Consider the following 72,089-nt stretch of genomic DNA (forward strand, 5'->3'; position numbering starts at 1 on the left):
GAAAGTCGGGGGTTGACCTAGAATTTGAAAAGCTTGGCCCTCTCGTCCCTCCCCGCCACGGCAAGGGCTACCAGCTGCTTGAAGGAATGTCCAACTTTTTCTCTCTATACGGTTCCAGGTCCCCAGAAATTTCCCATCAGCTCCTCAGAGATGTGGCCTAACCTGTACCACTCCTGGATTTCCACGTCACCCCGTTAATTTAGTGTGTCAGTAGGCAGTTCAGACAGAGGTGGCCATGGCGAGCTGCCTCCTCCTTTCTGAGTGGAAAGGTTCATGAGCAGCCTCAGGAAGAGCCGAGTGGTAGGGGTATCTAGGGACCTGGAAGACGCTCTTGTAAACCCAGGAGCAATTGATGGGCTGGAGACTGACTTGGGGTAAGAGTGGGAGAAGTCTTCTAATTGAGGGTCTGTGTCGGGGCTCAGGGAGAAAGCGCTTTTTACTTATCTCAGCGTTATTAGTTTCTGTTTCTAAAACGGCCGTGTGCAGGTGGTAAAGCTCATTTTGTCCTGGAGACAGAGCACTGTTACCTGATTTTAGTAAGAAGGAAAAAAAAATCTGGATCCAACTGACAGAATGAAAAGCAAGTCTCATTTGAGATATACAAGATATGTCTACAACTTGTGTACAGTAAGTCCATGGTACTCAGCGTGGCCCACAGAGCCAGGCTGTGCCTATTAAGACCCCCGAGATTTGTATGCAGATTAATCTGACAAGCACGGCCCTAGGGCGGTTCAGGTACCATAAACACAGCTGAGAAAAGCAGACTGGCCACAGGAACGCAGGGTGAGAGGGTGCTGACGCAGCCATGGGTTGAAAGCAGCTCTCGGCAGGACTTGCAGATTCCAGCTTAGGTGGGAGTGTGCGTCAGCACCCAAGTTCCTCAGCGTTCCCGTGACCGCTGGCTCAGCTGAGCAGTAGTGTGGAGTAAAAATAATCCACTTCCTGTGGCTCAGGCGTCACTTCAGCCAAACATCGAGCTCCTCTGTCCCTTCTCCTCCCCTCTGGGGTTGACAGCTACAGGGCAGAAGAGGTGTCTGTTTTCGTCACTATCCTTTCTGAAAACCTCTGAAGATCGCAATGATAACAAGCTCACAGAATATCTGAGACCATTAAACAAACAAGCTACACCACCACCCCTTTAGTTGCAGAACTCACACATTCAAGTTTTCAGGATTCTCATCCCATTCTTTTATTTCCTCATCCCACAAACATTTAGTTTATCTGCCTTTTTACAACCTGATTTACAAGCAAATGAAAAGCAGGCATTCATTAATCCTCCAAAGAGCATGTATGAAACATAGCACAAACCCTAGTATTTATACCTAAGCAGACTTAGCGGAAGCAGCTTCGTCACAATCTCTTAAATTCACATTAGTTTAAATATTGATGCCTGTTAAGGTTTGTATAATCTACTGTACATAGTTATTTGTGAAGCAGGGTAAGACTTTAGCTGGAAAAAAACCTTCAACAAAATGCTCTAACAACAATTATGTGAAACTTATTTACAGTTAAACACTTAGGGGCTTGATTCACAAAACTTAGTGCATATCATGATTTCCTGAAGAGTTTCAAGGAGAAGGGCATAAGCAGCATGTAGAATATCCTCCAGGTAAAACCTAAAGCAAATGGCTTTTATAAAAATGTCTGTCAATATGCTTACTGAAAACTAGAAAGAAGGAGCAAAACAACCTTCAGCAACTGCACCTGATTTGCACATTTAAATAAACAGCAGCAACCAGGACAGACACAGGAGCGGGTGCCATTTTTGAGAATACTCTATATTATGCACAGGAGGAAAACAATCGCGCCCCCCCCCCTTTTTTTTAACAACAAAAAAATCACCCCAAATATTCACTACATGTGAACTTGGGGTAAAGGTTTCCTGCCGAAGGACAATACCTTTCATAACAGCCATCAGCTCGTTTATGTGGTGTTAGCTATTCCGATTTCAAAGGGAACAGATAAGGTGCCAGAGCCCAGGGTTACCCCTGAAGCCCTCAAATGGATCCAACAGTGATTTTACATACAAAACGAAGGAGATGACTGAAAGAACATCAACAAGACAGACTGGTTTTACAGTGAAGGGATCAATTTCCGGGGATCAGGTAAAGTCTTTTACAAACGAAAACACAAATATTTACAGTAAACATTTTTAACTCTGGAATGCAGATATAGTACAATTACTAGAACATTACATTTACAAAACTGCTCGGGCAGTTGTTACTCCAGAGTGAGAATTAGAAAATGTACAAGCCAGTTCACAACTTTAGATATGTTATTAAAATACATTGTTAATCATAAAAATACTTTACTATGTACATGTTCACTGTAAAAACTCTAGATTTCCCTGCTGAAGGAAGCCTCTCCCTCCATTTCCAGCCCATCGGCCCAGGACACGCTACAGCCCTGTCACCTGGTGTTCATGCCACGCTCTGGCTGGAGCTGCGGCCAGTTCTCAGAAGAAACAGCAAGCGTGTCCCTCTGCAGGGGTCTAGTTGGAAGAGTCCGTTTTACTGCCGCTGTATTTTACTCTCTTAAATGCTGGTCCAAGTAACTCTGGGCATTCACATAATTCATTTGCAATTTGGTTGCACTTTAAAATAAGGCTATAGTTTATTTGATCGGTTATTACACTGTCTTGCTTGTAGTCAGGATGGTTTGCAATAAATTCCCTCATCCATTTGGCGATTGTCATTAGTTCTCCTGAAAAAGAAAAAAGAAAAAAAATTAAGGCACTTTAATAATAATAGTGCTCTTCAAAATAGTAGTGCTTTTTAAAATATAAGTTGACATTTGGCTAGGATGAACAATCCTGAAGAAAAACCAGCGTGACCTTTTGGTGTGGCCAGGTGGCAGGGCTGGGGAAGCATGCTTTCCATAGTGTTTGCAGGACTCCTCCTGGGAAGGAATTCTAGGCTGCAGGCAGCAACTCGACCACACACACCCCATGCTACCCGCACACGGACCGACACTGCCAGCTCGTAAGAAACGAGAACCAGCATGTGCACTAAGGCATCTGGCCAGAGGGCTAAGACCACATATGCTGGCCATGTCATGAGACTGCCTCAGAGGACAGCAGGTCCCGAGTTTTCCAGAGCGACCTTTGCTCAAAGAGGTGGAGAGAAAAAAGGACAGTAAGTGGAGTGAATGGAGAGGGGAAACTGGCATACATACCATCGGGGGTACATCCCGTGTAAAATGGATGCATTACCACCATCACTGTTGCTCTTGTTCACAGCTGATGGCTCCCCTAGGCTAACGGGAGGGGCTCCTGGGGGTGCTCACCATATGCAGCAGGCTGAGACCCCTAGGGCCTCACCGTGTTGTGATGGTGCACAGTGAGCACAGCTGGACCTCAGTGACAACGAGACAATCTAGACACTGTGTCCAAAATGTCATCAACTTAAAGATGCACCAATTTTATGAATCAGTATTAAAAAACAGCACTGCTAATTAAACTGTGATTATCAAAGATTACAAGGTGTATCTGATTGTAAAGATGCCAAAATGTGAAAAGGTGTGTATTAATAAATGCATCCTTTTAAACAGTGGTCACCAACCTGCGGTCTGTGGACCAGTGGTGGTCTGTGAAATCCGAAAAGTTGGTCACTGCTGCTTTAAAAGGCACCTTGAAGAATCTGAGTATTCTAAGATTGAGAGATTGTGCCTACATTGAGATTTGTTTTTTAAAGAAAAAAAGAAAGGAAAGGATACCATACCAGATGCTCTCTTCTTAATCAGCTTTAGGTAGTTCAGAATACTACATCTGGTGTCCACATCCACTTCCATGTTTTCCAGGTAGCAGTTGAGAATCGGGATCAGCCCAGGAAACACGCCTTCCTACAAGAAGCAGGATGTGCCATGAGCTTATAGTACTTCCTGCTTGTGGGTGTCAGCCGGCCGGCAGGCAGTGGGCACACAGGACCCTACCTTCCCATTGATGATGGTGTCTATGCTCATCAGGGCATACTCCTCATGCTCCTCTGTGGCCAGCTCCGTGCTCTGTTGGGCCTTGCCATAGCCGTCCACCACAGCGTTGCCACCTGCTGGTGACGGCAGAGCAGTGTTAGTGGCCTGTTGTAGCCTAAGTGACCCCAGAAATCCAAGAGGATGTATAATAATACCTTTACAAATATCTTTCCTGAAGTAGAACATTCCCTGCAGGACAGCATCTCGTTTCTGTGCGACTTTCATGTTTTCATCAACCTGGGGAGAAAAATAACGTCAGAACACTCTGGACCAACCAGAGCTGTGCCTCCGTCACTTCTGCCATTAGGACTCGCCTCCCTCAAGTATTCTACCATCCTTCCTGCGGTTTCTGGTCAGAAGAGCAGACTTTTCACTTTTATGTGGGGACTGTGTCACTCAACCGCAAGTTGGTATGTGCTTTTTAACAATAATGGGGGAAAAGAGCAGCTCACCTTAAAAATACAAAACAAAAACCTATAATCACGTAGGCTACCTGCATTTCAAGGCACCTTTATGGCTGACCTTCTAGGAAACCTGTCTTGAGGGCAGGTGGCTGGCTGGCTCCCTTTACACAACACACGACTCCTCCAAGACCCCAGGTGAGGAAAAAGGCAGGGAACCCAGTCCTGGCTCCCAGTTCAGTGCTCTGCCCCCGCCACCCCAGGGGTTTTGCTGCTTCGCTTGTTGTCAGATCTGGACCGAGCTTAGCTCTCCAGGATCAGAGGGTCTGCCCTGGCCATGTCCACTTATTCACCAGACCAAAACCTCTTCATCCGTGAATTTTCCATCTCTCCAGTGACTTTTCCAAGACTCGCAAAGAGCTTTTAAAGCTTCTTCGTAATCCCTTACTTCCTATAATGAAATCTGAGGGGATTCTCAATATATGAAAGACCCAAGTTAGAGGGTCACATTGAACTAGCATGGGCTATACCAAGTCTTTGATTACTTGGCCTCTTCACCATATTCGTTAATTCCTACTGTTGTTTTTTTAAAAGACACATATGACCTGAATAATCTAGATACCTCTAGAAACATATTCAAATAACTGTCTAAAATTCCACCGTGGTCACTGCCCTAGCCAGTTTGGTTCAGTGGATAGATCAACCAGGGCTGGGGACTGAGTCTTCAACCGAGTATATGCCCTTGATCGGAATCAGACCCTGGACCTTCAGTCTGTGGGCAGGCACTATCCACTGAGCCAAACTGGCTAGGGCCATTTACTGAATTTTAAAATTGTGGCTACCATTGTTCTTTGTTTCTAACAACTGTTCTCCAAATGCTCTGTGGTCCACAGTGCTTGCTTCATGGATGTGAGCCTTCTCCAGAATTTCCTCTCAGGCACTAGTTAGAATTTAAGACTTCTTTCCAATTTCTTGAATTAACTGTGTTTCACTGAGGGGTAATATAGGCTCTTTAAGGCCATTAAAAGTTCTTAGTTTCCTACTGACTTTTAGACATCTATTGTAAACAAAGGCTTAGACTGGTAGCTTACATGGACTATGCCTCAGATGGGCTGCTCTCCCCAACAGGTACTCCCCAGTCTGTGGGCCCACGGAATTCCACGGCCCACTTTGGCTTGGGTGTGAGAGCAGGCAGGGGCAACCTGGCAGCCAGACTGCCTCCAGGGACAGGGGCAGGGGCAGCTGCAGTGCCCCCTGGGGGAGAGGGAGCAGAGCTCCGGGGTTTCTTCCTCCTTCCACACTTGCTGGGACAGGGCTGCTCTGCTCTAACACCTCACCAGACCCCCCGTTCTGCCTGGCAGCGTTTCCCAGCCTTTCTCTCTGGCTCAGGAACCAAAATCTTCTATTTGTTGCCTCACAGCCTATTCTGAGGCTCTGCCAGGAAACTGTTTCTAGAAGATTCCTTTTTTGTTTTTTATTGGGCTGGGGCTGATTAACCCTGATTTGTTTTTCTGATGGTCCAAGCCATCACATTCTCCAGGAACAGCTCCAGTTCAGCCCCACTGCAGGGACTGTCCCCTGCACTCCAGCAGCTACCCGTTCTCCTTGCATCCTAAGTTTAATACAGTAACCAAAAGAATAGGACAGAGGGAGAAGCATTTTATTCTAAAGAGTGAACAATTCTAAATGAGCTCACATTTAAAATTAATATGTTATATAAAAGAACAGAATAGTCTACAGCTATCCAGACCCACTGCTACCCTTTATCACTCTCTTACCTTTGATAGTGGAATGAGAAAATCTAATTTGTATGAAAGGATCACTCTCGTGAGCAGCACCACAAACACCACATACGCAGAGTTCTCGAAGTCTGTTAACTGAACCTAGACAGGCAGGAGCCCAGAAGTTAGCAACCCACCACACAAGCAAGCCATTCCCCAACAAAGCCCTCCTCGGACCACATCACCCCCAACTCCCCATCGGGGTCTGGGTCTCCTCACAATCTATTCTCAACGGGTGCATGTGAGTTTGCTCCTGCTGACCCTCGTCTTACCTCCATGGGCCGGAATTCCACTCTCCATCCAATGTCTGAGTTTGGAGGAGGAGGTTTAAATCTCATTGTCTGCCAATTTGTGGACTGAATGTTCTGTAATAAAAAGGCAGAGAATAAAACCAACTTTCCACAGTCACAGAAAATACTAAGATGATTTGATAGTTAATGAAGACTGTTTGCTGCCCATACCTAATACTCCTTAATTTATAAGTACAAAAAAGGTATAATTTTAAGATTTTCTTGGAATGTGACCTGCTAGGAAAACAAACAGCAAGTGTTTAATAAAAGCTGGGTGATATGCCAGCAGCACTGTAATAACTGACCAGGTTATTTTTATGTAGCATGCTTTAACTTTTCACCATGCTGCAAACAAGAGAAAATATCGAATAAGAAATTTAGAACTGGAGATATAACCTGTAGGAATCATAATAAAAGTACCTCGAACCAACTTAAAATGTGTCTTGGTTTCTTACTGAACTAGATAATGAAAGGCACATGAGGTTTTCCACTGGCCAATTTCTCATAGACACAGAAAACTGCCTCCGTCTTGGTTAGTGAGATAAAAATTTATTTAAAACAGGAACTACCTCAAAATGGTCAGACTCATTGGCATCATCCAGGTGTATTTTCTCTTCAAACAGAGTCAGCGGGTCTCTGATAAAGAGATGAGCAACATGCTGGGCCAGGAGGTGGTCAATGCCTGCAAAGAGAGGTGGCACTGGACTCACTACACCGCTCAAGGCTCCACTGTCCTCCAAGTCCCAAAAGAAGACAGGACAGCTCAGGAGGTTGTAGAGCGAGTACCTAGAAGCTCAGGCAGTGGCTGGTTGGTTCGGCATTCTCGTGTGGCCCAGGACCTTATCCTACGGGCCCTGGGGAAGCGCCGGAGTTTCATTCGCTACTTACACAATGCCTGCTGGGGCACTGGTGGGACCTAGATACAGACCTCCAAAGTAAGTTCCTTTTGCTAAAAGTCAAGAAGATCTCACAAGTATTTGGAACTTGAAACTTTAGGAACAAGCAGCCTCCTAAGAAAAGTTAGAGACTTCACACTAAAAACAGAAATCAGACCAGGAGTCAGCAAAAAAGTTTAAGAGAGTTTTGAAGAACTAAAGACATATAATCAAATCTAGGGAGAGGTGGGGGGGAGGCATGGATGCTCACCTTCCCGCAACAGTTGGTCGTAGATTTCTTTATCTATTGTCAATTCGATGTCATTGTATTTCTCGCCACACTTGGACAGATAACTGTCTATTGAATCATATCGGGATTTACTAATCCTATAGTTATTGTTCTTCAGTGGCTAAAATTTAAAAAATGTGAATGAATGCCATATAAAATCATCTGGAAATAAACTTATGCCCCAAATAATTTCATTAAAATGCTGTATGTTTTTATATATAATAATTATATTAAAATGTCTAATCTTAACATAAAACTCTGAAAAATAACACTGAAAAGTAATATTAGGGAAAATTATATTTTAAAATTAAGTAGGCCTTTTGCATGATGATTTAAATATATCTTAACTTTTTCTTTTTTAAAGCACATCACCTTCATTCTTATTAAGCTTAAAAAATAAACACCAAGGTTGACAGCAAAATAATAATAATAATAAGCCTATACTGTAAAAGAAAACTTTCAAAATGATTTCTCCTTTAAAGTTCACTTTTTTTTTTTTAAAGCATATTCAACAATGTATGAACAACTGCATGAAGAGCAGAGCAACAGTAGTGTGCCCTGGTTCAGAACATCAGAATTACTTTGGAGGGCTCCTTTAAAAATACCTATGTCAAGGTTCCAGTCCTGGGAAACTTATTAAAGGTCTGAGATGGGCCACGGGTCTATTTTTTAAAGATCTCCAGAGCTGGTTCTGGTAGATATTCTTGGTTGGAGAAATGCAAAGTCACAGTTCAACAGGCAAACAAGAGGCACTAACTGACTCTTATAAGGCAAAGCCTAACCCTTCATATGAGGCAAAAAAATCTTTGACAGCAGAGTACACTTTCCACAGCAGAAAGCATCATATAAAAAGCACTCATGTAGCGCCAAAAAGCATTTGGTAAAACAGCCATCAGCAGTGACTGCCAAAAGATTAAAAAACAAAAAAACTACACTCTTAATTTTAGAAGATAAAACAAATACAGATTTCAACAAATGATGAAAATTAAAACTCTAACCAAACCAAATCGCATTTCCCACATGTTCATCCCAGAACAAACACTATAAAGCCAAAGACAGGTTTATAAACCATGAATTTCTTCCCATATGTGACTAAGCTACTCAAGATAAAAATTTGAGGGAAACTTTAGAATCACAAGTATTTATTACAATAACTCTGTTTAATGTGCTTGATATAGAAAGACTATTAAGGAAAAATCATTCCCACCTCCAGTCCTCTCTCCTCCCGAGTTCTATCATCTACAGATGCAGAAATCACGCCCCAGCGACAATCAACGTCTGACACATAGCCTCGGTAAAAAGGAGACGCAGCACTCAAAGCCATCTAAAAACAAACAGAAGTCAGCACCTGCAGGTTCAAAATGTCACTTTCATGCTGAAAAAAGCTCCATGTAGTTATCTTTGGTCACAAAGAATCAGTTATGCAAACATAGCTCTACAGCACTATCTGTGCCTGTTTCTCATAGTGAAATACCCAGGAGTGACTGAAATCCCTGGATCTTATACATTTAACTTCCTCTTTCTGATGCGAGGACATAAGATGGCTAACATTCGAACTTAACACTTTAGCACATAAATGTCTTACTAGCAACAGTAATGGTCTACAGCTTAGACTTAGTCCACTGGTTCTTAATCTACATATTATCTGCGTTAGTTCATTTCTGAATGAAGTCTTCAATGGACTTAACTAGCACACTCAGCAAATTTCGCACATGCGGTCTTTATTCTATGCCAAGAAGTATTTAAAATAAGGTATGATTTCTACTTACGACAATTGGGCAGATAGTTGCCAACTGATCATACAGGTATCTAGCCTCGGATATGCTGCAGGCTTGGAACGTTACCTGATTAAGAATTGCAAATTATTAACAACAAAGAATCATTAACATCCTCCCCAAGGAGTGAAGTCTGGGAAGAAGACTGAAGAAGGGAGGGGCCTGGTATGTAATGGTCATTCCATTGATGAAATATTTAATACAGGAGTTTGTTTAAATGCTTGCCCTAGATGAATTTTGCTAGAAAATGGTATTTAATCATGTTCAAAGCTAATATAAATAAGTTAGATTTTAAAAGTCGATAAAGAAAAGTAAGACACTAGATAAATGATAGTTCATTAGGCATTTCCTTTTCTACTGGTTTCTTTCAAGAGCTTCCCATTCGCTTCAGTTGGCTGAGAGGTTACACACGTTTGGGTAAAAAGGAGACTTGGAGATACTAAGGATGGGTTTCAGAGTGCAGTGTGGCAGCATCAGGAACAGCTTGGCAGGGGCAAGACTGGAGGAAGGCAGGGAAGTTCAAATGCTGCATCCGCCTAAGAAAAAGGCAAAACCATAACAAGGCACCCGGCTCTGGTGGCCAGAGGGTAGAGAGAGTGAGGGTGTGACTTAGCACTTGGCTTGGGACAAGTCGGGAAGAAGAGGCAAAGGCTTACGGAGCCAAGAAACAGACAAGTGGCTGGGTCCAGAGCTGGTTCCTAGAAGAAAAGCCTGGGCTGGAGAAATATTTGGGGAGTAGGCACAGACCTGAAGACGGTTAGATCACCCAGAGAGTCTGCACATGATGGGTACGTAGAACAATTAAGAGTTAGGCAGAGAAAAAGATCACATAGTGATTAGTACAAATCCTCCACAAATTACAAAAAAATAATTAATGTTCCACCTTTTGGGGGGCAGGACACTGGGAGCAGTGGGTGGGAGCAAGCGATATAAATGTGGTTGTGCTGGCACATCTGTATTAACTGCAAGCTGGGTTACTGGTCCTGACCTTCCTGCAATTCCTATGCTAATTCCTATGCTAAGGCTATGCTTTCATTAAAATGTGATAATTCACCAGCCACTGTAGATTAAATCAACCCAGAGAAGAGCTGAGTCAGACATCAACGACGAGTATCAAAGGTTAAAACAGATAAAGATTGAGAAGGGCTGGCAACTAGGTCACTGATAACCAGAAGGATAGTTTCCGGAAAGAGGCGGAAACTCAGAAATTAGTCTGTGCTGGGTAAGGGTTAAAGGAGAAGTGAGGAGATGGGGGAGGGTGCATAAAGTATTTACCCGCTTATCTGCTGTGACCCGATCACAGAAACCCCCAGGACAGCAGAGATCTCTATGCCAAGGGTGAAGAAGAGTGTTTGACACCTACTTAGTACTTAATAGATACGTATTACATTTATATAGTAGATATGTATTACATTTATATAGTATCTTGAAGGAATGAGGGTGCTATAGAGGAGAACACAGGGGCAAAGATAAGTTTTATTTTAATAAAATAGTGAGATACCTGAAAAACTGAACCCCCAGGTTAAATTCACATGAATTGAAATTACAAGCACCTAAATGTTCCCCAAGTGTTCACCGCTGAATTCTTTTGAATAGACTTCTCTAGTTTACTTAGGTCCTATTTCAGCACTTCTGAAAATGTTAGTGTGTGACTGTGAATTTTGTTTTTAAAAAGATAGTACAGTGAGCATTGTTTGTTTCCACAGGCAGATCCTAGAAAAGGCAACCCTAGATGAGTGTGAAAATTAGCACCTGGAATTCAACAGCTGTGTTACAACAGCACAGCGACTTATTCTAAACCTATTTACTGTCTTCCTCACTCTAGAGCTGATATCACTGCTACCAAACCAAATGCAGCTTCACTGCAGATAAAGGCTTTAGTGGAGGAAGGAAAAGAAGTTCTACAATAATACCTTTAAAAGGTGTAACTATATGAACAGCTGGCTTCTGGTATCCATTTAAAGTATATAAGGAAGAGAAGCAATGTTACCAGGAAACTGTTGAGAGGGGAAAAGTAAAGGCTGAAAAACAGATGTTAAAAACCCAAATATTTAATCTGAAATTTATTTAGGCCTAGCCGGCGTGGCTCAGTGGTTGAACTTTGACCTATGACCCAGGAGGACATGGTTAGATTAGATTCCCATTCAAGGCACATGCCTGGGTTGTGGGCTGGATCCCCCACAGGGGCGTGCAGGACACAGCCGATTGTTGATTCTCTCTCATCATTGATGTTTCTGTCTATATATCTCCCTCTCCCTTCCTCTCTAAAATCAACACAAGTATTGTATATTTAAAATTTATCTAGAAAGCAGTTGAAAGCCACATGATTTTCTAGGAGGTGAGGAGACTTCTTACCACACACAGGAACTTACTGACATGAACTCATTAAATGATTACTAAAAAGCTCCCAAGAGTCAGATTTGAATGTGGTTAAATGATTTGTCTTGTAAATTTTCCATTAATCTTCAATTACTTTTTAAACATTTTTTTTCTGCTTTACTGTATAAGCAGTTGCTGGTGTTTCACTAAAGAGATTCACAGCAGGAAGTTCTGTGTTGATTTGTGGAAGCTGCTTCTGCCACACACTTCACATCTGAGCCAGTTTTTTCAGTATTGAAACTGGGGTGTTGGATGTGCCATTGAGAAAAAGAATCTTAAACCCATGACAAAGCTTAAATTGGACGGAAACTATCTACCAGCAATAAAAATGTTGCTGGTAGCTACCACGAGACCGCATGTATTTGTACAAATTCAGCATTTCAAGGCAAAGAAGAGCCCTTTGGAACAGAACAACTGCAATGTCTCTGGTAAAACACCCTGGTTTAATATTAAACCAAAAAAAGGCAAGTGGTTCTCCCACAGCGCCCACAGTTTTCAAGCCGTGCACTGTGAGTTCTAGAGCTTAATAGTTCTTTATGGAAATGTTTGTAATTAAGATAGGGAGGCAGATATGCAGTTAACAGTCAAAAGGTCTCTTTTTTATGAAGTGTGACCATGTGTAAGGAAACTTTCTGGCCTACATTTATTTGGAAGCCACATATTTTATACTACCTCTGGAAGTCAGGAAAAGCAGGGGAAAACTGAAACCTTGGCCATGTTTACTAAAAACTCGGTATGGAAAACTCGGACCCAGGAAGCCGCTTTTGATTCCACAGAGCTGTGAAAATAAACGCATTAGAGATATGTGCAGCAAGCCGTGTGCCTGTGCTGCAGCTGTGTGAGATGATGGGGAGGCTGGTTTCCTCCTCCCCTGTGTGACACTGAGTGCTCAGGCTGGAGGTCCCAGGGCCCTTCGGTGGGGACTGTGTGTGGTGCTGCTCCAAGAACAGTGATCCTAATCAGCCGAAAAAATGAGACCTAGATAAAATCTCCTTCAAAAATAACAAGAGCCTCCCTTTTCTTTGATTTTTCCCCCCAAATTTTCAACTCCTGTTTTAAGAGGATTTTAAATAAATATTTCTATTCATAAAAACAATGAAATAAACATTAGCTTGGAGTCAGACCTAAAAGGGGCCTTAATATAGGTAAACCCTTCTTTAAACTGCTAAGAAAACAGGCCCAAAAAAAGTGAAGCAAGTTACCTAAATACCAGAGTAGCCAACCCCTGCACACAGACCCTGTGCTGTCAGAGGAGTCCCGGGCTCTGCCCCCCAGGCCCTAAGTGAGCCTGGGCACAGTCCCTGCGAGGGGCACCATGATCTGATTAGGTCGAAAGGCTGTTCTACCTCCTGTATAACTTAGCCAGGGGCAGGGCAAACTCGGGCTGCTTTCTTTTTATACTGCTAAGTGGCCTTGCATGAATATAAAAACTTCAAGTCCAAACAGTTTTTCCCTTGACTATAAAATCACTGGAATGCATCCATTAGACTTCACTTTCAGAAGCAAGAGATTTAAGCCATGTTTATAACCTCACAGCTACACTGTCGCTAGATGGCAGCAGAAATCAGGCATATAGAAAGAACAGAGACAATGACCTTTTCCTTGTAGTGAAAAAGGTAGATTTTGTCAAGAGATAGTTTCCAATTGACTAAAATAACTTCACTGGTTTTCAGAAAAGCATACCAGCTACCATTTCGACCTGATTAAATATGATTTATAAAACGGAAACAAACCTATACAGGAGGTTATAAAGAGAAGTGGGTGAGGGCACTCGCCTCTGCCTATGGCTAATACCTGAAGACAGCAATTGCCCATCCCAAATCCCATGGCGTCCATGTAGATGTGATCCGGCTTCGAAGCCTTCGACGCCTCGTCATCCTCAGGAAATGTTTCTATAAACGGAGATGGTGTGTTCTTATCTTTAAATACTGGGGGGAAAAAAAGGAATGGGTGTGAGCTGAGGATTAAACAACAACACAACAGGAACCTCTCCACCCACCATCCCTTGGACTCACTTGGTGTATTGATGACCACTTTTTCTCCTCTCCTCTGCCGGATATTTCTGGTTAGGGTACTAAAACAGACAACCAAATGCTGTAAATCAATTCCAACTGTACCAAAGACCCATTATGTAAAAGGAAATTTGATCATATACAAGTAAGTGAATGAAATCCTATACCTTCAAACTAATTCTGGCAATAATCAGTTTATAGAGCTTCAGCCTATGGACTCAAAAGAGTCCCAAGTTCGATTCCAGTCAAGGGCAAGTACCTTGGTTGCTGGCACATACCCAGTAGGGAGTGTGCAAGAGGCAACTGATCGATATTTCTCTCCCATTGATGTTTCTAACTCTCTATTCCTCTCCCTTCCTCTCTTTAAAAAAAAAAAAAAAAAAAAAAAAAATCAATAAAACATTTAAAAAAATAATTCTGAGGCCACTCTGTAGATAATTTATATGGATCAAGATATTCTGAAGAATCCTCTGAAAAAGGGCTTTACATTAATACCACTTCCCTGGTTGCTTACTCAAGACTGCTGTCTCTCCCCTGCTTAACCCCTGCTTCCCCAGCTTCCTCTAACTCTCCAGATCACGTGTTTGGAGTCCGCATGATCTGGTCTCACCCTGCACTTCTAACACTTCCCATGTTAACCCAAACTTTAACCAAACTTTAGTGCTTGCTCTCCTAGGCGTCTCTGGAGCCCCAAGACCTCATTACTGCTGCCCCAACCTGCAGCTTTAATACTTATCCTCTAGACCTGCGATGTCTAATCTAGAAGCTACGAAGCAAATGTGGCTACTGAGCACTGAAGTGTAGCTAGTCCTGATAAAAATATGCTGTGAGGAGAAAGTACACACCAGATTTTGACAACTTAGTACAAAAAAATTTCATATTAATACTTTAAAAATAGAGATTAAAGTGAAATAATATTTTAGGTATATAGGGTTAAATAAAATATATTATAAAGCCAAGTCTACATTTTTAACTTTTTAAACATGGCTAATAGAAAATTTAACATCCTGCTGGGGAGTGCTGCTGTAGACTTGGTAGTGCCACCGCCTCAGGAGCCTGCATGGATCCTCAGTCAGAAGCACCTGCTCTCCCCCAGGAGGACCCCTGCATCCCCACTTTCATTTTTTTAACCTCACCGGAGGATATGTTTATATTGGCTTTTTTAGAGAGAAGGGGAGAAAAAACAATCAGTTGTCCCTTATATGCACCCCCATGGAAGATTGAACCCATAATCTAGGTATGTATGTGCCCTGAATAGGAATCTAACCTGCAACCTTTTGGTGTGCAGGATGATGCTCTAACCAATGGAGCCACTGGCCAGGGCAGTGCTACCATTTTTTTTTTTTTTTTTTTTTTTTAAGCATCATAAGAAATGCCAACATCCCTAACTCTAGGTCAGGTACCCAGGTTCAGGATGAAGAGTAAGACTCAAGGTACAAAGTTAGTAGACTGTTGTGGGCCCTGAGGCAATTTAAACCCAAGAATTAAACAGGAATAGACCTAGAAGATAACAGAACAAAAGATGGAGAGTGCCTACTATATGCAGATGTACATAATTTACCTTATTATCAGAGTACAAAGATGGGGAGAACAGATCACAGACACTGGTGGTAACTTAGAGGGGAAAAGATAGAAATAACTAAGGGAAAGCTTCCCAAAATAGGTGTTTACAGAACTAGGATGGAAAAGAATCTGCTCACTAAAGGAGAAAACAGTGGCTAAGCAAGTTAATGACCTTAAGGTGAGTTGGAAATGGGCAAGTCAAACCTGGCCCCAGAAGCAATAATCAAGCAGCCTTGGATACACAACAGGGGGAGGTGTGTGTGTGTGTGTGTGTGGGGGGGGGGGGGGGGGTCTTCTCTGGTTAATTACAGAGGGAGCCAGAATTCAGTAAATGCTTGAAAAGGATTCCCAGGCAGGCATATCATCCTCTCAGAAGGCAGAAATCTGAGTGAGAGGCACCTGTATTTAAACACAAAGCCATACTCACCTGAAGCGGGGATGCTTGTTTATTGCTTCATCAGGAAAGAAGAGGGACCTGGAAGCTCCTCCTTCCAATGGGTTGGGTTTGACCTCGGGCAGCGTGAACCCAGGACAGCCTAATCTACAACAAATTGAGTTAATTATGCCTCATCATCTTTGCACCTGTGAAGATACCTAGCATCTATCATTCCCTTTTCCAGAGGGTCAAGCACACAAATGGTTTGTAAATATTATGCTCCATCACAACTACGCCTTTGCTTTTCTTATTCACCAAGATCTTTTGTGATTCCAGCCCTTTACTAACCTCAGCAGAGAACTTCGTTCACTTGTCGCCCACAGAACACCCTCTAGAGCAGCAGTCGCCAACCAGTGCTCCGTGAGGTCTGAAAGGATGGCGACTGCTTCTCTAGAGAAGGCCCATCTCTTCATTCAATAACATCAACCCACAGCACAGGTACATCAGTGGTAAGGTGCCCCTATTTAGCTGCTGAGGCTTCTTTTACTAGCTCTAAACTATCAGCTTATCTTTTGACCCTTGTACTGGCCCTGCCCCCAACCCCCTGGATAAGTTTTGCCTGAATCTGAAAGGGGTCTCCTGTTTTTTGCCTCTGCAGGTCACTTCACAAATACCTCAAGATTAGATTAAGTAGTGTCTCCACTGGTGTCCCCATCCACCCCTGAGATCTCTCTCTGAGGTCTGAAACCCAACCCTATTATCTACTTGACCTAAAGAAGAGTTTTAGTTCTGACACAGAAAAGGGAAGCTCTCTATGCATCCCTGAGCTGAAAGCTCCAATTCCACCTCACTTGCCATCACACCACCTGTTCTTCGAGTTAAGAATTTTAAGGTCATTGGTAAGTGTGCTGTGAGAGAGGACAAAGAATCAAGTTAGTGAAAGCAAAACAAGGGAGGCTCTTGTCAGGCTATAGATCAGTGGTAGGAAACTTGGTTGAGAGCCAAGACTAGCCCCCACGCCTCACTTCCCCTGTGAACAATTGAATTTGCTGATCTTATCTAGAAAATAGTTCCCAGGGTTGCTGGCACTCCTGTGGCACATGCCATGTGCGATAATAGGGAGTCCTTTGGGGGAGTGACAAGTTCACACAGGCATTCTCCACCAGGGCATTGATCTGGGGGTCAGAGCTCAGATCCTGACTCCTGCACAGCTCTGCTTTGCTTCTGGACCAGCACCTCCACAGAACCTCCTGCCAAGATGGCCAGGTTAACACCTGCACCGTCCACTCTCAGCATGTGGTCACTAGCCACAGGAGGCCTCTGAGAGCTGGACTGCAGCCAGTGTGACTGGGGAACTAAATTCTTCATTCCCTGAAATTTGATTAAATTCATGTCATATAACTGTTATTTTGGACTATAATTCCACACTAGAGAATTTTTTACCTCTTTACAGAGAGAAAAATCATACTGTTTTACACTTAAGAAACCAAGTACTATTTTTACTGTTGATCCCAAAATAAAACTTTATCATTTACTATAGATGTAAGGTGAAGCTTCTACAACTTCTACAACTAACTATTATTCTTGGTTTGTTTTTAATTTCTAAAATATGTTAGGCTTTTTGAATAAAATTTATTTCATTGTTTCAACTCTCCCTCATAATGACTTAAGCAGCTCAATTTTAAAAACAAAGGGGGGCATGGGTGGCAATGGTTTTCATATAGAGCCATTAACAGGAAGAAAAGACCCATTAGATTTAATTTTAAAAAGTCCGTTTGCAGCCCATTGCCACACTACTAGTGAAAACAATTCTGGTTTGTATTACAAACTCTTTTTCTTTTTAATTTGCTAAGTGAAAGATAGAATCCTCTAATGTTAAAGGGGGGGGGGGGGAGGAAAATTTAAATATTGAAACTTGTCAAATAACACCTGTAGCCTACTTATTATTCTAAATTTCATAATAATTACTTAACCAGCAGCTTTGCCATCTTTTCTCTCCACCCCCACGTTTGCTGGTTTTTCAGTCTCTTCATCTATCCACTTTCTCCATCTCCACAACCCACCCTCTGCAGGCTGCCCTCATCTTCCCATTGAGCCCCCCGCTGGTCTCCTAGCAAGTCCTGCACCCATCCTACAACCACACTGACACCACAGCCCAAGTGCGGGGCTGTAGAACTAAAACGTGATGGGATCCGCCCAACCCAACCTTCCCAAGGCCTCCCACTGCTTTTAGGATAGCAACTGAAATTCTTAGCACAACTGGCCCACCAACTACCTGCCCGGTGTCACCTTACCCCACACTTCCATTTCATTCTCAGTATCCTCGTCACACTGGCCAGCCTAATTCCAGCTCTGAAGGCTCGGTGCTCCCCTGGCTTATTCTAGGACTTGTGCCCATGCTGTGCCCCCTCCCTAGTACAGCCTTCCCTCTCCCCTCCTATTAAGCTCCTACTAGAACCTCGAATGTTGCTACCTGGGCGGCACCTTGCTCCACCGCGCAGGCCATGAGACAAACACGTCACTCTCTGTGAGCTACACCCCCTCACTGCTTTCCTCATGGTCGCATCCTCATTGCGTGGGTCTGGTGTGGAGCAGGCGCTCAGGTATCCTGTGAATGGCAGTCATTATTTCCTTACCGCCTTCAAACAGTGGGCAAAGGAACATGCCCATTCTCTTCCAAGCACACCTGCCCACTCTCCCCAGCTGGGGTTTTTATTTCTGGCAGGGAGAGGGGAGTGGCCTGCACTAATGAACAAAGGAATCACAGAAAATAAGAGATGTTTTTCTAAATGTTGATGAGTTGCTTAAACAGGTTTGAACTATTTAGATGTGACCATGGAAATGTTAAAAAATAAAATTATTATCCAAGTGTCCTGAGACCAATGGAATGACTCTGAATGCCTGTGTTCATTACAGACATTTATCAAACTGTTCCAGGACACAGATACTAACCCCCAAAGCTCTTTTGAACTTTGAGGAGGTGAGCACACTTGGTAACACTCTGACGGATATTTTAGCATAGATCAGATTGACGATTTGGTAGAACTGTATTCTTATGTACAGGTCCTACATATCATTGCAGCATATTTATGTACCTCATTGTAAGCTAAGAACATAACCTCACTATTTCTATTTACTGAATACTTATGAACTTTTAGCCATCACTAGATTAGGTATAAATGAAGCTAAAAACTGCTTTACATTCCAAATTAGACAAATCTAAAACTTTCTTTTCCACATAATATCCAAATATATGGAAAAGAAAATTTTCCACATATTTTTATTTCTGGCAGGGAGAGAGGAAATATGACCTGATGTCCCTCCGCCCCTTGTTCAATGCCATAGTGCCCTGGGGGCACTGATGGTGGCCATCCAAAAGGTGACCTCTGATAGGCCACCAATGTCACCCTTTACCGGTAGGCAAACACATGTGAGGGTGCAAGGAGCACTTGATCAGGAGACTCACTATTCCTCACAAGGTCAGAGCTGCATGGCACAGGATGTGCTGCTCCCTCCACCCTGCCTGGGGGAGGCTGCCACTCTGCTACCCAGCCACAGTGGTCCTCCTGGTCTTTCCCACCAAGCCCAGACACAGCCCTTACTACAGTGCTCCAGGGCACCACCATTCACGGGAGCTGGTGTGAAACGTCTGCCTATAGCTCTAACAGGAGGCTGCCTAAGGCAGTGCTGTGAAGAATGACCAGTCTGTGGTCAGTCAAGTATGAGAACTGTAGAGTCAAATGCTTCGTCATGATTTGCTCTTTAAAACCTTGAGCTCCGAACTGTCCCCTGGGGCATGTTCACATAGAAACTAACCTGGGAAATGAAGTTATTGTGCAAATAGCCTGATTTTCTTTTAATAAAGAAGTTGCCTCCCTCCGGCGCCGTCTCATGTTGTCTTCAACTGTGTTGAACTCGGACATGGTTCCTCCGTATGGCTGTCCAGGCGTCCCTTCAATCATGTAACTCGCGTACTCCGGTCTCCAAAGTGTAGGGTGGCTACAGAGGAGGAAAAACATTTGCTTCATCTTATTCTTTGCTGCAGTCTACTCGATTCTTAGAAGTTCTTTTAAAGCATTGCCTCAAAAATGTTAGAAACTATTAGGTATATATGAAGCTAAAAACTGCTTTTTAATTCCCAAAGGCCATTAATTTTCTATAGCTCTTCAACTATATAAGGGTTAAAAGTACCAGGCCCAAAATATTTATAAATAACTGAAAACACGCACAGGGCACTCTCTGTCCAGACAAGCTAGTCCCTGTGCAGGAAAGGAGATGAGGCCCTAAGGTCTCTTTCAGTTCTGGGCTGAGGTGAGGAGAAAAATAAACCACAGAGTACAGGCCCTCTTCCCCTCTTTGTCTTGTTAAATAAATATTTAGAAAATATCCCATCAGCCAAACAAAACCAATCTGTAAGTTTAATCTGGCACCACAGTTCGTGGTCTCAGTAACACTATGGCAATTTTTAAAAATAATAAGCTATATTTTGCCTTTACTGTTCTAAGTGCTTTAATATATTAATGGGTTTTGAAATGTCAACACTCTCAAGGTAGATATCATTATCCCTACCATACAGATGAGGAAACAGGCACAGAAGAGTTAAGTGACTTGCCTAAGGTTACCCAACAGTTAAGTACAGGAACCAGGATTTGCACCCGGGCAGCTGGGAATCAGAACCTGGGCTCTAAACTGGTATGCTCTCCTGTGTCCTTTACATCCAAGGAGAGAGTCTATTCTAGTAGTTTGACAGTTTCAGAAACACCAGAACAGCTTACTTTGGGTTTTTCTTTTCCCCCTTTTCTTGTAGAGCCTCAACAACTTCTTCTCCAGACAGGAGCAACTGGACTCTTTTATTTTCATGATCAAAAGACACCAACATGTATTCCACCTGTTGAAATTAAGGAGAGAAAGATGAACATTCTTTCAGGTTGGTGCTCAGTGTGACCTTTTTAAGAGAAGAAGGCAGGGAAACATGGAGGTTGGAAAGGATCGACAATAACTTTAGACTCACATTCCCTGACACGAAGGCATAAAATAAACATTTGTTTGCATAATATGAAAACCTGGAGAAAATGGTTAACAGTGGCACTGAGGACCACCTAATTCCTTCTTTCCCCTCTTATTCTTAATATCCTAAAAGAAACCGAGATGCCCATTTTGTAAAATTGTACTTCAAGAGAAAGTATTTTAAGCTAAGATTCTATACATTACATTGGCAAGAAGCTGCATTTTAAAATTTATTTCCTCAAATGGCTTATTATAAAGTGGGTAATCTGGGCATTTTCACCCAAGGTAGGTGGATCCTTACTTCCTGGCAGGTTATTTAACAATCCCACTACTGTCCCACTACTGTCGAGTTCAATAATCAACACACCAACGTGGAGCAGTTATTTTAGGAGTTTCAACCAGTTGGTGCAAGCCATGTCAAACTCTCTGCATGCCTCATTTATTTGGACCGTGTTAGCCTTTGAGTTTGACCTGCTTGATTCTGTTTTTCAATAAAAATGTAAGACAACTTCCCAACTCTAAAACCAGATCAAATTGACAATGCCAAGGTGATCTAGGGCAGTAGTCGGCAATTTGTGGCTCTTGAGCCACATGCGGCTCTTTGGCCCTTTGAGTGTGTGGCTCTTCCACAAAATACTGTGGGTGGGCGCACACGTACAGTGCAATTGAAACTTCGTGGCCCATGCGCAGAAGTCAGTTTTCGGCTCCCAAAAGAAATTTCAATCGTTGTACTGTTGATATTTGGCTCTGTTGATTAATGAGTTTGTCAACCACTGATCTAGTGCAGTTATAACAATACCTGGGGGAATTCTGATAAAAATCAGAGTTCAGTACCAAAGTAAGACTTTTCTGGACAGAGTACACATAAAACCTACTTTTGGTTTCCCTCAAATCAGGTACTTTAAAAGTCATGATTATTGATATGAACAGTGAAGTTTATGAATCTCCACAATTGAAATAAAACACACATTACCCATATTTAAGTGAAAGGTATGGAAATAGATCTTCCAGGCAAACACTTGAGAGTACCTTTTGCACAAGACAGAGATGAGGCAAACTGATCCCCACAAGGCAGACCAATACACAGATGTATTTTGTTTGGCTTATCATATGAAAATAAGAAATTTTTTTTAAAAAGCAAGCAACAATACATCTACTATCTGACAGCTGCATGTCAATTCAGATTCCCAGCCTTAGAATCACACACCCAGAGCCCAGCACTATGTCAGGGTCCTGCAGGGCTGGGGCTGGGCTGCTCGCCTTTGGGGGTTCTCTGTGGTCCACAGTGGCCTATTCCCTTTTTTATGTGTACCTGTCCCACCTTGGAAGGCATGTGAGCCAGTTTTCCTTAGCACAGAAATGGTACCCCTTCAAGAAATGGTTTTGCCCTTCAGCTAAGAAATAGAATTAACGGGGGATGGGGATGGGGGGGGAGGGGTGAGGGGGGTGTTAGGAACCATATGACATAGCCTGATAAGTTTAAGCAACAAAATAATGAACTTTCTTTTCTTTTTCTTTTTTTTAAAATATATTTTATTGATTTTTTTACAGAGAGGAAGGGAGAGGGATAGAGAGCCAGAAATATCAATGGGAGAGAAACATCGACCAGCTGCCCCTTGCACACCCCCTACCGGGGATCTGTCCGCAACCAACGTACATGCCCCTGACCGGAATCGAACCTGGGACCTTTCAGTCCGCAGACCGATGCTCTATCCACTGAGCCAAACCGGTTTCGGCAAAATAACGAACTTTCAATCAACTTTTGTTAACTGTTGTTATGGACTGAATGTTTTTGTCCCCCATAATTCATATGTAATAGTATTTCATTTCCAATGTAATAGTATTTGAGGTGAGGCCTCTGGGTAGGTAGGTCAGGAGAGTAGAGTCCTCATGATGGAATTAGTGCCCTTAGAAGACAAGTGATCTCTCTCTTCAATGTGGGAGGACACAGCAAGAAGGCGGACATTTATGAGCCAGGATGGGGCCCTTCCCAGGAACTAAATCTGCTAACACCTTTGACCCTGGACTTCACAACTTCCTGAAGTGTGAGAAATAAATGTCTGTTTAAGCCATCCAGTGTGTGGTACTTGTTACAACAGCCTGAACAGACAATAAGTTCCCATTCATGCTTCTCCATTAAATTTTTTTAGTTCAAAAAGTAGGTAAGACTACTTGATTTAGGTACATGAGCTAGAAGTGTACAATCACTCCATGTGAAATGCCTGAAACTTGGGCGGCAGAATCTGGAACTGTTCTCAATTTTAAGTACAGGCTTTCAGATAGCATCTACAGACCCATGACTTCTGAATAACTAAAACATGATGGAACAGGAACCTTTAAGTCTCAGGATGAATATATAGAGTATCATAGATATGAGAAACAAATTTACCTCTAAATGATCATAATGAGAAAAGGTATGCCATGAACTTTGATTTATGGATTCTGATCTTCAAACCCATCAAGCCAAGTTGACATTTTCACCCTTTTCCAGATAGGCAGAGGCTCAGAGATGCTGAGTAAGTAGCCCAAGGCCATAGTATCAGACAGGGATTTGAGCCCAGCTCTGACTGGCCTCAAGGCCCAGCACACCTTACTGCTAGGACTATAAAGGATGCAAGTTTTTGTTAGAAATAAGCTTTTTTTAAAAAATTGCAGTAAGCTACATGAGGCAGGGGGAAAGGTTATAATACTGGCTGAAAATCTCTCAAATTGATTATGCCTCAATTTTATGAGGTGGGCCTGACAATGTATCATAGTAGCTGTGATATAACAGTATGGTTACAGATTTAAATAGATGCGTAGGCTCATCTCTTAGGCTCTGGACGGAGCGGAGCGCGCATGTGCTCTATCCAGCATTCCTAACTCTCCCAGTTACAAGGAATCTTCTCCTTCAGTACCCACTCCTTCTATCACTGGATTCAACATATCTGCCTGGCAGCATATGTTTTCAGGGTTATCTTCTGAAAGATGAAGAGAAACTTCCTAGCTTACTGGGTTCCCATCATTTACTATCATAATGAACAAGAACTTTTGTACCAATTGCATAACCTAAATTGCAATTACTTTAGTTAGTTTCCTAGTTTTTAAATAGTTGAAATTCAAAACTCATTCTTAGCCCACAATTTAGAGCATGGGCGGGCAAAAAAGAGCCAAGCACTCAAACTCAGTTTGAGCTTTACATACCAGCCAAAGGGATGATACTTAAAATGCTAACAAACCCAATTCTCAACTAAAATATATTCAGCATCGATCTCATTAAGCAAATGAAACAGAAAAACATCAGAGCACTTATCAAGTGAGAAAGAAAAACTTACTTCTGGAAACAAATCCAAATTCAGTTAGAAGCCTTAAAACTCCCGGAAGATTTTTCAAACTCAAAATTTAAGGCGTTCTGAAGTAGCTGTCCCTACAGTCACCTTAACCATTCTGTACCAGGGCCCAAAATGGTTCTTTATCCTCTTGGCTTTTTATTATCTTATTTAATCCTTCCCCCACTAACTTCAATACATTTGTATTTGTTTCCAATTCTAGTTCATACAAACACTCGAATAACTAACTCAATCTTTGAGTCAAACTAGAGCTAAAATGGATTTTGGCTCAGTAATCTTGCTGTTGAGAGATAATAAAAAGTGATACAATAAGACAATGCTTTCCCAATATAAAATACCTAAAACCACAGTGATTTGTTTTATTCCTTCTGGAGTTTGTCCCTATCCTAAATCTTTCTGCACACAAGAGATGAGAGGAAAAGATAAAATCAAAGAGAAAATAACAAAACAGGATATACAGGCCCTTCGGTACATAACGTAGATTCCAATGATTAAATTGAATCCGGTTCCTGACTTCGAATAGCATGTAGGCGGTACACCCAGAGTTATAGCAACATCTATGTGCACCACACACACACAACTCCAAAAGTGTATGCCCAAAGAACATAAAATGGACTGCAGAGTGACTAATCCAAATCTGTGTAATTAACACATCATTTGGAAAAAGCAAAAATAGCCACTGTACTATTCTCAGTACACAGATCATAATGCCCTAGATGTAACTTAGGGACACTGCTATTTGGTGCCCATCAGTTGTCTTTTTTAGTGGAGGGAGAATAAGCTCCATAAAAATAACCTACCACTCTTTGTGAGAAACTCATATTTTAAAAATGCACATTACTCTTTCTACAAATGAAAATCTTTTGAATTTCATTCTTAAGTGGCTAAATGTTATCCTACTAGAATAACAGTCACTAATATCTCTAAGCTGTTTAATCAAAGGCACATTCAAAGACTATTATATAGTTTACTATTACATAGCATTGCTAGGAATGATGTGTACACAATAACCCCTTAGTTATTTAATGCAGGTTTGCACAAGCACAAGATGCCTTATTCATCTGAAATTAGGCCAATAAATATAATCTTAATTGAGGGTGATGTAAGTACTCAGTACAATGTTGATCATATAGTAGACTGTGAAATATTTGTGACATTGAAGTTCAAGGTAACAGTAAATATTAACTGTAAACATTAAACTTTTTAGTATGTTTGTTGTCTTTAAATGGTATTTACCAAGTTTAAAATAAAATTTTTCCTTTTTAATACTACAACAAAAACATTCTGATACTCTACCATTAATGTGCGGGATACGGAAAACTTAGAATGTCCAAGGAAAGGCTAGATATTTTATAAAATACTTATTTTTAAATTTCTACTCTCTGGAAGTGAAAGCTGTGCTTAATTAGGCAAACAGTCTACTTCTCTAAGACTCAGAAGCAGTTACAGGAACATCCCTATTTAGGGAGGTTATACTTTGAGAAAATTCCTTTGTCTAAAGCCACCCTACTGAAATTCAAAATTCAGGGTTGGGGGCCAGCTCCTCTATTCACTGTTGGCTCTCTCCCACGGGAGTGTGCAGGAGGCGACTGATCGATGTTTCTCTCTCATCTATGTTTATAAGTCTCTATCCCTCTCCCTTCCTCTCTGTAAAAAAAATAAATATACTATATATATTTTTATATGATTTAAAAAATATATTTTATTGACTTTTTACAGAGAGGAAGAGAGAGGGATAGAGAGAAACATCAATTTGAGAGAATCATCGATCAGCTGCCTCTTGCACCCCCCCCACTGGGGATGTGCCCGCAACCAAGGTACATGCCCTTGACTGGAATCGAACCTGGGACCTTTCAGTCCGCAGGCCGACGCTCTATCCACTGAGCCAAACCGGTTTTGGCAAAATATATATATATATATATTTTTTTTTAAAAAGAAACAATATTTTAAATATAAGTAATTTTTATTTACCTCAAAACACCTATACTATAGAGCTTCTGAATTCTAAGGACAAGTGAATTTCTTGGCTCATTTCTGAGAACATAACTCCCCTACCAGAGTCCCAGTTACAATGTGGTTGACAACAAGAGGGTATTCTGATCCCCAGATAGAGGTTGCTTTGGATCAACTGCTCTGGAGTGCTCAGCTGGAGGTGGGTAAGAGGGGTGTGACGGAGTGAGGCCGCATCAAGAATCTATGGGGGTAAGGTGCATCAAGAACCTCTACGGTGGCTCCTCCAGGTACAGAAAGCTTAAGACATTAGCAGAGGCAGGACTGTTGCTACAGAACACACATCCTCCCACAGGAGACCCCAGCTCAGAGCCTGATACACTAGAGATGAGCAATCCAGAAAGCAAGCACATTCCCTTGTGACGTATGTTTAACCCTTTGCACTCCGAACCATTCTGGACATTGGCTACCAGCTACTCGACGCTAACGGCGGAAACGTGCGTTGAATTAACTCAATTCCCCGTAATCACTAATAAACTGCAATGTCCCCTGAGAGGGGACATCCGAGTGATATGCTAGAATTCCGATGTCCCCTAAGAGGGGACAGCAGAGTACAAAGGGTTAAATTAGATTGACTTAAATTCAGGGACTGCCTATGAGAAAATCAGAGTTTTAGTTCTTAGGAACTGGTGGTAGACTAACCCAGACAAAGAAGAAGAGGGGGAAAAGAATGCTTTCTTTTAAAGAGACCGAGAGCAAATGCTACCATAGAGGAATTTGAACTCCAAAGTAACTGCTGTGCTCAGAGGGGGCCCACCTATAGCCCCCGTTACAGCGATTAAGACCTCCACGTATAATGCTCTTCCACCATCACAAGAATCTGAGCAGTTCCTCTTTCACGATCACATCTCCTAGGGCAGCATTGAGGCGCTTCTTCAGGAATTACTCCTGGATGGTAGGGCAGAAGCCACCAATAGACCTGCTTCAGATGGGATTTGGAAGATGGAGGCTCTTATTAACAAACTCCTTCACTGCCCTATTTGAGATTCGAGTGAAAGGAGCAAACTCTCAAAAAGGTAAGTCAAAACTCCTGACTGGGGCCCTGATTCTGGCCCGCTACCTGCTGTCCTGGGATGAGGCTGCACAGTCTGCATAACAGTCAGTGAGCCTGATCTTCATGTAAAGGGCCTGTCCGCTGCTGCCTGGTCATAGGGATCTGCTGCCAGCACATTAGCTGGGACGCTGTGGCCACATTACCAAACCTGTTAACATTTGTCCTGCAGCCCGAGAAATTGACAGATTCATATTCAATATTATAGTTTTGAAGGAATACTGGCATTCACTAAAAGCGAAACATTGGCAGCCATCTGGTAATGAAAAATACTTAAACCTGCGCCTGTAGCTCTAAGACAATTATAGTTTCATTCAGAAACAAAATCCTACTTTTTTTGTATTCTTTCTTCTTTTCCTTTCACCTTCAATCCCACCTCAAGTTGCAGCCTATAAACAGTCACAGAGCTCTTTTCCTTCAAGGTATCTGGGAGGTGGTCCCCAAGGGAGCAGCTAGAGGAGTGTAGGCTTTGGGGTCAGTTTGAATCTTAGTGAATTTCAGTTTTTCTCCTTTGTAAAATTGGGAGAATAGCTACCTCATAGAGCCACGGGGGGGAGGTCTTCTGGGGAGAGGGGGGAAAGAGGGGAAAACTTACATGAAACTGCATATAAAGTGCCTACAAGAGTAGTTCGTACAAATTCCTTTATTTGTCTTACAGATGAGGAAACTGTGGTCCAAAAAAATTTAAGTTCCATATCTAGGATCACACAACCATTTGAGGAGAATTGGACTCCTATCTACAAATTAAAGTCCATTCAGAAAATAGATGCAAACATTCAAAATAATACCTGGCCGTAGGATGATAACAGTGATATCAAGTGTTGAACATTACAGCAAAGGAGCGAAGAAAATCCTGATTTTAAAGATCTGGCTACATCTTAGTTGCTGGAGATATAACCAAGAGGGTAGCCAGCCTTTGGATAAAGTTTAGAGCCTAAGTAGTGGAGTTGAAAGACTAGGAAAACTGAAAGACTTCCACTTCTAATCAAGATGGTGTAATAGCAACCAATTTTACCCTCCCACCTAAACAATGGAAGAGAAAGAGTGTGTGAGAGGGGGGGAGGGAAAGGAGAGAATGGGAGAGTGAGAATATATATAATAATTATAGTTTTTCTTTTTTTAAAACATTTTTATTGATTTCAGAGAGGGAGTGGGGAGAGAAAGATGATGAGAGAGAATCACTGATCAGCTGCCTCCTTCATGCTCCCCCGCTAGGGATCAAGCCACAACCTGTGCCCTTGACCAGAATCGAACCGGGGATCCCTCAGTCCATAGGCTGACGCTCTATCCACTGAGCCAAACCGGCTAGGGCTGTAAGAATAGTTTCTCAAGACACTGGACATCAGATAGCCAAGGGCAGAGATCCCTGAGATATGGGGTGAAAGGGCACAAATTAAGTGAGCCCTACAATAGCCCCAACTTACTGATTAAAAAGAGGCTCTACATTATGGGCAGGGAGGTGAATCACAGCCTGGAGGACTCCCTGAATTGAAGAGATGGAGCTGAAGGTATGAAGAAATCAAGTCAATTACAGGTCACGAGACCAACTACCAAAAAGAAATGAGCTGCTCATAAAACCCTGGGTCCCCCTTAAAGGTTCACTAGTGAATTAACCCACAATGTGAGCCAAGAACTCAAAGCTGGGGCAAGGTGTGTCCCCACAAGTCATAATGGGATAATCCCTAATTTAGGATCACTGGGGAAAGTATTCATGAAGGTCTTGTCTCAGTAGAAGGGAATTAGCCGTTAACTGAGACTTCTCTAGATCTGCCTAATAAATTGTAAAAGCAGCCCTAGCATGTTTGGCTAATTGGATAGAGTGTCAACTGGAGGTGGAAGGGTTCCCAGGTTCGTTTGCACTCAAGGGCACTTACCTGGATTGCAGGCTCCTCCCCAGCCCTGGCCCTGGTTGGGGCGCATGCAAGAGGCAACCAATTGATGTGTCTCTCTCACATCGATATTTCTCTCTCTTTCCCTCTCTCTTCCACCCTCTCTAAAAATTAATGGAAAAATATCCTCAGTGAGGATTAAAATAATAATAATGATAAAAATAAATAAATAAGACATTGCAAAAGCAACACCTGAAAGGAACAAACTATCTCCAAATAACTATATTCCAGGAACCAAGAATACTTACGAATTCTTTTAGGAGTATACAAATACCAAATACCCAACAAGATAAAATTCATAATGCCTAGCATCTAATCAAAGATTATCAGACATGTAAAGAAGCAGGAAAACATATTCAAAATGAAAAGGAAAAAAATCCACTGAACCTGACCTTAAATAACAAAGATTATAGTTAACAAAAACATTAAAACAGTGATTAGAACTATATTGCACATGTTCAAAAGTAAGTTTAGCGCTAGCTGGTTTGGCTCAGTGGATAGAGCATCAGGCTGCAGAATGAAGGGTCCCAGGTTCGATTCTGGTTACCGGCATGTACTGTGTTGCAGGCTCAATCCCCAGTAGGGGGCATGCAGGAGGCAGCCAATCAATGATTCTCTTTCATCATTGATGTTTCGATCTCTCCCTCGCCCTTCCTCTCTGAAATCAATAAAAATATTTAATATATTTTCTTGATTTTATACAGAGAAGCAGGGAGAAGGATAAAGAGTTGGAAACAAAGAGAGAAACATCAATCAGTTCCTACTGGGGATGTGCCCGCAACCAAGGTACATGCCCTTGATCAGAATCGAACCTGGGACCCTTGAGTCCACAAGCTGATGCTCTATCCACTGAGCCAAACCAGTTAGGGCAATAAAAATATTTTTTTTTAAAGTAGGTTTAGTAAGGTTGGAGGATACAAGATAAATATACAAAATTTTATTTCTATACTCATGATATGCATAAAGTATGTTTAGTTGTTCATATGGAAATACATTAATAAATAATAATACAAGAATAAACTCTTTCACTTACCACAACAGTAAGCTTACTTTTGTCCCACTCTGTATTAGCAATGAACTAGAAATTAAAACTTTAGCCGGTTTGGCTCAGTGGATAAAGCAATCAGCCTGCAGACTAGACTGAAGGGTCCTGGGGTCCGGTCAAGGGCACATGCCCGGGTTGCGGGCTCAATCCCTAGTAGGGGGCGTGCAAGAGGCATCCAATCAATGATTCTTTCTCACTGATGTTTTTCTCTCTTCCTCTTCCTGTCTTCCTCTCTTAAATCAATAAAGAAATATATATATATATTTTTAAAAGCTTTTTAAAAAAAAGCTTTAAAGGTAATATTACTTATAACAAAAGAACACAAAACACTCAGTGATAAATCTGACAAAGATGTAGACTTGTACACTGAAAACTACAAAACATTGATGAAAGAAATTAAAGAAACCATAAATAATTAAGAGATGTATTTGTTCATGGATCAGAAGACTCATTATTATGAAGATGTCAATTTTCCCAAAATTGACCTATAGAGTCAATTGAATCCCAGTCCAAATCCTAGCAGGGTTTGTTTTGTTTGTTTTTGGTAGAAATTGACAAACTGGTTCTAAAATTTATGTGGAAATTCAAAAGACCCAGAAGAGTCAAGACAAGTTCAAAAAGAACAAGGTTATAGAGCTAATACTATCTTATCACATGACTTATTATAAAATTATAGCAATAAGAAGTGTGGTACTGCCGAAACCGGTTTGGCTCAGTGGATAGAGCGTCGGCCTGCGGACTGAAAGGTCCCAGGTTCGATTCCAGTCAAGGGCATGTACCTTGGTTGCAGGCACATCCCCAGTAGGGGGTGTGTAGGAGGCAGCTGATCGATGATTCTCATCGATGTTTCTAACTCTCTATCCCTCTCCCTTCCTCTCTGTAAAAAATCAATAAAATATATTTAAAAAAAAAAAAATAAGTGTGGTACTGCCATGAGGATAAACAGACCAATGAAACAGTAAAAAAAAAAAAAAAAATCCCGAAACTGCACATATATTAACAACTGATATTAGCTAATGGTGCAAAGGCTGTGCATGCTTTTGAAAGTGGAGAAAAGGCAGTCTTTTCAATAAATGATGCTGGGATAATATGCAAAAAACAAAACCAAAAATCCATACCTTGCACCATATACAAAAATTAACTCAAAATGGATCACAGACCTAACTGTAAAAACCTAACTAAGATTATAAAACTTTGGGGGGGAAAAATAGTAGAAAATCTTTACAATCTGGGACTAAAGCAAGATACCACACCAAAAGCATAATCTATAAAGGAACAAATTGGACTTCATCAATATGAACAATTTCTGTTGTTCAAAAGACACATTTAGAGCACATGTGTCAAACACACGGCCCGCGGGCCAAATCCAGCCCGCCAGGCCTTGCAATGTGGCCCGCACCGCGCTGTCATCACTGCACTCCGCTGTCAGTTTATGACATTGTCAGTTTATGACTGTTCAGTAAACCATTCGGCCCGAGATTTAGGCTGGATTTTAGATTTTGGCCCCTTCTCTGATTGAGTTCGACACCCCTAATTTAGAGAATGAAAATAGACTATGAGAACACTGATACAAAAGTACATACCTGATTATGACTTATATCCAAAAAATACATAAAGAAATCTCAAAACTCATCTCAAATAAACAAATGATTTTAACACTCTTCACCAAAAAGATATAGTGATGGCAAATAAGCACATGAAGATACTCAACATCACTGGTCTATAAGAAAATACAATGAAAAATACAAAGTGAAATACTACCACCCACCTATTTGAATGACTAAATTTAATGAGAGTGAGTATACCAAGTGTTGGCGATGATGTGGACAAACTAGAACTAGTATACACTACTGGTGTAAATGTAAAATATAGTACACAACCACTTTGGAAATGTTTGGTTGTTTCTTTGAAAACTAAAACACATCATCCTAGATAATAATAAAGATTTACACATAAATCCATACAAAAACTTCTGTTTATGTTCATGAATGTTTTGTGTTATTGTAATAGCTAAAATGTGGAAATAACCCAAATAGTGAATAAGCAAATTGTAGTATATCCATATAATGGAATACTACTCAATAGTTAAGACAAATGAACTATTAACACATGCAACAACATGAATCTTAAAACACATATGCAGAGTTTAAAAGTGAGACCAAAAAAGTATAAGATTTTTGGTCTGTATGATTTCCTAGATATAAAACCCTTGGAAATTAGAACTAAGCTACAGTAATATAAAGAAGATCCCTTGGGGAAAGGGAAACTGCAAAGAGGCACAAATACATTTTGGAGGTGATGAATATGTTCGTTATTTGGATTGTGGTGATGGTTGCATAGGTGTATACATATATCAAAATTTATCAGACTGTGCACTTTATATATTGTATATGAAGTTTACTATATGTCAATCATATCTAAACAAAGCTGTTACAATATTAAAAAATGAACTTGGTTAGCCCTGGCCAGTTTTTCTCAGTGGTTAGAGCCTCAGCCCACAGATTGAAGGGTCATGGGTTCGATTCCCAGTTAAGGGCACCTACCTCAGCTGCAGGCTCAATCCCCAGCCTTGTTGGGGTGTGAATAGGAGGCAAGCAATTGATGTGTCTCTCTCACATCAATATTTCTCTTTCTTTGCCCTCCTCCTTCCCCTACTCTCTCTCTGTCTCTCTCTCTCTCTCTCTCTGTCTCTCTCTCTCTCTCTCTCTCTCTCACTCACACACACACACACACACACACACAAATATCCTCAGGTGAGGATTAAAAAAACACACAACGTAGCTAAATCATAAACAAAGAATATTAATTAGCAAGCTCATTAAATAACACCAGCAACATCAGTAATGCCCCATATATAGTTTAACAATACATTCAGATGACTTGAGTATCTAAAAATGTTCAGAAACACAAATTCTGATGTTCAATTAATATTCTGATATCTTTTCTCAAGATAGGGGATCTTAAACTTTACCTAAATTTACACCTCGAAATGAAGCCACACATAGAATACTAGGAAGTACATTTGCTAACGCCACTTCTAGACGTTACTATCAGTAGTATTAGAAGTTATATTCTAGGCATTCCTCTTCACAGAGGTATTCAACAGTGATAAGGTGGGGATATAGTAACTGGACCAGAAATACAGAAACGTTTTCCTAGAGGAGCCAGTTGTACAGAAGTATTAAATCTTTTTCTTCCATTCTATTCGCCTCATACCTTTAAACTACAGCAAAACCTCTACTTATCCAGAGCCATACATCGACCGCTACAAACTGATCGGACCTATTTACTGCATTTACAACACCTAAGTGCACATAACCAGCACATGCCAATGCTATTTCTCACCTTCATTACATTGTTCTTTTGCCTAGAATGCCTGCCTTCCCTTCTCATCTAATTACGAGCCACACTTCTTAGGGCAGCTTCACATACACATACACACACACACACACACACACACACACACACACACACACCTGCAAAAGAACAGAGGAGCTTCTGGAGTGTAATGGAAGTGTTCTATATACAAGTGTTTTATATTTTTAATTTTGACTGTGTTGGTAGATATTTGGTTATGTATACTTGTTAAAAGTCATTATTGTATGTAAATTACAATTCAATGAAATTGATGTAAGAAGCCAAGCCCATGTAAAAGTAACTCAAAATGGACAGCAAAAAACTAAGATTTACCTCAGAAGCAATAGTCAAGCTTACATTTAAGCTTTAAATTCTCAGCCTCAATCCCTAATATAAACATAGGGTCAGTTACTAGTTTCCTAATCTTCAAAAATTAAGCTCTTGGTACAAAAGGTAATTTTGGAGAAGGGGAAAAAATCACCAGAAGGCTCCAGCCAGGTTTCACTTTTTTCCTTCATTTCATCACCATGCTATTAGTCACAAGTTAATAAATGATATTAAACTAATACCTGCAGTGACAGCTGAGAAAGAGTAAGAGGCACCAACTGTATTTAATGTGTCACAAACCTAAAATCTTCATAATGGCTATCAGGAAATAATTACTTTTAAATGCAATTTGGAAATATCACCAAAAGTTACTAAGCTAATAGGAATATAACTATATCTAAGCAGGTAAATTTCATTTAATTAGTTTAAAAACCCACATACATGGAATTCCTCATTCCCTAATGACCACTCTAATTTAAATGAGATATACTGGATAGTAAATTTTTTTAGGAAACATTTTAAGTTACCATTTATGAGTCTTTAATTAAAAGATAGGCCCTCATTTGTAAATTATTTCATCAACATTATCTCATTTAATCTTAATAACCCTACCAGGAAGGTATTATTGCCCTCATTTTACAGATGACGAATATGAGGTTAAGCGAGATTAAATAATTGCTACACAAAAGCTTCCATTAGACTAAAATGACTGTTTTTGTCTATTCCAGATTTTATAGCTGAGGATTATATTACTTTTGTTATAGGATTATAATCTTATTACCTGACAAGTGATGCATTTTCTAAATAGTCACTTAAGCACTCTTACACAATCACACCCACACAGGCAAACTTGTAGTTCAAAATCAATAGATGATATACCAACCCTTAAATCCCACCACCTCAGTTTTATTAGTTTTATACATGTCAGTCAAATATTAAAGACATACCATATTTTCCTCTCAAAGTTCACATGGACTTTTCTAATTAGAGGACAGTTTATCTTCTTGCCTTTGAGAGCCACACATTGGATTAAAAACATTTAAGAAAAATTATGTTTGCTTTTAAATGTTGTGTTCTGATACCTCTGCAACCTGTAGAGTTTGAACTCTGTAAATGGAGATTTGGTGAAATCTCATACATTGTAAATAATCCAAAACTGGTATAATGTGCTTAAGAAATGAACCTGGAGTCAGACAGATTTCAATTTTGATAATGCCTCTGCCACTAAATAGCGGCCAAGGGCTGGCAGGTAGCTAACACTAGAGTGATTATCAGGGGAAACTCAAAAGTTGTATCTATGGCCACATTTGCACCATAGACTTCATAGGTTTGTTTTTTAATGTGCAGACTCAAGTTATAAACAAAATATGTACCTGAAAAGTTGTGTGTGAGCTGTGAAGAGAGAAGTGCATACTTTTTTGCATACATACAATGTTTAGGAGCAATAGAGCACCCTGGGATATCCCTCTTCTCCCCTTCACCCCCACCTCATCCTGAGGCAAAATGAACCCATGAGTTCCTGGCACCTAGGAGTTAGAACTTCTATTCCCAACAGAGACAGATAATAAATGGTGGCAAGGGTTAGCACCTGTCACACTGAAGGTATTGAAAGGGAAGGAAGGAAGGAAGGAAGGAAGGAAGGAAGGAAGGAAGGAAGGAAGGAAGGAAGGAAGGAAGGAAGGAAGGAAGGAAGGAAGGAAATGCATCTGTAAGCTGATCTTGGAATCTACCTATCTACAAGGTTCCCACTTCTTTAGTTCCAATAAGCCATCATACACACCCCTTTATATACAACCCATTTTTACCATGGCAATTGGTGACAGCCTTCTTTTTACTCAGCAATCTAAAGATTATCTCCAGGTGAGTTTCAAAGACTAACATTCTAGTTTGAAAGATGTACATTATTTTAAAATTTATTCAAACTGTACTTAAGCTGTAAAAGCTGGAAGGGAGCCAAAACCGGTTTGGCTCAGTTGTAGAGAGTCAGTCTGCGGACTGAAAGGTCCCAGGTTCGATTCTGGTGAGGGGCATGTGTGATGGTTGCGGGCACATCCCCAGTAGGGGGTGTGCAAGAGGCAGCTGGTGGATGTTTCTCTCTCATCGACATTTCTAGCTCTCTATCTCTCTCCCTTCCTCTCTGTAAAAAATCAATAAAATATATTAAAAAAAAAAAAAAAAAAAAAAAGCTGGAAGGGAAAGAATATCCAACTCCCTCACTTGCCAAATGAGGAAGCTGAGGCTCAGAATCACACAGGCAGGTTAGGTTGGCAGGCCTTGGAATACAACACTAGTGAAACCCCAGATCCAGGGTTCTTTCTGATTAAATACTACCAGAGACAAACAGTGTCCTAGTAACCGGGGCTGAGCATTTCTCCTGCCACGGTTTCAAGGCACTTCTTTCTTCTTTTTTAACCCAAGTCCATGGCCTGGTAAGGACACCGCCAAAACTTCCCACGAAGAGCAGTACGTTAACACTGTCCAACATATCGCCCCCCAACACCATTTTCTGTCTGCCACGGCCACTCACCATCTCAGGGGCCATACTACCACCACACCCTTCTCTACTCTTATCTGCCCAGCCAGTTTCTCAATTACAGCCGGAGGGGTCTGTATAAAAACAAACTTGCTTGCTGTCTGGCCCAGCCTGAAGACTTCTATTCAGCAATGTGGCTGTGAATTCCTACTACATGTAAGGATCAGTGCTAACACCTAAGTAATTACTCCACTGCTCTGTTTTAAAGCCTCAGCTCATCAAGGAAGCCTTCCACAATAAATCTGGCTTTCAAACTCCTTTAACTGAAACCATGGTGAGAAATACCCTAAATGTGACCCCTCAAATAATAACTCAAAAGTTTGACATTCTTTACTATGCATGAATAAATCAATATTTTTCATAGTATTCCATTTTTATAAAAGTCCTGGAGAGAAAAGAATTCCAAAGGGTAGAATAAATAGATAATAAAATACACACAATACACAAATGAAAGTACAAAATTCAGATGTTGTAAAGAAACAATTAACTTTTGACTAAAATTGAAGAATCATCACCAAACATATACTGTGCCCCTTTTGTGACGAGAAAAAAAACAAACACACACACACTACATAGAAATGTGAATTACTGGTTATTATACTTTTCTAACTTAAAACAGAAAGAAGAAGAATTATGTTCCAATCTTAGAAACACGACAACTAACTCTTTCGGGGAGAGAGTGTGTATTGGCACACTTAGGCCAAGAGTGATAGCAAAGTCTAGAAGGTGAGTCACTTACACCTGACCATGCATAAAAGGCCAATGATAGAAATACAGAAAATATAAGTGGGTTCTTCGTGAAGTCACTTAATTATCTTAACTGTATATACCTGTGATTTTTTTAAAACGGGAGGAGAGCACAAAATGCGTTGGCAGAAAAGAGTAACTCTCACCGGAAACAATGCTTTCCAGATCTTTCCAATTAAACACAGGTTCAACATATTGAGAACCCAGAGACATTTTCACCTCCAGGCAGAACGTATGCTGTGGTAAAGTTTAAGATTCTGGATTTAGGCCACAGAAAAGTATTAACAAATCTCAATTGTGTGTGTGTGTGTGTGTGTGTGTGTGTGTGTGTGTGTGTGTGTGAAGGGGGGGAGGGGGGAGGGAGAGGGAGAAGGGGAGGGAGGGAGGGAGGGGAAAGGAGAGAGGAAAGGGGGGACTGATGAGTTAGAGGTTTAAAAGATAACCAATGAGGGGGTTCGGGGCAGAAGGAACATCCTTTAGACCCGATTCCTAGTAACGACGGGCCTTCCTTCCTGGGATAACTCCCCTTTCATGTTAATAGCAAAAGTGCATCTTGAGAGGAGCTCGCGAAAGGCGGCCGGCGGAGAAGTATCAGACTGTAAACTCCCCGAAGCACCAAGTAAATGTCACGCTTTTCCACGGTGGAACCCGCCCAGTGCCCAGTCCGCATTTGCTTCGAGGAGGAGGAGGAAACCCACGTGAATGAATGAATGAATGAATGGGTGAGAACAGTCCTGCCGGAAGGCTCAGAGCAGGGCCCCCGCCCCAGACCATCCAGGACGCCCGGTGGGAGAGGGCGGGGGCGGCGCCCGGGACCCTGGGGCGCAGACAGCCGTGGGGTCCCGGGGCCGGGGTCCCAGGTGGGGCCTCGCGGAACAAAGGCGGCGCAGGGGGACCTGACGGGGCGGTCCAGGGGGGCCGGGGGGCCGCGGGCGCTCACCTCATCGCCCCACTTGAGCACGTCCCGGTGCCGGTCCTTGACGGCGTGGTAGATGTGCAGAAACTGGAGGATCCCGTGCCGCCGCACGTGGTCGGCGTGGCGCTTGGTCTCCTCCCAGCTCATGGGCGAGCCTTGGGACAGCAGCCCCATGGCCGCCCCCTTCTCCTTCTCCTCCTCCTCCTCCTCTCGGGAGCCGACGGCGGCCGCGAGCTCCCGGCGCCGGGTGCGAGCCTGACAGTCAGCCGCCCGCAGGAGGCAGCGGCGGCTCCGCCCCGGAGGGGCGCCCTCGGGCCGCAGCCGGCTGAGGGAGGGTCCGGTCCGGTCCGGCTCCCCCACACGCGGTCCTCACTGCCCCGTGACCGGCCCCGAGATCCGACGCACCTCGCGGGGTGACAGAGGACGTGCGGGCAGGCTGGGCGGCTCTCGGCCCGGCAGCCTCGCCCCTCGCCCGCTCCCGCTCCCGCTCCCGCTCCGAGGCGGCGGGGCCGCGGCGGCTCCCGCTTCGCTTTGCCCCGAGCCCTGCGCTGGCTCCTTCCTACTTGTGACCAAAACCTGCGCCGCCGCGGAGCATGCCCAGTGCTCCCCTCCGCGCGCCCGCCCTTCCTGGGCGCGATCCGTCGCTCCGGATCTTATAAACTACGGGACGGGGCGTGGCCGGAGGACGGGGCGGGTCCGAGGAGGGGAGGGGCCTAGCGCCGGAAGCGACCAAAGCGGGCGGCCGGGGAGGGGGGCGTGCGCAGGCGTGGTTAGGGCGGAGTCAGAGGGAATGGGCTCACCGGGGATTGTGAGTGTGTGGTCGGCCTGGATGTAAGCAAAAGAGAAGTGTAGAAATCAGTTTTCTCTTACCCAAACATACCGACTCTGGTTTGGGGAAGAAAGTTGAGTGTTTGAATTAATGAAGGACCCACCAGATTATTTTTTTTAGGTGAGAGAGGGGCTTCCCCCTTGTAAAAGCAGAGAACAGCAGGGAATGGCAAGAAAAATAGTAACTTGGGAGGCAGATGAAACACATGTTCCATTCTAATGTCCGCCGTTTACTGCCTGTGAGACCTTGCGCAAGTTATTTTCACGCCTGTACAAAATTATCTTCACTCTGTCTTTTTTGCCTGTTTGTAAGAATGTGCACAATGCACAGGTGCATGGAGTTAATGGTCAATAAATGTCTGGTTATTAAGAAGAATCAATTTGTCTACAAGTTTTTAGACACCTGTGTATATTACAAGTGTGTGTGTGTATTCTCTGATTATTTGATGACATACTTTCTTTGGATGACACAGACACCATTTATTGTAACAAAAGGGACTTTGTTCAATAGCCCTAGATGGGTCATTTGAAGGAATCACCTCCAAAAATATATACCGGGTCCTAGCCTAAGAGTCATCCAGTAAGTGATTACAATAATGTTCATGTGAGTTTACCCCTAGGTAGAAGATATAAGAAACAGCTGGGGTTGGCCTGGCAAGAAAGGGAAGCTATGAGGCACCTTGCCACAAAGTAGTTGTTCAATAAATGTGTTGACAGAGCAATGGCATGACATGTCAGGGGGGGAAGTGACAGCAACTAGATCATACATGTACTGAGGCCAGAACATGTGTACTTATTGTGCCCAGTTCCCTCACACTACAAAGTTAGCATTTAGTAAGCACTTGTTAGCTGCTAAGTGGATATATGATAGGAGTCTCTCCTCTCATATCCTTCATGTTGGATGTGCCTTGGGGACATGGATACCCATGAACTGGCTGTAATTTTCAAGTAGGGTATGTGTATGTAGGTGGGGTGGAGTGTGGCAGTGATTGAAGCTCAGGGGATGAAATTTCAATCCCAGAGATATAGCCAGGATAAAAACCAAGTCTCGTTCTAATTTACCCCTAACTGATTCAAACATCCCCACCTACTGCACACTCTTCCCTGTACCCTCCCCACCAATCTCTCCAGACCTGTGTGGTCCTGGCTTTCTGTTGTGTCCTTCAGCTTAGAATTCTCCATCTGACACATTCCTGTTCTTGGAGTTGCAGTTACTCCTCCCTGTATTTTGGTCATATTTGAACAGGCCTCAATTTCTACATTATAATAGAATCGTTTTAAAAATATCTCCACATTAGATAGTGATTTCCTCTGGGATAGATATCATTTATGCCTTTGTATCTTTCATTCTAGAAAAGTGCTTTGCCTAAATGTTTGCTTCCTGTGGAAGGCAGGTAAGTGTGGGGGCTAGGTTGGGAGACAGGGTTGGCCATTGTTTCGAATACAGGTGAGGAGGTACCCAAAGGGTCCTTTTGTTTTTCTCACAATCTCACCCCCATATTTGCATAGATCTGCATTGTTCAACACAATAGCGGTCCACCAGCTGTGACTACAGTGTTTGAAATATGGCTAATTTGACTGAGAAACTGAATTTCAGTTTTATTTAAGCCCACTTAAATGTAAATTTCAAAATGGATATTTTATGTGGTTGCTGGAAAACTTTTAAGTGAACCTGCAAGAGGTTGGGAATGTAAATCCACTTTTCCATCTGTTCATTTTATGAAACACAGATCAAGAATTTCCAGTGAAAAGTTAGTGGCCTGGGAGGTGTGATGTGGGTGTAATACACACACCCAATTAAAAAACTTAGTACCCCCAAAATGCAAATATCTCAATAACTTCATATGACTATATTGCTATAGGAGTATTTTGGATATGTCAAGATAAAGTAATTTAAATTAATTCACTTGTTTCTTTTTAGTGTTTAAAGGTACCTAATGGAAATTTTTAGATTACATGTGTGGCTTGCATTCCACTTAATTAAGGCAGCACAGGTGTAGACTTTTACACTTTGCAAAGCACCCACTTTCTTCTACACCTGTTTCATTTCCTCACAATATGGTGAAGCTGGTCTCTTGGGAAAGCGTCAGTTTCGTTTTAAAAAGGAAACGGTGAAGGAGGTGTGTGGTCAGGAGGCGCCATAGTTTAGTCTAGCTAGTGCTCATGATACTGAATGTAGTGAGAGTCAATACTATCATTTGAGTCAGTTTTAGATTCCGGTTGATTCTCACAGGAGGGTCCCCCAAACTCTAAACTAGCACCCCAAGAGGGAGCTTCTGGGCTCTGGACAATCCCCAGTTGGGTGCAGCGTGGCGGCACCACCAGGCAGTTAGGTACAACTAAGCCATGGTCTCTGCAGTACCTTTGCCAACTACTGTTACTAGGGGTAAGGAAACCCAACACCGATCAACGAAGTCACATTCCACAACAGTCATTCCCCTGTGTTGGACAGCGATTTGCATTTTTAGGTTTACTCCTGGAACTCATTCTGCAGATTGCAACCAGGACCAGGGAGTGGGTCTCCGCAGGCAGCCTCCCCCCCCACCCCCCCCCGCAAGCAAGCAAGTTTGACATGCTGCGAGTTTGACACGCTTAGGGCTTCAATGAGCCTTAAGAAGACAAGAAGGAGCTCATATGTTGCAGAATCAACTCTTCCCCAGGCTTTTCCCAAAGGAGATTCCAGGTGATTTCTTGGGGAGGGTGGGGGACAAACGGGGTGGTGCCAGGTTACAAGATTCCTAAGGCCGGAACCGAGCTCAGAGAGCGGCGGTTCGGACAGCGCATCCCGGGCTCCCCGCACCCAGGGCGACCGCCGGGAAAACCGGGACGGTGGAGCAGGGCGCCGGGGCCACCCGCAGCCGGTCGGCCGAGCTGAGCATGCTCGGTCGCGGGAGGAAGCGCGGGCGCTGCACGCCGCGGGGTTGTTGTGATACCGCCCCGGCCACGTGATACCGCCCCGGCCACGTGACGGCCCGGGCCCGCCTCCCGGCGCGGGGCGCCGCCCCCGCGTGACTCAGCACTTTGTGCGGGCTCCGTGCTAGAGGTCAATCCAGGCAAGGCTGCTTCGGGGGCAAAGTCTGGGTTGGCCAACCCTGACCCCCTGGCTCCCTCTGCTGCTGCAGCAGCCATTTCTGACTCGTCGGTTATTCGGGACTCCGGGCCAGGAGGGGGAAAAAATGGTCATTTCCCGGTAGTCACGCCGTTCCCGTTACCCTGAGTCAGCGGTTCGCGCAGCGCTGTGAGCTGGCAGAGCAGAGACTAAATGAGGCTAGCAGGGGTGTGTGCCTAGGGGTCCATCTGAAAGTATTGGGTCGGCAGCTAAGTAATTGCGGATTTTTTAAAGAAAATCAAAGACAATTTTTTCATGGAACTAAATAACTTTATTCTGTAATGTATTGCCCATTTTGATCAATGACCTTTTGCCATCTTTCAGGCAGCATCATAATTCCACGTTCAAAAAACTTCTGGTTTTTATTAGCAAAAAACTGAATCAGGTACGATTTGACATCATCATCATTATTGAAATTTTTACCATTCAAGGAGTTTTGTAAAGATCGAAACAAAAAGTAATCAGATGGTGCAAGGTCAGGACTATATGGTGGATGTGGCAAAACATCCCAACCAAGCTCCATTAATTTTTGCCGAGTGACCAAAGATGTGTGTGGCCTTGCATTGTCATGATGGAATACAACACCTTTTCGATTTGTCAATTTGGGCCGCTTTTCTTCAACTGCATTGTTTAATTTCGTTAGTTGTTCAATGTAGACATCAGAATTGATCGTTCGGTTGGGTGTTAAGAGTTCAAAGTAGACAATTCCTTTGTAATCCCACCAAACTGATAACAAAACCTTCTTTTGATGAATATCAGCTTTTGATATTGTTTGAGTTGGTTCACCTGGCCTGCTCCACGATCTTTTCCGCTTGATATTGTTGTAAACAACCCATTTTTCATCGCCAGTTATCAGTCGTTTTAAAAATGGATCATTTTCATTACGTTTCTTTAGCAAATCGCAGCTGCTAATGCGTTGCGTTAACTGTGATTCTTTCAGTTCGTGAGGAACCCATGTATCGAGTTTTTGAACATAGCCAAGTTGTTTTAAGTGATTTTCAATGCATGTATGTGATACATGAAGCTTCTCTGCAATCTCACGTGTTGTACTGTGACAGTCCGAATTGATTATTGCTTTGATTAGGGCGTCATCAACTTCAACTGGACGACCAGAGCGTTTTTCATCTTTGAGTGAAAAATCACCAGAACGAAATTTGGCAAACCAATTTTGACACTGCCGTTCTTTTAAGGCTTCGTCACCATAAACAGTACATAACTTTTTATGAGCTTGCGATGCGTTTTTCCCTTTGCAGAAATAAAAAAGCAAAATATGACGAAAATGTTCCTTTTGATTTTCCATTTTTCAACGAACGCCAAACCAAAACTACAAAACAGATCAAAAAACTTTTTTTACTGATTAACAGCTGAATAGCCAACTATCAAATAACAAAATGTGTTTTACATTTGTACTACGTCTGCAAACCTAAAAATTCAACTGAAGCCATATGTGTGAAACCCGCAATTACTTAGTTGCCGACCCAATAGAACTTGTCACCGCCCCAGACCATGCTGCTCTCTTTGGCCTGCACATACCCTGGTCTCTCCGGTGGGCTCAGTAACTCGCTCTTTATGGGACACCTGCTTTATGCCAAGCACTGTGATCTGGAGTCCAAAGAACAGTCCTCGTTGCCGCGTTTTATATACATCAGGCAACTGGGATCCAGTACAGCAGTCCCCTTGCATCCTCACTTATGTGGGAGATACATTCCAAGTCCCTATCCCCACTCTGAGTATGTACAGTACAGAACCCTATATATGGTGTTTTTTCCTGTGCATACATACGTAAAGTTTACTCTTGTGCTTTGGGGCCATTATTAAGTTAAATAAAGTTTACTTGAAACGTAAGTACTTGAGATAGTTGAACTATGACTGAAATGGCTACTAAATGACTAGGGCAGGGCAGGAATACAGGGTGAAGACTCCAGACAAGGAGATGATTCACATCCGGAGGGGGGGGTGGGAGGGTTCATCATGCTACCCTGAAGGGCACACACATTTTAAATATGATTTTTTTTCCCCCTGCAGTTTTCCATTTAATATTTTCAGGCTGCGTTTGGCACTGGCAACTGAAACCAGAAAGGAAAATCAAAACCCTGGATAAGGGCGTAGTGGCTACACGGGGATTTGAATAACTGTGATTTCAGAGCCTTTGCCATTTCTGCTACACCTCACAGCCTCATGAAACCGAGGGCCTCTTTCCAGGACTCTTCCTGAGTATTGATACCACCTCCACACAGCTCCCCTTCTCTGACACACCTGTTCCCCAAAAGACCTCTGGTATGTCAGTGAAGCACTTAAAGCTTCCTTTTTATTTTAATCAGTTGGTAGGAACAAATGCAGTTACTTCTTAACTTCAGCGTACATGGTACAAAATGCAAAAGATGTAGAAAGGATTTTTCCCTGCATTATACTTGGAACTTGATTTGCTTATACTGAACAAGGCCCCAGGACTGTATGATAGAAGAGCAGTAGCCAAAAGACACTGAGGTCTTCATCTTAGCTCGGAGGATAACCTGCTGGGTCAATTTAAGCCAAGTTGTGTTTATCCTCAGGAACCCCACCCTCTTCATTCTTCAAATGAGAGTCTATAAAGAAATGATTACTCCCTCCCAACCTAAATATTCTCTGGTTTCAGTACTACTAAATTAGCAAGTCTTTTTGTATTGTATAGTATTCCATATGCTTCTGAGATGCACCATTGCCTTTTTAAGTAAAAACAAACAGCCCTACCTGGATTGGCTCTGAGGAACAAGTGTTGGTCTGCTCTGAGGACATCAGAGTCTTGGCTTTATTCCTGTCAAGGATATATGCCTGGCTTGTGAGCTTGATCCCCAGTAAGGGGGAGTGGGGGAGCAGGAGGCAGCCAATCAATGATTATATTTCATCATTGATGATTTTCTCTCATAATTGTTTCTCTCTTTCTCTGTCTCCCCCCTTCCTCTTCCTTCCTCTCTGAAATCAATAAAAATATATATTTTAAAAAACAAATGTAACCTCTTTTAATTTGGTTTTTAAAGCCAACTTTTAGCTTATATGGATTTTTTAAAAATATAGATATGCTCAATATCATGTGGAAGTACAAAAGGTCTGCTCTGTCAAGTGAAGGCCTTTATTAAGACGGGGAAGCTCAAGTGAATAAAGAAAATGGTCAGGAGTCAACAGGATGTGAGGTTAAAAATGTGGGTATGAGAAAGGGTGCCTACAGCAAGTGCCTCAGGAGACATAACTTAATGAGATCCAGAACACCTGTGAAATGATGAGCTTTTTTTCGTAGTAAGGAAGTAAGGAGCCAACAGTGTGTTGGGATGGGAAAGGTGATAGCTGAGTCCAGTAGAATCAATCTCCTCATGGGAGTATGGCTAAAGAAACACAACTTTTTATAATGGACATCTCCAAACAAGCACAAAAACAGAGAGAATATACTGTAATGTACCTGATGAGTAGTAGGAATCACCACCATGGTTAATCCTGTTTCTGGTGTTCACTCCCTTTCATTAGTTTAAAGCAGTGGTCAGCAAGCTCATTAGTCAACAGAGCTAAATATCAACAGTACAACGACTGAAATTTCTTTTGGGAGCCAAATTTTTTAAACTTAAACTTCTTCTAATGCCACCTCAAAATAGACTCGCCCAGGTCGTGGTATTTTGTGGAAGAGCCACAGTCAAGGGGCCAAAGAGCCGCATGTGGCTCTCAGCCACAGTTTGCCGACCATGGGTTTAAAGCAAATCTCACTGGATTATGATTTCAGGTAGTTAGCTTGAAATGAGGGCAGAATAAAGAAAGAGGGACATAAAGATGGTTTGAGCAATTGGTATGAGGGGTAACCCAGGGAGATGGAAAGGAATGGGCAACAAGCTAATCCCTTACTGAAAATCAACTTCCTTCATCCTGAAATTGGAAACTGTTTATGTTATTCAATTCCTTTATTATGAATTTTTAGCTATTGTTGTTATAAATTATGGGACATTGTATTTATAAACAAAACAAAAGAACCATGTTTGTCACACAAACTATTTCACAATGGCTGGCCTGGATAATTGTTATGATCAAAGTAGACCCATTCTCAAAAGGTGAGTAAGGTTTTTAAGACCGTAATTAATCTTTTAAAGACTCCTAACCTTACTCACCACCCTTCTCCTATTTCACTCACCTTGCTTCACAAAAAATATTTAAATTTATTTGTAGGTTAGAGAACACCAAATAATTCATCTTTGGCACAGAGCAACCCATCATTTGTGGATGATGAAAAGTGAAAAAGTGCTAAACATAACTACATCTTTGCAAAAAGATAATTATACTGGATATCAAGTAATTTTGCTTCAATAAGACCAGTTGCTCAATGCCAAAAAAGAAGAGAGGAAAGGAGGAGGAAGCTGAAGAAAGAGGAGAAGGAAATAATTGTACTTCCTGAAGGTATTACATTTTCCACACACAATACCCCCTGCACCTATTTTAGTACTGAGACTAAAATGTAGTAGGTACCTTTGAGGGGAAAATCAGCTCATCTAGACACAACTTGTCCTACAATGGCCAGGACAACCCCACACAAAAACATCATCCATCTCAAAATGTCAACAATGCCAACATTGAGACCCCTTGGTCTATATGCATCAGAATTAATTCTAAATATTACATGGGCACCTTTCCTCTAGTATTTGCAAGAGTTCGAAAGGTCATCGAAATGGTTAGTTGAGAAGAACTGAATATATATGATGGTTAGTATCACTTTATGTGTAGTTATCATAAGCAGAAATATATAGTTATCTAATATCCTACTAGTCTCTAGTGCGCTAATGGAGACCATGATAGGAGGGGTGAGGGCCCCTTCTTTCTCCTGTTTCATTTTTCCTCGTGGCCACTTGCTGGTCCAGCCATGGTCTGTTCTTTGTAGTGTCTTCTTTTCTGTCCATGTGAGGCTAGCTACATAATTGTACCAACGTTAACATAAAACTGCAGATTTCTTAGTTCCCCCTGTCTACACTTCTTAAAAATTCAGGTTTAACGAATGAAAGCTCATTAGATCTCTTAGAAGCTCTGTTACAATTGGACAGGAAATGTGGGTCCTGGGAAAAACAGCGGCTTGAGTGTTAGAACTGAGTTGGAATCCCAGCTTTGCCTCCTTCTAGCTCTGTAACCCTGGACAAGCTCCTGTGCTTCCGTCTTATCATCTGTATAATGGGAGTGGGAGGAGAGTGACACTCCGCTGAGTGGTTGCAAAGACTGAACATAACATGTAGAGCATCTGGTACATATTGGGGGCTCATTAAATGATACTACTCTTGCATCATCCAGGCAAGGGAGGACTTTCAGGAGGAGCAGTAAGCTCGGAAAACATCTCCCAGCAAGGATGCTTCTGTTGCTGCAATAGTAAGAAGTTTTAGACTTTCCTGGAAAAGACACTCACCTGTTAGTCAAAAGCCCAGCTCCTGGAAAAGCCATGGTTACGAGCTCTCTGCTGGCCACTAATAGCTTCCTCTCTGTCATTTTAAGTTTTGAGGTTTGGTGACCATTGCCTGTTTTTTTGTGGGTTTTTTTTTTTTTTTTTTTTTTTTTTGCAAGTGTCATTCAGGCAAACCTTCACGGGCACCTCCATCTTCTTCCTCACCAAGTAGCAACCTGGGCAAAGAAGAGAACAACTTGCTAGGCAACAGCTGCCTGCATGGCCTGGGGCAGGGGTGCTGCAGAACCATACTTCAAGGTGGGCACACAGCAGGGTGGGCCAGAAAAGTCACCGAAGAGGAGTTGCCATGAAGCATCACGGGGTGGGGGCATCTCTGCTCTGACACAGCCCAACCATCAGCCTTCAGAGGAGTGTCCAGTCAGGGTGATGGGCACCAGCTAAGTGGGCTGCTCTGTCCTTGATCTAGGGAAGGAGGGGAACTAAGAAATCATTTAACATCTATTATGATCAGAAAGGTTCACATTTACTCCTTTCCACAAACCAAATAATGCAGAGCTTCCCAAAGAGTGTGCCCAGATAGTAATGTGCCCTGAGGAGCAACGGAGTGCCAAGATGCCCATTCCCTCAGCCCTTGGGATGGCAGAGCAGGACCAGATTAGGGTGATTAGAGCCACTGTGGGCAGCAACATCCTCTGAGGTAAAAATATTCTCATTTTCAAGGAGTGCAATGTTAAAAACAAGGTTGGGAAAGACTACTGTGAGGTATTAACCCATTTTACAGAGGAGGAATCTGAGGCTCACAGATTAGGAAGCATACTCAAAGGCCACACTTATAAACAGCAAGAACACAGCAGAACTAGGATTTGTTTCAAGTCTATTTGCCTTTAAAGTCCAAGTTCATTCCACTCCCTTCACATTGCAAAGACAAAACAAAACCATAGAAACAGATATACCTACTTTTTGATTAAGCCTTGCTGGCCTATGAGTGGTTTGACAGAGAAAGGGGGAATTAAGGGATGAGAGAACGAATATTTTTAAAATATATTTTATTGATTTTTCACAGAAAGGAAGGGAGAGGGATAGCGAGCTAGAAACATCGATGAGAGAGAAACATCGACCAGCTGCCTCCTGCATACCCCCCACTGGGGATGTGCCCACAACCAATGTACATGCCCTTAACCGGAATCGAACCTGGGACCCCTCAGTCCGCAGAGCAACGCTCTATCCACTGAGCCAACCCGGTTTCAGTGAGGGAACGAATATTACTCAGAAACCTACACTACATCTTGTGCTTTATATCAACAGTTTGATTTAATTTTCTTAACAGTTTTAATTTCTTATGTATAAACTTATAGTAGATAGCTTTCATGTGTTTTACAAGTTTAATACACCCTTTCATAATTTTCTCTCCAACCTCACACCTTCTAAGAACTGGACTCATATTTGTGTATGACAGTGTAGCTTTCAAATATTTGATCCCCTTTTATTCCTATAACACACCTGTGCAGGGGAGCACACTGAGGCTGAGAAGTTACTTGTCTTGCTCCAAAGTCCAGCTGCTAGTCCAAGCTTGAGCTGGGATTGGCACCTGTCATTATTGCCCTACGCTGCCAGCACTTGGCAGTTGACAATGATTAGTATTTCATCACAAACCCAGTTCTTCAAAGTTGAAGTTTAGCAGATAGTTTTTTCCCTACCCTCCCCCCCCTTAAAATGACCTCAGTCAGAGGGAGATAATAGATCAACCGAAGGACTTTGTATACATGCATATAAGTACAACCAATGGACACAAAACTCTGGGGAGGCGGGGTACGTATGGGAGGGAGGGCAATGTTAAATTATGTACACAGATAATAATTGAATAAAAAATGGGGAGAAAATAAAAAATAAAATGACCTCAGTCAACTGCTCTTTTTCAGAACCAATACCAAAAAGAAGGCTCGTCCAGAAAATTGCTTCCTTCTCTGAGTAGAGGAGATGCTGGCTTGGGGCAGGTGGTGAGGTCAAGCATCCCTCCTCTCAGGGTGATGTCTTGGCTGCCCAGATTCACCCGACTCGTCCTCACAAAGTCTTTCCTGACAGTACCCTCATCTGATATTCTGCCTGCAGGCCTTAATACGTAGGTTTGCCTTAATATGCAAATTGTCCCCTCGACCAGGAGTTCAACCAGCAGGCAGGCTGGTCAACAACCCATGTCCTCTCCCCCCGGCCAGGCTGGCCGGACTCCACCCATGCACAAATTCATATACCAGGCCTCTAACACACACACACACACACACACACACACACACACACACACACACACATCTATATACACACACATACACTGAGTGGCCAGATTATTATGTGTTCAGAGACCATAATAATCTGGCCACTCAGTGTATATTTGATAGCCAACTTTAATATATATGCTATATTTAATATGCTCTGTTTTCACAACTGGATCATGTAATCTTGTGGCATTTTAATACAATTTCATTTTAGAGATGAGAAAACTGAGCTGGAGAAGAATTGAATAATAGAACTTGCACATTAAACTCAGGACTTGTGACTACAAATTCAGGACCCTCCTTGCCCCATGAGCGATGGTGCAATTTCATCCAGTAGAAACTTTCAAACTAAGATAGTCATCTTTACTGGGTGCAAATGACTATACAAAAGAAACTCTTCTCTCTATACCCTTTTATTTCCTTGCTTATAGTTTTTGGGTTTTAGAACAATAGCTATGTCATGGGCTGGGAGAAGAAGCTATGGAGAAAGAAAAAGGCAGATTCGAAGCAAAATCACCAATCAGGTGAAGAACAGGCTTGAGATGTGAGAGTGGGAGATCTAGTACGGTAGAAGTCCCTTAAGAAATTATTTCTTGCCAAAGCCAGTTTGGCTCAATGGATAGAGCGTCGGTCTGCGGACTGGAAAGTCCCAGGTTCGATTCCGGTCAAAGGCATGTACACTGGTTGCTGGCATATCCCCGGTAGGGGGTGTGCAGGAGGCAGCTGGTCGATGTTTCTCTCTCATCGATGTTTCTAGCTTTCTATCCCTCTCCCTTCCTCTCTGTAAAAAATCAATAAAAAATATATATATATTTTTAAAATCTTGAAATGCTTAAAAAAAAAAAGAAATTATTTCTTTTTAAATGGAAACCCTCATTGAGCATGATCGTTAAGGTAAATCCATGGATGTAAAACAGACCAATCTTTTTCATATCATTTAGTAAGATCATTCACTAAAAAAAAAAAAGAGAAGATTCTCTGTCTAGAGATGCCTCTCAAGTGCACAGCAAAGCAGCTTTTCCAGGAAAACCAGATACAACTTTGAACGATCATGAACCATTTTCACGTACAGTTCACACAACCCTCAGTAAGGTCAGGGGCACCATCCTGTAGTTACTGGCAAGTGTCATGGCGAAACTCAGTAGGTTTCTGAGTCATGATGAGATTGCAATAGCAATGGCAAAAGCCAAAACCTTGAACAAGAGAATGCGTCCTTGAAGGCAAGGTTATTATTGAAGCTAAGATTGGGCACTATCTTTTTGTTTTCACTGTGCAAAACAAATAACTAAGAAATCTTTTACAGATGTCTTTTAATATTTAATAGCATGGATTAAATATGTCCATAAACTAGCTGTGAAATTAGTACCAGAGTTGATCTGGGCTACAAAAACTTTGGAAGTTTGGACAATATATAAATATCCATGTTATATAACTAAGGCAGTTCTCTCTGCCAGGCGCATTACACTCATGCTTGGTTATTTAACAAATATTTACTAGGTACCCACTCTGTGCGGGTCTGGTTCTTGGTACTGGGATACTGGGTGGATGGGAAGGGCAACATTTCTGCTCCCTTGGAGCTTTCCTTCTAGAGGGAGAACACAGACAATGACAAGGAAAGAAACTCCATAGATTCAGATGCCAATTTGAAGAAAGTGTTGTTATTGTGACACCTTAGACATGCTGGATAATCTTCAATTAGTTTTGCTAATGATTTAGCTACCAGTGCTGTGATTTTCAGGCCGAGAAAAGTGCCAGCTCTAGGAAATTTTCCTCTGCTCCAGCTGGGGGTAAACTCTGTTGAAATGAAGAAATAACTTTTCCCTCCTTTTCCTTTAGGTAGGGCATATAGCTTTCTAAATTCCTTCAAAATGAGATCATCATGAGAGGTTATTGAAAAACATGTTTTAGTCCAGCTGGCATGGCTCAGTGGTTGAGTGAAGATCTATGAACCAGGAGGTCCCGGTTCGATTCCTGGTCAGAGCACATGCATGGGTTGTGGTCTCAATCCCCAATGTGGGGTATGCAGGAGGCAGCTGATCAATGATTTTCATTCATCATTGATGTTTCTCTTTCTCTTTCTCTCTCCCACCCTTCATCCTTCTCCCATTCTTCTCCGAAATCAAATTTTTACAAAGTATATAAAAAATGAAAATAAAAACAGATGATTCTTTAAAAGAAAACCACATGTTTTAGTTACCTTTGACAATCCTTAGTTTCTGTTATGGATCTATAGATCCTTAGAAACATAATATTTAAACAATTTCTAAAGCCAGAAGGGTTTGTGAGGGATTTATGGTAGGATTTATTTCGAAAACCAAAATGTGTCAAAATGTCAAACAAGAATTGATTTGATGTCTTAAGGCTGTTGATTAAGTTGACTTGTGTTGTAATATGATTAAGATTTTTATTCCCTCTCCCCCAACTTACTTGGGATGAAAACAATGCTGAATGGCATGCCTTTGCTAATATTACACTATAATATTCTGTAGGCAGACCATATTCCTAGTATAGGCTGGTGGCAGACGTTTAGGAGGTAAAACAAGAGAGAAAACTCCAAATAGTTCTGTTTTTCAGAAATTTGGTACATTTGATGTCAGATTTGTAATAAATAAGAAATTTACCTCGCAGAAATTATATTACATTCAAGGCTGCTTATAAATCCTGTTTTCTTCCCTTTAGAATAAAACAACATAAGTTCTACTTGAAGATGGAATCCTCAACAAAATTTTCTCTCCTTTGCCCATTTTTGTGAAAAGGAGAATCAGGGCCATCAGATTTAAACTAAAGGAATATGCTTAGAGGTTTCCAAGTTTTAGTTTTCAAGTTATGTCTTGTTCATGCAGTTTTAGGGCTGTTTTATAGTTAGATGATTATATAGTTTATTTAAAAGGCAAAAGAAATGCAAACGTAAGCCTGAAAATATTTACTTCAACGTTTACGGTCTGTTAACAGTTCTTTGAGGTAACATGTTGTTGCATGATTAATGAAGGCTGGGTTATTTTCAACTGTACTTGGGAAGAACACTTTGAAATGAGCAAAAACAATGGCTATTATGTTTTGTTTTCTTTGAGGCTTGTAGATTAGTAATCGCATTACTATTGCATTCCAGAGTCCCCAGAGGAAGGGCATAAAAACTGGAGTGTGAGAATTTACCAGAAAGAGGCAGAGAGAAAGAAAGCATAGGGGGGGGTGAGGGGGCTAGGTGGGGGAGAGATAAAAGGAGAAAGGGGAAAGAAAAGTAAGACAATAGCGGTGGCATGGATTGGTGTGTTAGATTCCATGCTTACTAGCTCATAACCAACTCATTCATTCTTTCAAATATTAATTTGTTAGTGATGGGACTTTGGGTCAATAAATTAAGCTCTTAGCTTGGATTCTGGGGACAGCAGGGAAAATGAAGATTAAAAAAATAAAAAAAATAAAAAATGGAAATGATAATAATTCTAGCCCTGTTTCACAGTTATTGTGAGGGTTAAACAACAGAATATAAAAGTGCTTTCTGAAAATTCTCTACAAAAGAAAATTCTCTCTAGCTATTATTAATGAAAGGCACAGGTTCATTTATCGTCTTATTTCTAAAGCCATATCGGAGGTATTTCAAGGGCCTGCAAATGGGACTCAGGCCCTGTAGCCCAGAGAGTAAGAATAAACATCCACATCTTGTGAGAAAGTGTGCAGGGTGTCCAGTACTCAGGTTGAGTGTATGAGGGCAGAGGAGGAGCAGAATAATATCTCTTTAATTATTACTTATGGTAAAAATTTAAAAAGCTATACTTTTGCATATTTAAGATACGCTATCTTGTTGTTTGGAAAGAAATTGGGAAGATGATTCATTCTTCAAGACAGGAAAAGATCAAGGGGGCTGATTCCTCTAATTCAAAGCCAGGATCCAATCATTATGGAAACAGTTCCCTTGGTTGAGGCCATAGTGTGTGTGTCTGTCTTTGTGTTTGAACTCTTAAACACATCCTCTCTTTAAATTCTCACAACCACCAGATGAGATGAGCAACAATATCTCCATTTAACCGTTGAGAAAAAGCAACCTTTGGAGGATGTCAGCATGTTTTTTTTAAAGTTATGTCTATTAAATGGCAGAATCCCAATTCCAATGCAAGTGTCCACACCTGGCTTCTCCGGGCATCCCTCTGCTGTCTGCTTTTCCCCAGCTCCAGAGGGGAACAAGGCACTGAGCCCAGGGCTCTCCTGCAAAGTCAACTATTGACTATGGGGACATGGGGGTCAGGGACCTTTCTTTCCCCACCTCTTCCCTATTTCCTATAGCATTTCCAAAGAGTGTGGGTGCTCCTCCTCACCTCTCCTGGCATCATCGTGGAGGGCAGCTCTGAGCCTAGCTATGTTGGTCATCTCCTGTTTCTCAGCCGTGTTCTCCTCGCTGCAGTAGTCAGTGAGTACTCTGCAGGGGTTATAGCATCCTTTGACCATTGGTCTGTGCTAGACCTTCCTTCCTTCATTTTCATTTCCTTTCATTCCCACTCTGATCCCAGCCCCACCCACACCAATGGCAGCCATTCTAATTCACTTTTTTTGTGTGAATGTTTTTATTATATAAATACTACTGTGTGCATGCTTTTGAAAATAGCCTTTGTGGAAATTTTCCAAACATAAAAAAGTAGAATATTTTAACGCACTGTGTATCATCCATGTGTAATAATTGTAAATGTATGCTTAATCCTGTTTTATCTATAGCCCAACCTACTTTAACAATCCTTCCCCTGAAGTTATTTGGAAGCAAATCACAGGCATCATATTATTTCTTCTATGAATATTTCAGTATGAATGTTTTAAATGTAACACCTTTTGAAGGAAACAAAACTTTAAGGCTATTATCTTTCTTTGAAAGTAGTGAAAATTATCCTGACCAGTGTTCTCAGTGGTTAGATTGTCACCCCCCACCTCCCCTCCCATCCCCCACCTCCACCAAAGGGTTGTGGGTTGGATTCCCAGTGAGGTGCACATGCCTAGGTTGCAGGTTGGATGCCGCCCTGATTGGGGTGCATGCAGGGGGCAACTAATTGAAGTGTCTCTCTCACATTGATGACATTTCTCTCTCTCTTCCTCCCTTTTCCCCTTTCACTCTCTCTAAAAACCAATGGAAAAAAAATATCCTTGGGTGAGGATTAACAACAACAAAAAAGTAGTGAAAATTCATTGTTTCTTTCTTAATAAGTAGTATTCCCATTTCCCCACTATTTCTGCAAAATATTAGAAGAGTTTGAAATTATTAAAATCTATAAATTTGGAAAAGGAGCCCTGTAGGGCTGGATTCAGACCTCTGAGTGTTCCAGTGTATGAATGCACTGCAATTGTTTACCCATCCCCTGCTAATAAGCATTTGGATTGCTTCTCTTCGGGGTCATTACCAGTAAGTATGCTGTAAACACTCATGCATAAGTCTTTTTCTTTTCCTCTAATGAGTGGTATGACTAGATCATATGGTAGTGTCTGTGTAATTTTTAAAGAAACTCCAAACTATTTTTTCAAAGTTGTTGGACCTTTCACATTCCAGGAAGCAGTAATGAGAGTTCCAGTTCCTCTATACCCTAAGCAACCCTTAGTTTGGTTGGGGATGGAGGTACTTCATTATGTATGGTTTCATTTGTATTTCCCCAATGACTAATTGTGTTGAGCATCTTTTCATGTGCTTATTTGCCATCTATATATCTTCTTTGGTAAAGTATCTGCTCAAGAAAGGTCATAATTTGGGCCATAAGAGAAGTCTCAATAAATTTAAGAGCATTTAGCCTGACCTACAATAAGGTTTGACCTGGGAACCAGGAGGTTGAAGTTCAATTCCCAGTCATGTCACTGTTGCACCTCCATCCCTGGTGCAGAGACTGAGGGGGAAGGGAGGAGCACGGCTGATCATTCGTTTGTTCTCTCTCATCATTGATGTTTCTGTCTCTCCCTTCCTCTCTGAAATCAATAGAAATATATTTTAAAAAATATTTTAAAGGATTTAGTCATACAAAGTATATTTTTAGATCACATGGAATTAAATTAGAAATCAATGAAGGGATGATATCTGGAAAGTCCCCAAATATTTGGATCCAGTGTTGCTGTCAAGAAATCTGATCCAATTGATTCTTGAACTTTCGTAGGAACCTCTTATAATTTTCTCCTTCTCTTGGATGTACTGTAATTTCCCAATACAGTGTCTGAATTCTTAATCTCTCTTATTTGGTACACAATTCTTTCCATCTAAGTTCTTTCATCTTTCTTTAATTCAGGAATATTTATTCTGATTATTTTCTTAAATATTTCCCCCTTCTTTTATTTTTCTCTCCTTTTGGGTTCCTATTTTTGATATGTTAGCATATCTACTATGCTATCCCCCATGCCACTTAATTTTTTGTTTCTATATTTATCTCTCTAACCTTTTTTTCTTCCTTCCAGGAGATTTTCTCAATCTGCCCTTTTAGTTCTGCAATGTCTTCTTTGGCTATATTCAGCATGTTATTTATGCCACCTACTTTATTTCAAATGTGTGTGTTTTATACTTAATCTTCCATTTGTCTCTTTTCTTCCAGCTTCATACTACCAGTATCTTTCAACATCATAAGTTGTGTTTATTTTCAATTCTAATATGTTCCAGTATTTAAACTTTAGGTTGTGAGCTAATGTTCCCTGAGAGTTATCAGGTGCCAGGATGAAACACCAAGGCGCAGGCCCTAGGTATAGTGGCTTCCTTGTGATTGTAAGAAAAGGTTAGAAGATGAGCCCCAGGGCACAGAGTCCCAGACAACAGAACTGCAGGCAGCCACCCATCTGTTGCCCCTCCACCAGGCATTCCTCTAATAAGGGCTCTCCTCTAAAGTTTTAAAAAAAGACAGTTATCTCATGGTGACCCACCATCCCTTATGAGGGCTTGGTGAGGGTGGGAGGAATGAGTGCTCAAGGTAACATTATGTGGGCTCTCGTTGCTACCTTCAGACTCATAGGGATAATGGACAGGCAATGATCCAAAGGAAATCTGAAAGAGGCAGAGCAGAATCTAAGAACACTCAGCTTACTTGTTATTCCACCTCTGCAGGCCTCTCCACTCAAGGTTTACAGTGACCTTCAGTCTTTTCAGGAATTTCTGTTTTTAAGATAAATGCACTCTTCCCTCTTCTAGTTCCCCCAGAGCTGATTCCCTGTGGCCTGTGGTTGGTAAACATCTTTGCACTTCTCTGGGGAGCAGTGGCCCATAGGTTACCGAGAGCCTTTGAGTTATGCTGTGAGGAAATTAACTTCGCAGCAGAGTACAATAAAAGGAGAAAGGAAACATTACTGCTTGTCTAGGTACACAGTAACAAAGACTGAACTAAAGCTGAAGAGAGGAGATTGTCTTTCTGTAGAAATGACTTGTTAGTTTAGTGCAACCTTGAAGAAGCTGCTGTTTTCCTTCCTATTTTTTTCTAAATATGTTTACTCCTAGCTTTTCTTTTCTTTTTTTTAGTGAATTGCAAAGTAAGCACTGGCAGACAGTGGAGATGTGAAAAAGGAAGCTAAATGAGGCCAGATTGGAGCGAAAATTGTTATTATTTAAAACGCATGGACCACCCCGAATTCGCCAAGTTCTGTTTAAGAAAATGCAGAAACATGATCCCTTCCACTGAGTAGCTAACATTTTCAGGAAATATACACCACATTGTTACGTGTGTTCTATTCCATATACCACTGATATATACACTTGCGTAGTTTGAGGAATTTCCTCTTCTTAGTTTTCTTTCCCTCAATTTTTTTTGAGAGTGGTTCCCGTTCTCTATTTATAAAAAGAGAGACCATGAACAAATGTTACGTTGTATGTTCAGAATTTAGTTGGTAAGTAAAACACTGTCTTCATCCTGAGATTCTTCATAGAGCAGGCTCGATGGAGCGCTTTGACCCTCTTGCAACTGGCCCATGTGTCAATGATAACTGACTGACTAGGGTCTATTTTCATGTTAGACTAAAATTTTAAAAAATAGTTTGAACTGCAAGATTTATGTTAACTATAAACATATGAAAAATGTTGAGTTTTAAGACAATTTTTCTTGCCTATCAAGCTGCCAAAAATCACATGTAAAAATATTTTGGCAGTAAGACTTCTCATAAAATGCAGATGAAACATAAATTTTGCTGGCCATGAAGGACAGTTACAGGTGCGGATACAGTGCCTCCGTGGAGCAGGTGAGCCCACCCCAGCACAACATCTACCAGCGGTTCTGAAACTTCAGCAAGCATCGGAATCACCCAGGGAGCTTGTTAAACACAGCCTGCTGGGCCCCACTCTCAGATTTCAGATCCAGTAAGTCTGGGGGGCAGTGTCTGGGAACTTGCATTTAAAAAACATATATATTTTATTGATATTTTAGAGATAGGAAGGGAAAGGGATAGAGAGCCAAAAACACCAATGCGAGAGAAACATCGACCAAAGTGCCCGCAATGAATGTACATGCCATTGACCGGAATCGAACCCGGGACCCTTCAATCCGCAGACCCACTGAACCAAACCGGTTTTGGCGGGAACTTGCATTTCTAACAAGTCCCCAGGTGACACTGATAGTCCAGGACCAACTTTAAGAACCCACTCCCATATATCCATGGTTCCTAAAAAGGACACCATCACCAAAAACAAGCAGTATTCAGCTCTACTCCCAATAATTCTAATTGGTTAGGAATGGGGTCTAGATATCAGTGTTTTATTAAACTCTTCAGGAGATTCTATGGTGCACTTAAGGTTTAATCCACTGCCATCTGCTCATTCTCCATCCACCTGGACAGAGGAACTCAGGTAGATCCACTTCCATTCAAGCCTTCAACATTTAAAAAATATTTTTATTGATTTCAGAGAGGAAGAGAGAAGGAAAGAGAGATAGAAACATAAATGATGAGAGAGAATCATTGATTGGCTGCCTCCTGCATGTTCTCTACTGGGGATCAAGCCTGTAATCCAGGCATGTGCCCTTGACTGGAATCAAACCCAGGACCCTTCAGTCTGCAGGCTGATGCTCTTTGCACTGAGCCAATCCAACTAGGGCAAGATATTTTTAATTTAGTATGCCCTTTTGTGTTGGTCACCACTAAAATATGTCTTCTTTTCTCCTGATTTCTCTCTTCTGATGTAACCTCTCCTTCCTTTTCTTTCTTCTTCCCCATCCCTTTCTCATCTTCCCATTGCTTCCTTTAGAACTCTTCACCAAGTGGTTATCACAATCTCATGTATACTTTCAGCCTTTCTACCCTATGCTCCCTTCCTCTCTTTGCCCTACCTGAAGCTCAGCTTGTTTCTGAAGACAGTGCTTCCATGCAGACCATTCGAATGCAGGGTGCAATTTCCCACATTCCCTGGGGGTTGGAATCTGGAGCCAGTTTACAGTCCTCTTCCCATCTCCCTAAGCAGGGGTCTTCAAACTACGGCCCGCGGGCCACATGCAGCCCGCAGAGGAGTCTGATCCTGCCCGCCAGGTTTTTTGGGCAGTGAGCGCAGCCGAGGTGTTACAGTAGGAATTAGTAGTTCATATAGTCCGGCCCTCCAGCTCTCTGAGGGACCGTGATCTGGCCCCCACTTTAAAAAGTTTGAGGACCCCTGGGCTAAAGTTTCCAGACATTTACTCTTCAACCTTTATGTAAAGTTCCTGTGCCTTTGAGGTTAATGCTACCTGGCTATGCTACCTCTTTCCCCTTATAATATTGTTGTCCACCAATATCCTCATCTCTTCTTTTATTCACTAAAGTTTGGGCACCTGGCTTCCAGATATTCATGTTTAACACTGAAAAACTTTCAGATGCCTTTAGAATAGATTATGTGCCTTACTGGAGAAATCAGTTTCCTAGCAAAGCATGATTGACAACATGACTCTGCAACATGAATTGAGAATGTTAAAAATATTTGTACCCTTTGACATTTTGATGGTCAGAGGGAACACAAGATGGGAAGGCAGAGACCCATAAAATCCCTTCCATCTTTTCACTCCTTCATTAAGCAATGTGTGGGAAGGTAAATGTCTTTCCATGTCTCCATTAGGCACAGAGCAATGCACAGTGATCATGAAATTCAATTTTCTCCAGAGTATAGTTCCCACAGGATCAGGTTTAGAGATATTGGGAGGAGAGAGTTTGACATTCTTATCTAGGAACACACTTGGATGTGTGTGTGTGTGTGTGTGTGTGTGTGTGTGTGTGTGTGTGTGTGTGACTGACTCATAGTGTTTTGTTTCCATACTTCTTATGCATACAGGTTTGGGCACAGTTTGGCTGGCATTTATGGGAAATGAAAGTAGCATGAAGGGTATGTTTAAGCCAGCTAATCATTATTTTTGATAGAGACAGCCCTGTTCTGGCCCACTGTACAGAAATTGGGTGCACAAAGCAATAGGAGAGAGAGGATGGTAGAAAGAACAAAAGTAGAAGTCAGAAAATGCAGAGTGAGAGGGTTTTTTTTCTTCTTCTTTTTCTTACTAGTCTCATGATTTGGGGCAATTTACTTAGTTTGTGTAAGCCTCAATTTCCTTACTTGTAAAATGGGGATCAGAGTCTATTTTACTTTCCTCACAGGGTACTGTGAGGATGAAATCATTTGATGTGTGTGAAAGTGCTTTGACAATAGTAAATAAGGTGCCAGAGAACAAAAACAAGGTGTTCTTGTAGGATGGGGTGTGGTGCTTCTCTGAGTTTTAAAGGGAATATTAAGCTAAATTGACTTAGGAAATCTGGAAGGTTGACATGTTAGTAATGATACATTGTAAATTTTAAAAACGGTTGGGGTAAATTATAGCTTTTGGAGTTATAAAATGATTGAGTGAAAATGAATAAAAATATAAAAAGTTTACTGAATTAAAAAGTACTTCAGATTTTGAGAAAATATGCCACATAAACATCAAATATTTTACACCCAAATAAAAACACTTAGCCCTTTTTCATAGGCCCTTTTCTTGTATAATAGTGATTCCCTGCTTTTTAAAATATTAAAAAGTTGGATGTAGGAATGGTTTAAGTATTTTACCCAGAATAATCTTTCATATTTTGCATTAGAAAAAACCCCACAACACACCAGAGTAAGTTTTAACATGGCATACATGACAATGTTAATTGTCCAGAGTAACCCAATTTCTGGACATCTCATTGGTTATGTGGGTCTCACAATCTATCAGTTTATGGTCCCTTTAGCCCTTCAAACCAAAAATTCTCAAACATCATCTCATTTTTTTTTTGACAAGGGATATGAATGTTCTTCCAAAGGAACATATCTCATAAGACACTATAAAACATTTGCTAAATAAATAAGTAAATAAATAAAGAAAAGATGATCAGTGTGTCAAATGTGGCAGGAGATTTGAAAAAGCTCAGGGCTAGAATAAAGTCACACAAGTATAATAGCACATGCTAAGATTATGGGTGATTGAGGAAGTGGAAATAGCAAATCTGTCTTCTGCAAAGGGTGATTTCCCTCCCAGCAAGACTCATTGTTGGTTTCCCCGTTTCCCAAGTTCCCATCAAAAGATCAAATAAATATATGAATGGGGAAAATCCAAGTTAGCATTGTTCACATACCACAGAAATATCAAGAAAATTCAGCAGAAGTCCTCTGAGGGAGAAAGGCAATGAGGTGGTTAGCACAGTATTTGGCCTCTCTCCTCTTTTTCGTGCCTTCTTTAAGTCTTCTCCAATATTCAGTTTCCACCCAGAGACCACATTCTCACAGTCCTCTGCATCTCATCACTCATTGTCCTAGGAAGGCTATAATTGCTGTTTCTTCTGCTGCTATCTCCACTGCAGTCCACAAAGAGAGGAAGAGAGGAGAGGAGGGGCTGGGATGATAATTAAGGACAGTCCAAGAGTTGTGGGTGCGAGCTGGAAGGCTGTGACTGGGGTTAGAATGACAGCCTATTCTTCTCAGGAGAACTGGTAAGGGATGCCCCCTTACTTGGTTGGGAAAAGCTGAGGAGGATTAGAGGGAAAGAACTGTAGTGACCCCGGGTGGTTATGGGAAGGAGGGTAAAGAAGCCAGAAGGTTAAGGATGGAGCTCACTTCTCATTAACATCGAAGGGGAACCTGGGGATACAGGAACCTGGAAGGGAGTGTGACACAGAAAGGATGGAGGGACATTCTGAACACAGTAAAATAGATTACCACTGTGGTCAGGTCTATTCTTTTCTACCCTCACTGAGAATTCTCTCTTCTCTTCCAAGTTCTACACCATAGAGAACCAACACAAAAGAGAACAGGAAGAAGCATCAGATCAGAGTTCATCTCTGAAAGCCACCATCTCTGGCCTTGAGTGTCTCTGGTCCACTGATTTCTACTAAGGCCCATGATGATTTTGACCAGAGAAGAATGATTTTCTGGCTCATGGTCGAGTACATGAACATATTTCTTTCTACATCATTTGGGGGAGTATGTTTTCTTTTTCTTTGGAGGGAGTCCATTCTCAATGTTTTTTTCCTTAGGAACTATTTCTTGGAATCAAACCCAATAGTAAAAAAATCACCAGAAACCAATGAATAGCTCAACAAAGTTAGATTTATTTTATTCTCTCCCTTGTCTCCTCCCTCCTGGGTGATTGTTCTAAACCAACCGATACCAAAGTTGCATATGTGAATAAGGATCATTTACAAGCATTCTGTTATTTGATCACCCACAGGTGATACAAAGGAAGAATTGCCACTGTGACAGAAGATTCTGATTGGGGCCAGAATTGGAATAACTCTACATGGAATGCGTTCTGTGAAGGTCAGGTTTCTGCCTTCCCCAAGTTCCATTTCCTTTAGCTTTTCCAGTACAGGGCTGGTAAGTGTCAGCATATAACGAATGTGCCTTGAAAGTAAATATCTGATATGTAGAACCTTGAAATAAAATGCACTAGCTTGCTTTTTAAATTTTCTTCTATTATATTTATAAACAACACAGAAGTTCAATATCTGAAACACAATAAAATTAAAGAGAAATATACCTCAGGGTATTATTGTGCATTCTAATTTTATGTATATTTTTTTTCTTTTCTGTTCTTAAAATGTCATGAAATTCAAGTTCTAAGAGAATCCAGCACTTATATACTTCCTTGCTGTTTGGTGTTAGTAGATTTAGGTAAAAACCTTTCATTCATTCAAATAAAATCAGCATACTGTTGCAGATACAGAAATACCCCAGAATACCCTTTCTTTCTTGGGTTTTAGTACCACCAAAAAAAAAAGCAGCAGCAAAATACTTGTGTTTTGAATACATAGTATATGTATAAATCATTATATTTATTATTCTTTTAAACTTAAATTAGGAGGAAGTTCCTGGAGTAAATATTTCTAGATTAAGCAAAATATAGTTGTGATAGATTGTAAAAGTAGCCACAAATTATTTCATCTCTGTATGAGATGTGAAGTTATGGTCTCTCCAGCAAGAGGTAAATTCTGTTTCTCAAACCCAGTAATTCTGGGGTTGGCCAACAGGAAATTAATGTGTATTACTTGAATAGTGCATTATGGTCTCTCCAGCAAGAGGTAAATTCTGTTTCTCAAACCAGTAATTCTGGGGTTGCCCAACAGGAAATTAATGTGTATTACTTGAATAGTGCATTAAAGCTTGCTATCTTGCTGCACTTGGAATTCTAAGACAACCTTGAGCTATCCTGCTGGAGGAAGGGAGACACACGGTCATGTCCATGTCATGCCAGCTAGCATATGCCAATCACCAGAGATAAGATGGAGGCTATTGTAGACCTACAACTCCAGCTGAACCGCTGACTATCTGTAGATGTAGCAGAACAAACTCAGATTCTTCCCAACCCACCGAACTGTGGAAAATAATAAATGTTTGTTGTTTAAGTTACTATATTTTGGGGTGCTGCTATGTAGTAAAAGTTTAACTTATATAACAGTATTTTTAATCTCTTAAAACTCATTAAAATATAATTTAATCTGATACAACTACAGGATGAGTTCCAAAAGTAAAAATAAAGTCTTGCAATTTAACATTTCTTAAGTCTGCCTTGTCAAATCTATTGAAATTTTTACCTGAGGAATTAAGTTAAATAATTGGTAGAGATCTTTAAAAAACAAAAACAAACAAACAAACAAACAAACAAAAAAACCAACACACACAACACACACTTAATTGAGGTATGATTTAAAAAAAAAAAAAAAGCTGTGTATAACATTGCAATAATTGTGTGTGGGGCCAGGTGGGTACTGGAAATATTGGGGGGAACAATTTGTACAGTATATGATTGTCTAACCACTGTGCTATACACTGAAACTATTGTAATACAGAATAATATTGAATGTAAACTGCAATTGAAAATAAAAAATGAAACAAAACAAAAACCTGAGGGCTGGATACTTCTGTCTTTCCCCAGGACCCATACTGCTTTTTTCTCCCCACATTCCTCAACTCCATCTATGGTCCCAGCTGCAGTGAGTGGTGCTGCTATACATCTGGATACTCAGGAGAGAATCCAGCAATCATCCGTGACCTCTCCCTCTCCTTTATCACAGTCCTCAGTTAATTAACCCATCCTATCCATTCACCTGCTCCCTCTACATACAATAGTTCTTAAGCAAATCCAGTCTTTTTTAGCTTTCTCTCTCTCTCTCTCCATTTCAGGAAAGGCTGGTTCCCAAATCACCAAGGCCCTGACTCTTGAAACTGAAATGCCAAACACTTGACTCCATTTTTACTTTCATTTTGCCTGCCCTGAAGTTATAAGGAAAAATGCCCTGTATGACTTCATCTGAAAAGCCAGAGGACATGGAATTATGAGGGGATATTTTATTATTATAGATATTGTCCAGCTGCATCTAGTGTAATTTCTACAACTTAATCAGTTATCTTTTATTTAAAAACTAGAGGCCTGATGCATGAAATTCGTGCAAGAGTAGGCCTTCCTTCTCCTGGCTGCTGGCACCTGGCACCCGGGCTTCCCTCACAGCCCTGGCTTCGTCCAGAAGGTCATCCGGAAGGATGTCTGGTCTAATTAGTATATTATGCTTTTATTGTTATAGATATTGTCCAGCTGCATCTAGTGTAATTTCTACAACTTAATCATTTCTCCATTTATTTTCCAAAGCTCCACCTCTACTTTGTAGTTGATAACAATCATGTAAACAGCACAGATTGCTTTTTCCTCTCAGCAATTTCAGCTTTGAATTGCCTATGTTGAAACTCAAATGTTTGTTTTCAAGTTTCTCACACATGCTTGAAAGATATTTTTTTCCAGTCTGTTGGAATTTTTCATCCCCACATTTGGTTGGCATTTTCCAACCCCATGCCGTCTAGAGTATACAGCAAAATTATAACTTTGTAAAATAAAAGATCATATTTTCAACTGTGGTAGGCAGTTACACAGACATAAGCAGGGTGAAGACAACGGGCCAGGTACAGAAGATCATCAGGGTGGAGAGCCCTGGGTGCCTAGCAAGGGACAAAGTATAGGGTGGGACCTCACCCCCAGGGAGACCCTTCTTCCCCTAGCCCACATGTGTCAAACACAAGGCCCGCGGGCCAAATCCAGCCCGCCAGGCCTTGCAATGTGGCCCGCACCGCGCTGTCATCACTGCACTCCGCTGTCAGTTTATGACATTGTCAGTTTATGACTGTTCAGTAAACCATTCGGCCCGCGATTTAGGCTGGATTTTAGATTTTGGCCCCTTCTCTGATTGAGTTCGACACCCCTACCCTAGCCTATCGCTGCTCTGGGGTTTGGACCCCGTGACCTTTCCTCCCTAGAGATAACATCAAGGTCTCAGTTGTATTTCAGCTCTTGACCTGGAAGAGCAACAAAATCAGCCACTGCTGACCTCAGGACCAGCTGCCCTGAATAATGACCCCCTGCCCTGGTGCCAGGCCCATCAATCAATGAAGAACATGACCTTGAAGGACACCCTTGGAAAATTGCTGAATATTCTATTGAGATCTCCCTTTGGAACTCTCCTAAAATCTCCGCCCTTAAAACCCTTAGGACAGAGGACCCAGGGCTCTCTCCCTCTGGGGAGCATGTCCTTGCCTTTCCCTTCCCTTTCTCCGTTCATTCCCCCTCGTTACCATGCCTTCCTCACTCTCAAGCTCCAAGGGCCCTTCCTTTCGCCTACAACTTGTTTCCTAAGCCTATTTTTTTCCTATAAATTACTTTTTATACCTCTGTGATTTACCAAATAAAAGTTCTCCTACAGTTTGGGTCTAAATTTTTTCCTAGCCAGAACTCAACTATGGAGGTTGTTGAATCCAGGTCTGGTCTTGTTTCAGAAGACCAAAAAAAGCTAAGGACGCTTCAAAGAAATGGAGGGACACTGTTTAATACACCAGCGGACTCAGGGAACAACCTTCCAAATCTGAGTCAAGGAACATGCATGGGGCCCTCCCTAATTTCTCCCTCCCTGTGGTCCTTGTCCCACAAACATGGATTATGCATCCGGTCCTTTTCGAGGGCCTTGTAAGAAGGCCCCCAGGTGTTGGGGGTCTCCAGGCCATATCTGATGGTCTGGCCTGGCTTTAGGGTTAATAACCCTCCTTCCAGGGCAGTGCATTGTTCACAGTGACAGGTTCTGCAAGACCAGTATCTGGGAAGGAGATAGGGATTTAATTATAAGTTATCATGAGTATACACTGAGCTTGCTGGCATGGATTCAGATCACTATCCCCCAAATATCAGGGTTACATTAGAATTAGCCCTTTTTAGCCTTCTCAGTCTAACCCCCACTGGTCAGACACCTGGTGCCATTCCCACTGCCTATAACACCACTATATGGTGATTCCTCATTGCTTACAGTTTTTGTTTTTTAACTTTGAAAGTGCTTATTTCTACTATCTTCCCCCCCCCCTTTTTTTCCCCTGCTCATAAGGTAATTAAACTCAAGAGGACTGCTTTGAAAATCTCCACGCACAGATATCACTAATATTTTGGGAATGAGGAAAAAGGTGGGTTATGAGAATATCTTCTCCAAAGATTCTTCTTATTTTCCTATGTTTTAAATACTTATTAGGCACTATGTGGCAGCCAATAGGTCTATAGAAGTTGGTGATACCATTTGAAAGCTGTGTGAGGAATAGAATTTAGTTATAGACTGTATGGTTGTGTTTGTACTTGGGGGGTGAATGGGACACTTTGTGCTCCCCATCTGACATCAGCAACAAGATACACTGCCTTGCCTCAGTTGCACTGTGTGTCTCTCGCTGATCTGTTACTTCTCTGTTCTTGCGGTGAGGGATGTCTTCAGGAACCCGCTGAGACATTGTGACAGATACATAAACTGAAAGTGCAAGAGAAAACGAAGATGAGACAGAGGGCCAGAGACCAGGACACAGGCTTTATTAGAGGAGAAGGAACCCCGCTGGGGCTGCCTCCCAAAGGAAGAAAGAGCACCTGTGCAGGGATGAAGGCGCCTTTTGAGGGGAGGAAAGGGAAGGGATGGGGCTTAAGGTACTCGGCACATGCTGATTGGTGGTTTCATATAAGGCATATGATTAGGGACTTAGGAATTGGGGGATTAGGGTATTTGGCAGGTGCTGATTGGTGGTTCAATGTACTGTCTATATAAGGTGCTCAGGAATATCCAGGCCACAGGTGCAGTTTATGTCATTTTCCGTCCATCAGTTGGGGGAAGGAAGGATCTATCAAAAACCCTCCGGGGGCAATCTTTGACCAATGAGAGGTGAGAGCCAGGCTATAAAGTGAATAAATATACTTTAATTATTTGACTTCCTTCAGCTTCAGTCTCCTGCTCTGTAAAGTACAGAGGAAAAATTCCTACCTAACAATAAATACCCTTTAGCATAGTGAGGATTAGTTGAGATAAAGTATATGTATAGGTCTATCAAATAGTAGATGCTCAATAAATGCTCACCTTCTTTCACAAAGACCTATGTATAGGTCTATCAAATAGTAGATGCTCAATAAATGCTCACCTTCTTTCTGTTCCTACATTTATAAGTTTGTGATAAGTGTTATCATTTGGTTAGTGTTTTTTACTATTAGACTTTTAGAATAAATTTAAAGAAAAGAATCTTTTAAACTTAAAACTCCTGGAAAATTGGAATTACTAACAAAAACCAATAACTATAACCAAGTCGTATAGTTGAAAGAGTTTCCTGTGTGCAATCAGAAAAACCTGGATTCTAATTCTGGCCCCAGGGATACCATCTGTATCACTTTGGACAATTTGTGGTGACTCACACACAATACTGGATGAGGAACTGGGCTTGTTTTTACTCCTAAGCAACTGTTGGCTGGAAGGGGCCGCAAGAAGGGGGGAAGAATGTTTGATAGTAACACAGTCAACAGGGAATGTATTTCCAGCTCTTACTTCAAGTAGGAAGTGATTCTTAACAACTAAAATAGGTTTAAAATCACACACACACACACATAGTCAGAGCATGAAAAATGTTGATCTGCAGAAAGGACACCATGCCTTCAGGTCCCACAGATGCCGCCCAGACAGAGCTCAGAAGTCCACAGCAATAATGGACAAAACCTTCCACGGTAATCAGCTCAGTCTTAACAGAATTTCTGTAAAGCATCTAAGAAGCAATGCTAACTGCCTGGACTCACTCCTAAGGTTGCCAAAGCAAACAGCAGATATCTTCTTGATTGAGTGGCATAAAACATATTGTGAGTATAATACTATAGAGAAACCAGGCTGATCGTCTTAGTCTCTTTGCTCCACTAAGGATTTGAAGAGGAGTTAGACATGATATCAAACATACTCTATGTTCTTTAGAATTTTGGACATGTTTGTGGAGTGTGAGTTATATATGTCTCGTTATAAGATATCACTTTGGTCGAGACTCTGATAGACTTAATTCTCCTAAATATTTTCAATGCAGAAAATGCTAAATTTGCTCATATCCCCTAGTCTCTACAGAGCAACATATGGCTTTGATTATCTGATATACTTCTGTGCTCAATCTTCCTAGAGTCAAAGGTGCTTTTCCACAAAGGAAGCAATTCCATCCTCCCACAGGATACAGGGGTTACTGTCTCGGCTTGTCAGAGGTTGCTTAATGACTGGAACTCTCAGCCAGGAGGCTTACTGTGTTCTTTTTAGAGACTCGGACGAGACCCACTAAACCTGATTCCTGCAGCTTTGTCTTTGACTATGATTTCCAGAGCCAGGAGTTTACTTAGCCCCCAAACTTCTCTTTCTCTCCTCAGGGAAGTCTGCTGCCTCTCTCTCATTGTCTCTTAAAGTTTGTTAATAAATGTGAAACAGGGATTTTAGGGGGATATAGGCTGGTTTAGGGAATTTTTAGAATTGGGGTCCATGGAAAAACACAGGGCTACAGATTGGGAGAAGGTCCAACTCCATAACACAAGGAAGCAGCAACAGGTACATCTCAATAACACAAGGAAGCCAGGGGCAGGGAGCAGCAACAGTTGCATTTCCATAAGGCAAGGGAGTTGGAAGTAGCCAAAAAGGTCTATATTTACAAAACAAAGGACAAGGAAGAAAGCCAGGAAAAAAAAAAAAAAAAAAAAAAAAAACAATGAGGGAGGAAGGTATCATATGCCCTGTGTGGTGTTTGACCTGTGAGCTTAGGAGTTACTATATTAACCAGTCTAAGGGGATAGTGACCAATCAGAGGGGATAGCAAGGCCCCAGGATCTGCAGCCTTTATCAGCCATAGGGAAAAGGAATTCAGTGGGACCCTTTCCCCCTCCCCACATGGGAGTCCATTCTGTGGGACTCTTTCCCTCTCCCCACGTGGGAGTCTGTACTTGTTCTTCAATAAATTTTCACCTTTGCTATGCTACTCTCAATCTATGGATTCAATCTTCGACTCTAGCAGACAAAGAATCTGGGTTCCAGTCCAAAAATTCTGTTTCACATGTATTTTGACTCTGTAGTATGTCTCATTTTATGGAACCTTGTAGAGCTTAAAATATATCAAATAGACTTTTGGAGATCTCTCCTGGTTTTGTAGACTGGTTGTTCACAACTTCCAAAGTCACATTCCTGACAAGCCCGACATGATTCCTTCCTTATGCCACACTAGATTGCTGGCAAGGGCCCTGTGCCCATAGACACAACAACTCTGGGATTCTCACAGAACAATAGCATTTGTTTGTTGGAACCAGGTAGCCACAGGTGCCTCATGTTGCTTATGTAACAGTTGTTGGTTAAGAAATCTAGCCATTCACTTATGAGCCAGCTTAGTTTACAGCCCTGGGGAATCACGTTCAGTAATGTTCTCCCTCTCTTCTCTTCTACACAACTCACAGTAAATGAGTGCCTCCTTCAAGATGGGCACGATTCTGGAAATAAAAAGGCATGCAAGATGGACAGCGATAGAAGCCAAATCAATAGACACACACTAATGATATTTTAAAACTTTAAACATTTGAGATATAACTGTCATATAGTAGAATGCACAAATCTTAAGTGTAAGCTCAATGAAATAATAATAACTTCTGAGTTTTCATAAATGCTAGGGAGCTTATTCAGAGGTAATGGAAACGTTACCAATGAGCACATTACCCCAAATAAAATAAGTGGGTTTGGCTTGTAATTCAATTTGAAGGCCATCACTGATACATCTGTGAGCTGCTGGTTTAGAGCAGGCTTTGTGAACTATAGCACCAACTATTTCTGTGTGACCCAGGGGCTAAGAATGGTTTCTATATATTTAAGGACTTAACACAAAATAAAAGAAGAAAAAGGAAGAGAAGAGGAAGAAGGAACAGAAACTACATGTGGACTGTAAAATTGAAAATATTTACTATCTGGCCCTTTCACAGAAAAAGCTTGCTGACCGTGGAGCTGGAGGAAGGCACGTTAACTAGAAGCCAAGGCTAATTATTCCTTCTCTTGCTCTCATAGCCAGAAGTGTCAAGAGGTTCTCTCTGACTGGCATTAGCATGTTGCTCAACCAGAAAAGGGTTTACATTTTTACTAGCTTGTGTCAGCCCCACCTAGTGAAATTAAGTACCAGGAAGAGTTTGCTGAAATACTGCCAGCACCACTGTCAGGACACTCGAGGTTGTGACCCCAATCTGGATATGAATGCAATTTTTCAGGAATATAGAAATAGTGATGACTATGTTGAATTACTTTCAAAGCCATGGGTGTGTGTTAAAGAGTTTGCCACAAATATTGTTAACTTCTGAATTTTCATAAATGCTACGGAGCTTATTCAGAGATAATGGAAATGTTACCAATGAGCACATTATCCCAAATAAAATAAGTGGGTTTGGCTTGTAATTCAATTTCAAGGCCATCACTGATACATACTGCCAGCACTACTGGGTTGGGAATCCCCTGGCACCTTTGCAGCCATTGAGGGAAGGGGGAGAGAGCAGGGAGTGAATGTGGGGCTGTGATTCAGCAGTTTCTAATCATACATCCTATTCTTCCTTCTCTTTCCAAATAATCCACATGCCTTTTCCTCAAGCCTATCCCAGCTCAGAGCATGCTTCAGCAATCAATATCCTACTCTCCAGAGGGGAATTCAGGCTCAAATCAGGCCAACTGGGCCAGCAGTTGGTCTGATTATTGGATAAGGAGTTTTGAGGTAGTGCTGATGTTAGAACTGTCACTGTGGCTTGAGTTGGTCTGTGTTGTTGGGTTGACTGTGGTTATTGGCATAGAGAAGGGGCTAGAAATAACAAGGAGAGGGTTTAAGCCCTAATAAAATGAGTGGGCCTCAAGGGAAAGTTTGTTCTGAAAGGGATCTAGAGTGCAAGCCAGGAAATGTGTGCAAAAGCCAAATTACACAGGCTGGACAAAGATGGCTGGGGGTGAGACCAGCTGTTTGCTGGGCTCAAGCCTTGGGAAAGGGTCAGGAGAGCGAACTATAGACTCTTCCCACTTGCAGGGTCGCCAATAACCTTGACTTAGCTGTTGGGACTGAGCTTGTCAGTTGGAGGCTGAATGGCAATAGCTGAGTGTGGTTGGGTTGGTGAGGCCCAGGATTGACAAGACTAAGTTACTACTGATATTATTTTTAAGAAAAATATTTGAGATGAACAAAAATAGACCCAGAGACAGAGAAACATTGAACAGACTGTCAAACCTTAGAGGGCAATGGGGGGAAATGGGGACATATGTAATACTTTCAATAATAAATATTTTTTTTAAAGAAAAACATTTGATGACACCGGCCATTTTATTGAGCAGGTGCTATGTGTCAGACACCCTAGAACAATATCTGTACTCCTTACAGAGCAGACAACATTATGTCAATGAAGTGAAACTGATAAGTGGCAGGCTGGGCTTTGCATTCAGACCCCTCTGAATTCAAAGTATAAAAACTGCTTAATTTTATACTTAATTTTGTGCCCAGTGTTTCTGCCAATGCTATTACAAACAAAAACAAACAAACAAAAAAAAACAGTTACTCATCATACATCCTAGATCAGTGGTCAGCAAACTGTGGCTCATTGGCACCTTGAATGTGGCTCTTCCACAAATTACCACGTGCGGGCGGGCAGGTACAGAGTGATTGAAACTTTGTGGCCCAGGCGCAGAAGTTGGTTTTTGGTTCTCAAAAGAAATTTCAATCATTGTACTGTTAATATTTGGCTCTGATAACTAATGAGTTTGCCTACCACTGTCCTAGATTGTAGATACCTACCCTTGCATAGATTTGGATCT

General features: G+C 41.7%; 1 protein-coding gene across 2 annotated transcripts; it reads right to left on the reverse strand.

Moving 5' to 3' along the window:
* Positions 1-1,158: 1,158 nt before the first annotated feature.
* Positions 1,159-38,550, reverse strand: GCLC (glutamate-cysteine ligase catalytic subunit). 2 transcript variants are annotated; one of them, XM_084889452.1, is made up of 16 exons: positions 37,946-38,550; positions 20,486-20,598; positions 19,527-19,709; positions 15,762-15,875; positions 13,775-13,833; positions 13,554-13,687; positions 9,375-9,449; positions 8,813-8,929; positions 7,588-7,726; positions 7,011-7,123; positions 6,424-6,516; positions 6,149-6,253; positions 4,125-4,206; positions 3,931-4,043; positions 3,720-3,840; positions 1,159-2,703 (listed from the first exon to the last, which is right to left on the reverse strand). In XM_084889452.1, exons 1-16 carry the CDS (start codon positions 38,093-38,095, stop codon positions 2,492-2,494), a joined length of 1,923 nt encoding a protein of 640 aa, XP_084745578.1. In that variant the 5' UTR covers positions 38,096-38,550; the 3' UTR covers positions 1,159-2,491. The 2 variants fall into 2 exon arrangements, with proteins under 2 accessions (XP_084745578.1, XP_084745577.1); XM_084889451.1 differs by having other exon boundaries at positions 3,931-4,046.
* Positions 38,551-72,089: the final 33,539 nt, after the last annotated feature.

The sequence above is a fragment of the Pipistrellus hanaki genome (assembly GCF_964339955.1).
Source record: "Pipistrellus hanaki genome assembly, chromosome: 7".
Lineage (NCBI taxonomy): Eukaryota > Metazoa > Chordata > Mammalia > Chiroptera > Vespertilionidae > Pipistrellus > Pipistrellus hanaki.

Excerpts from the sequence above, each read along its gene's own strand:
- GCLC (XM_084889451.1), bottom strand. The coding sequence starts at position 38,095 with ATGGGGCTGCTGTCCCAAGGCTCGCCCATGAGCTGGGAGGAGACCAAG. Across the intron at positions 13,688-13,774 it reads AGTGGTCATCAATACACCAA|TATTTAAAGATAAGAACACA; the intron begins GTGAGTCCAAGG and ends TTTTCCCCCCAG. Across the intron at positions 7,727-8,812 it reads GGGAGGAGAGAGGACTGGAG|CCACTGAAGAACAATAACTA; the intron begins GTGGGAATGATT and ends TTTAAATTTTAG.